The sequence below is a fragment of the Zalophus californianus genome, chromosome 6, assembly GCF_009762305.2.
Source record: "Zalophus californianus isolate mZalCal1 chromosome 6, mZalCal1.pri.v2, whole genome shotgun sequence".
NCBI classification, from domain to species: Eukaryota; Metazoa; Chordata; class Mammalia; order Carnivora; family Otariidae; genus Zalophus; species Zalophus californianus.
The window spans coordinates 129,513,388-129,585,476 of record NC_045600.1 but is presented as its reverse complement, the minus strand read 5'-3'; the positions used below and the strand labels follow the sequence as shown (position 1 = coordinate 129,585,476).

Genomic DNA, 72,089 nt, shown 5'->3' with positions numbered 1-72,089 from the left:
AGATTGGGTTTAGTTTCTATGGCAATGTCCCATTTCTCTCTTCTCAGTGGTTTGGCCTCAGCCATCAGGTATGTTTTGAGACATTGTAATGACACATAAACATTCCCATCTTAACAAGAACCATGCCCCCACTTAAGGCCAAGAAGATGCTCCTTTTACAAGCCATTATTTCTTGGGGGAAACAAGAAAAAAAATCCTTAGAAGCAAGTGTGTCTCGCATTTTTAAAATATCCTAATCCTTGACTAACTGCAATATTGCCTCTAACTGCTTTTTTCTTCTCATGTTTTATGTCCACTCTGTGGTTCTATTGTTCAAACATCACTTCAAATGAAATTGTGCCAGCAAAAAGACATAGCATCTTTGGATCTTTTTAGTCCAGCTGTGAACTTTAGACTTAATCCTTTAGGGCACTCTTGTCTGGTAAGGTTTAATTTATATTAAATTTTCTAAAAGGGAAGGCAGAATGCTCAAAGCAAGATAGCGAGACAGACAAGAGTCTGTCTTTCATAAATTAATAAGCATCACCAACCGTCTTTCTTGACCCTTTAAACTTTGTGAAATTAATATAAGTAGACAACTAAGACCGGCTTGGCACCCCCCAGAGCCTTGCAAGTTCACTTAAGCAATCCAAGTTTCCTTAAAGTTTTATAAGCCAGCTTTTAGAGCAAGTCCTTTGTACTTATTACTGGTGACAGTGAGCATTACAGCAACCAATGAACCTTACTGACTTACGACCCCAATATGGTCGAGCACTATTATCAAGGGAAATATCAGAATCAATGCTTGTATATTACATTGAGGTCCTGACTTCTGAAAAAGCCCCCTATAGACCCTTCAGAATATGTCAACAAAATAAACAGCTAATACTCCAAGACAATCTACTGACAAGGGTCGGAAAGTGCTATTTATTTAACTACTTTTCAACCGTCCTAACCCTTCTAAAGGGTATATGTCTCCAAAAGAAAGGAAAAAAAAAATAACTTCCATGCCCCCAATTCTTTCACAATGGAGCCACGCTTATGCCCACTTTTTCAAGCAACAACATGTGTCGTCTTGCTATAGGGAGCAGGGTCATCTTCCTCCTCGATTAATGGGCTTGCATTATGAAACAGCTACAGGGAAGGCACCCGGGTACAACACCTTTTCTTCCTTGGCACCCCTGTGTGAGCTTTCATTTACAGCCAGCATTGGCTGGAGGAAAGCTGGGCTACAGTCACCTTTTACTGACTGAAATTAATCATGTCACTGCTTCAATATTAGCCTCTCCTACATATATAATCACCAACTCTGTGCATAGAATTTTTATGTAACTTTTAAAAAATTCCATTTCAGCCCCGCTTAGGTTTTTTATGACTTAGATGCTCTACCAGGCATAGAAGAATAATCTATAATTATTGTGATTATCAGAGCATAAGTTTTTAGGGTCTTTTTTCTACCATAGATGAATCTTACTGGAATACCAAAAAAAGAATACACCCTTTCCTTTCCAGGTGACAAGAGGGTGTCTTGAAGATTTCTGCTGCCCTTCTAATGTGGGGATTCTCTCTCCTATTTTTGATCTTTTTTTTTTTGTTGTTCTCCCCCAATCACCGTGCACTGAGCAACTGAATGTTCCCATTTGGTAGAGTGCCAGTTCCCGAGGTTTGGCAGTCTGCGGGAACGCAACTTGCAACCTTCAGCCCCTGGCATTGCATTTGATCTGAGCCAACTTGCCCAGAATTCAGTCCAAAAGTCAAAATTGCCACGGGGTGCTCAGCAGAAGATCAAAAAGGCCCTGCTTCCCCCCTCTGTGAATCCAATCATCTTAATTTCGGCAAAAAGTAGTTCATATCAGTTTAACATTTTATTGAGGAACAGGCATTTAATGCTCCTCAAAGGAACCTGTTTGGACCAATTCAACAGCTGACTCACCTTAGGCATATTCTAAAGAGATTATGTTCTTTGGATGCCAATGATCACACCTGGGAGTCGGGTGTGGGCTGACCCCAGGGGTAGGAGAGAATCTGCCGACAGAACTGTGACAGGCATGGTGTCCTGCTCCAAGTGCCCAGAGTATAACAGCAGAAGTAGCTGACTCCTTCTGGGTAGCCCCAAGGGTCAAAGTTGGGAAGGCTTTAGTGGTCAAGGCACAAAAGTCAGAATTGCAAGTCCCCTGGGTAAGAAATTGGGCAAAGCTGGTAAAGAGCAGAGAAAGACCAAGAGCAAAACAGAGGATCCTATGCAATCATCAAAGGCAACACTCCAAAGCCCAGAAATTATTCTCAGCCAAACCTGAGTTCAAGGGCACAGATTAGATGAGAGTATACAGTTGGCACAGATGAGCCAGAAGTACCCTCATTATGTAACGTATTTACTAAGAACATCCTTTTCATTGTTAAAGATATTCCCCAGGAAAGGAAGGATTCTAGCTTTTCTTCACCAAGGCAACCATATTGCTACAAAGAAGGCCCAATATCACTAAGTCAGGTCAAGGTCACTGTAAACCACAACACCAATGAGCCTTGGACTCACCAAGACTGTGACTATAGACACTAACTATGCCTTAGGATGAGCTGGGGGCTTTTGTAAAATACTAGGACATGGGTCTCCCTGGAGACCAAGTGAAACAGAGGCTCCAGGGGGTGTGGCGCAGGCATTAGTACTTTTTAAATCTTCCAGGTGAGGGCATCTGGGTGGCTCAGTCATTAAGCATCTGCTTTTGGCTCAGGTCATGATCCCAGGGTCCTGGGACCAAGCCCCGCATCGGAGTCTCTGCTCAGCAGGGAGCCTGCTTCTCCCTCTCCCACTCCCCCTGCTTGTGTTCCCTCTCTCACTGTGTCTGTCTCTGTCAAATAAATAAGTAAAATCTTTTTAAAAAAAATAATAAATAAATAAATAAATCTTCCAGGTGATTCTAATACAACCAAGGCAAAGAACCACTAGCCTGATAGAATCCTGATTTAAAGGAAAGATAAGAATTCAGGTCAACATCATTGGAATCCCATGAAGCACACCAACACAAGTGCCACTGTGGGCCATGCCAGGCACAAGCCTGACACCTTCTGACCCAAGTGACATCCAGCCTACCTGAGTTCATCAAGAAAAAAAAAAAAATGCACCTGCAAAATCAAACCAACTCTGAACACCCACCAGTGATGCGCCCTTCAGAATACCTGGCCTGAGAATGGGCCTCAAATAACTTGGACCATATCATCTTCTCTTTAATTGTTTAAATGTCCTTAGAGGGGTTTAACACCTCCCTACCGCACCCCTAAGTATAAGCCCAAATCAAAGAAGATCAAGCCGCTTTACGTGGAGGGAGATCTTCCCCCACCCTTACCTCTGGCCCTCGATTCAGCCTCCTAAATCCTTTGTTTCTCGGGATCATCAGTTACATGTACACTCCCCCTTCTCGCTGACTGACAAATTCCTACACATCCTTCAGCAGCAACCACACACGACAGCCAGGACCCTGACAACAGAACTTTTATAAAGAATTTGCTCTGGGCACAGCTCCACATGAAGCATTCTGTTTGCAGATACCATCTCAATTAAAGCCCACAATAACCGCATGGTGCTTTATGCTCATTTACAGACACAGCCATGGCCAAGATCACAGAGGCCGTGGCCAGGATCACATCCTAGGAGGTGGTAGAGCAAGACCCTAGACCCACCAGCCCCCTCCAGGCTGAGCTCCTTACCCTGATACTAAAGGCCCCTTTTGAAGATTTGGCTCAAATGTTACTATCTTTATAAAGCCAATTCCCCTTCCAACAGCCCGGGAGAGGGAGAGGGCTCATTCCTATAGTATTCCCACCTCCTCCACCTAACATCTCAAGTGGCACTGTAACATTTTTTATAGCAGAAGCATTCGCGATGAGATTGTGAACCCCACATGGTGGGCACTCAACTTTATTCATCTTTGTTTATTCCAAAGCCAGCACGGGGTCCAGTGTATCATAGGGTCTCGGTATCTGCTCAATGAATGAACGAATGAATAGCCAAACAATTAGTTCTCAAAGAGTTTCTTCCCTGTTCCAAGCTAAGCAGTCTATTCATCACAGAAGCCCAGTGTTCACTCCCACATTTTTTTCCCTTTCACCCTACCCCATTTTGACAAAATAAAGAAAAAAATTTTTTCTGCATGATTCCCCACACACACTTGCACTCCTTTCCTACTTTGAAATGACAGTGGAGGTCTGCGGAAGCCTCTGAGATCTAAAGGGACATCAATCACTTTCACAGTTCAAGCCTGGGCGCATGGGTGAGAGTTCTCTGGTGGTCTCTTTGTCCTTCCTTCTTAGGGCCCAAAATACTTGAGTCAAAATGCAAAGAAAAGGAGACTATTGAGTGTAGACCTCATTTTCTAAGTTACTGAGCAACCTAAAAGAACACAGTCCTGCTTCAAGTGTTTCTTCAAATGGGAGACAATTCACAAATCAGGAGACTCCACTGGGGAAAAGTTTGGGCAAGCTATCATTTTCAAGCATCGAACTCATCATTAGTATCTGAGAGCTATCTCATTCTAGGCAAATTCTATCTCTGGGTCTAGAAACAATGGCGCCACCAGCCTCTTTCAGCACATGCAGAATCAACTTGTATGGGGCAGGTACTGAGTGCTGGGCCCTCAGCCTTCCTCCCTACAGTCCACTGGCCCCTGGCTGGCTGTTAGCCGTACACACATTCCAAAGATGGGAGAAGAATCCACAGACCTGTCAGAAGTCACATGCACATGGCCAAGAGCAGGGCCTTTGGGGTCAAGTAGATCTGGATTTGAAACCCAGTTATTCCTTTACTGGCTAAGCTTCAATCTCTGCACATGGACCTCTCCTGCATGGTTCACAGGAAGGGGATCCACTAGGACCGGAATATCTATATAATTATATGACTAAATATGTTTTAATTAGCTTATTGAATAAAGACCATTAAATCCAAAACCGATCCCGAAAAATGTATACCCATTGGTTTTATCCAATGCATCTTGAAAATTCTGGTAGCCCCCCGAACATTTCTGTTATTTTTATAAGAATACTATTGCTATCTTATACAACTTCCTCATCTGAATTTAGAACATCCAAACATCTTCAAGTCCTGTTTCTAACACCTTCAACAGAAGTGGGTATAAAGCAAGAAACCTGGGAGTCCTGTGTGTTACCATAGCCTGATTATTTCAATTTACCCTTTTATTTGATGCTATAGGGGTTTTCCCATCCTAGCATAGAGCAACACATCACAGTGAGACTGGAAGGGGTAAGAGGTTTGTCTTTCTACTGGAAAGTGGAGAGGGCTACTGTGAACATGGGCTCCTTCTCACGCAGAGCGATTTTAGGAATGCTCAATAAATGCACAAAATATAAATAAATGCACAAATAAATATCTATGTTTTCTCTGGTAGAAATAAATCCCCAAGGGGGGGTCCCTGCTGCACAGTGTCTGGAATACAGTAGATGATCAGTGAGATAAAAGGCCGTGACCCTGATTCAGACATGACGCAGGAGTGTTGGCTAAGGGAATGGTAGTTTGGACAAGACTGGTGATGGAGGCCAATGAGAAATAGCAGGATCTGCTTAGAGGTCCTATGGGATATGGAGGGAAGGGTACAAGTTAATGATGACGCCCCAACCACTGGCCTAACAACTGAGTTGATGGTGGTACTATTTCTTGCTGCAGAGAAGACTAGAGTGGGGAGGATTTAACAGACAAAATCGAGAGTTTAAAAATACCCATGGATTCTCAGGTAATAGGTTGAGTAGGCCGTTGGCTACAAGACAGAGCAACAGGTCAAGGTTGGAAATATGAATTGCAGACTCAAAACTGAATAGAAGGCATTAAAAGCCAGAGCTCTGGATAATATCACCAAAGAAGAAAATGAGAAAATGTGCAGCAGAAAGATGCGAGGACCAAGGGCTGGGAAACTCCAACATGATGAAAGAAAAGAGGGTTCAGCAAGAATGATGTGCAGATTTACATTTTCGATATGCAAAGTAGTCACTAAGTAAAATATATCAAATTTCCCAAGGCTGGGGATATCGATTTTTTAAACTTTTATTCTCTGTTTCTTTCATTATTATGTTATTTATTTATTTAACATTTTCCTTTTAAATTACAAGTAACGTGGTTTTCCCAATGTATTTCGCAGAGAATATTTTCTGGTAAACATCCTTTTTCTCATTTATTGTCATAGTTTAGCCACCAAAACGTCCTTCTTCATGCAAATGTGCCAAATTCATAGACAGGAATAGGCAGTCATGTGATTTTCTAACACCACCTGTGAACATTCATTAGCAAACCACTATTCTGCCTACAACTGCTTTCACCTCCCCCATTCCCAAAAAGCAACAGAAAATAGCCTTCTGTGGAATTTTACTTATAGCACCTCCCTTCTTAGTTTGTTGTTATAATCCATTTGTGCACTTCCCTTTGAAGAGAAAAACCTTGTCAAAAAAATATTAATCGGTTTTCCCTTTGCCGTGGAAATTTCGAAGGCTCTGTAATTAATGAACGGCATTTGCTTAGCAGCAATGTTCATTTAAGTCAGTGACAGATCCTAACTTTGTTTCCTCATATCAGAAAAACTCATGGAATCTGGAAAAGCCTTGGGACTTGGCTGCAGAAGACACTTAATCTTTGAGTAGGTAAAGAAAAGCTTATTTTATCAATCCCCCAGTGATCAATTCATATTAAGAATAATCCATGCTTCAGGCTTTAGAGACTGAATTAGGATTATTGATTTGAGTTCCTATCACATACCTCTCCTCACCCATTAAACAGTTAACATTATCTGAGGACTTAATTGGTGTCTCTATGCTGGAATGAGCTGACCTCTTCCTTCTACAGAATGGCTAACACTAAGTGAAAGCAGACATTCAGTAGCTAAGAGTTATGTGTGAAAACATGAGGTCAAAGGTCAAAAGTTGAAAAGTAGTCATTGTCCATTAGTTGGAAAGTGATTTACTAAATTTGATATAAATTTGGATATTGTGCAGCCATTAAAATCATTTAGATCCCCTAGTACCCAGATTATGGTCTCTAACTACCATTGCCAATTTAAAATAAATAAATAAGTAATAATAATAATAATAATAATAAACCAGGATTTCTAATTCCAGAGCAGGAAATGGACAAAATAAATCTGGAACATTTTATACCAGAAAGTAAAAAAGCCCTCAAACACCAATATAATCACATCCAAAAGAAACAGAAGCTAGCTTTAATGATCTTCCACTGGCCAAAGAAGGGACTGTTTGAGCATTAGAATAATAATTGCAATGACTAAAGCCTATCAAATGTATTTATATCAGTTCATAGTAATAATTATTTTTAAAACCTCACCATCTTTAGAGGATGCTAGATCATTAACTCATTGTTTTGAAAGTTGGGAAATAAAAAGGAAGAATTGGTATTTATCAAGCCTTTCCATACAAACTGTACCTCTAAGTAACCCAAAGTTGATGAAGGGAGGTGCCTTTTTGGAGAGGTATTCAAGATGCTAAAAAAAAAAAAATTTTTTTAAAGGATAAAATTAGAACAGCATCATTTTTCAACCCTTAATGAACTAGTGGATCTAGGTAACAATCATCAACAGGCTGCTAAAATTACAAAAAGAGAGACACCCAGGCATTCTATACCCCCTCATGGAAATATACAGCACCAGTAACAATATTTTTGGGAAAAAAAAATGAATCTGAATCAGATCGAGCCTCTGGAACTATCAGTTTACAGAAAAAGTGAGCACAGTAGAAGACACTAAGTGACACCACAAGAATGTAATCAACAAAATCCAGACTTAAAATTCTACAGCATTGCTACTCAAGGTGTGATCCATTGACAATGTAGTCTACGAACTGTTTATCACTGACCCATGATAGGTATAGAAATTGGGAGTAAGCATTTAGAGATGTTTATAGCAACTTAACATTGTAATTTAACCTCCAATCCCCTGGTCAGTGGACTCATCTCATTGAATAGAGTGTAGACCTATTCAGGTCACCCAAACTCATATGGAATTCTTGTGATGAATCACATGTACTATGAATTACTTGTTAGTCCAGAGCAATAGGACCATGCTATAATTAAATCCTAGTTTAAGTGTAATTGGTCAATTGTGGCCCAAAAGTGTATAAAACCTGGAATCTATTGAAAGAAATAGATAAAAAGATAATTCAGGGTCAGAAAATAGAACAGTTGTTGCCAGGGAATGGAGACTAAGGTGAGGAGAGAGAGAGATAACTTACCGAGAGCATAAGGAAATTTCTGGAGGAAATTTTTGGATTAATATGGTCATTATGTTGACTATGGGGATTATTTCATAAATATATACATATGTCAAACTCATCAAACCGTATTCTTTAACTATGTGCAGTTTATTTTAAATAAATTATGCCTCAAAAGCCTGTAAACATTTTTTAAAAAGAAAAAACAAAAACTTTAGGGATATCTGCTTCTCCTTAGGATTTAGAAAGCTGCAAAGAACATCACTCCCACTTTAACATGAAAAAAAGCTTAATAATCTACAAAAGCATAACTTTTCTTGAACCTGTCATAGGCTGTGGTAACTAGGCAACCAAGTGAACCATATCCCATGAGTGACTAGCCCTTCTGAGGAAGTATGAGACACATGAACTGTTCATATTTGACAGAGCCGGCAGAAAGCTTGGCAACATACACGCCTAAGAGAAGAAATTGTATAGATTTTAATGAATTCTTAAAGGGCAAGTGTGAACTAGCGTGTTACTGTGGAGTAGCTGGGAGTTCCAGACAGAAAGGAAGTTTGAGGTTTCTGATAAGTTACTTTCTGTAAGTTTTATTTTTGTAATTGTGTATGTAAAGTATCACTGAATCAATGGATCTGCTGAAGAACTCAGCTGCAGGAAACCACGCAAAATGAATTGCTCTCAAAATATAGAAAACATTTTATATTCTTTCCACTAAAAATTAAAAATGAAGAAAATCTCCCCATTAAAACAAATATTTCTCACGAGAGAAAGACTGTGAGAAAAAAAAAAAGGGGGACTGAAAACCCTCTTGGTGGTACAGGCATGCAAGCATCCAGAGGTAATCAATGGGAGCAAAAAGATAAGCACAAAACCTCACCTTCATTCCGGAACCTTACCCTCCTATGAATCAAAAGTCCTAAGCTAATGGGAAAGGGGCAGTAATCCCTTTGACCGCAAGGGCATAGACAAAGATCCATAGTTTCTGGGAGATAAACAGAAGCAAACTGTGTCTGCATTTGGGGAAGGGATAGAAAATTCTTTTCCAGGGCAAAGTCAAAGATCCCTTGCTGCTGGATTGAAGGGTAGACTCAAACCCTCTACCTCTGGGGCTCAGGATCTTACACTGATATAAAGCAGAGGTGCTTTGTTTTTGTTTTTTGTTTTGTTTTGTTTTTTTAAACCACTGAGGAAGGATTAATATACTTTCCCACTCAAGACCAACTATAAATACAAGAGGCATCGTGCTGGTACATGTTTAACTACTAGTGCTCTAGGTTAAAAGGGCCAGATTTGCAGTACTGGCCAATTTCCTTAATGTGAACATTCTCACCATCACCTATTTCAAACTATCATATGACAGCACTGAACATGGAGCTGGAAAGAGCACACAACTGGCTCTCATGAACCTGTATGAGATAATTCTAGCATATCGCTGAATACAAAGAATTTAGGAGACCTCCTTCCACCCTGCCACCATGCCTCAGGTGTGTGGAGATAACACAGATAATTCAGAAGTAGGAGTGCTGAGAAAAAGCCCATAATGCTTAAGCCCCAGCTCTAAATACAAAGTAAGGGCAACCTACCACAAAAATTTGAAGATTTAGATGCTCTGAAGGTAACAATAGCAACAACACAGCTCAAATGCAGATCAAGCCCTAACTCTATTGGCTCAACCCCTCATACTAACAGCCTGACAAAATGCTGTAACAATTTCCAGGCATAAATACTATTACCTCAAAATTTACTGTTCTCATACACATAATATCTAACATTTAATAAAAAATTACATGACATACAAGTAAATAAGGAGAATCAACACATTGTCGAGAGCAAAGCAATCTATAGACCAGAGGTTAGAGCTACTGAACAGGAATTTTAAAACAATTGTGATTAATATATTAATAGGTCCACTAGAAAAGGTAGACAACATACATAAAGAGATGGGAGGTTTCAGCAGGGAGATACAAACTATAAGAAAGTCAAGAGAAAATGCTAGAAATAACACTTGATATCAGAGATGAAGAATTCCTTTAAGAGGCTTAAAGGAGTGGGCGCCTGGGTGGCTCAGTCGTTAAGCGTCTGCCTTCGGCTCAGGTCATGGTCCCAGGGTCCTGTGATCGAGTCCCACATCGGGCTCCCTGCTCCGCGGGAAGCCTGCCTCTCCCTCTCCTACTCCCCCTGCTTGTGTTCCTGCTCTTGCTATGTCTCTCTCTGTCAAATAAATAAAATCTTTAAAAAAAAAAAAAAAAGAGGCTTAAAGGAGTTAGATATTTTGCATGAATGCACTCTTCTGTGTTTAGGTATCCTATGCCACTCTTGCTGTGAAATTGAAGTGCATGTAGAAAAAAACGTTTTACTATATGAAACTTTACAACACTTGTGAAAACAATTCAATTTGGTTCACGCACAAAATTTGCTCTTTGTTGAAGAAACTGGGTTATTCGTTATATAGGACAGTAGTTAGTAGTTAGTATAGGACAGCTGGTTAGTAGACACAGCTGAACAAAGACTTAGTGGCCTTGAAAATGGAACAATGGAAATGATCCAAATTAAAACACAAAGAGAAAAAAAAAAGACTGCAAAAAATTTCAGAACACTCAAGAAGTGTGGGGCTTTTTTTAAAGATTTATTTATTTACTTTAGAGAGAGAGAGTGCAAGCAGGGGTAGGGGCACGGGGAGAGGGAGAGAAATCTTCAAGCAGACTCCCCACTGAGCAGGGAGCCCAACTCAGGACTCAATCCCAGGACACTGAGATCATGACCTGAGCCAAAATCAAGAGTCGGACGCTTAACCACCTGAGTCACCTCGGTGCCCCACCATGGGGCATTATTAAGAAAGAGATCTGGGGTGCCCGGGTGGCTCAGTTAATTAAGTGTCTGACTTTGGCTCAGGTCATGATCTCAGGGTCCTGGGATTAAATGTAAATGGTTAAATATCTCAAAAAGCAGAGATTATGAGACTGAATAAAAAATTATGCAAATCTAACTGTAATCTTAAGGATAAAGCAGAAAGCAGAGATATGTTGATGGGAATGAAAGAAGAGATTTTAAAGCAATTTCAGGGCGCCTGGGTGGCTCAGATGGTTAAACGTCTGCCTTCGGCTCAGGTCATGATCCCAGGGTCCTGGGATCGAGTCCCGCATCGGGCTCCCTGCTCCTTGGGAGCCTGCTTCTCCCTCTACCTCTCTCTCTCTCTCTGTCTTTCATGAATAAATAAATAAAATCTTTAAAAAACATAAAGCAATTTCAACCCGCTCAGGGTATTCATTTTTAACTTTTATCCAAAGTGAAGCAAATGAAGCTGTATTTTCAAAATCTGTCCTCAATCCATTGTCAGTAGCTAGTTCTGCTTTCTCTAATATAGGTGTCATTAAAACAAAACAGGAAGAAGTCCACATGTATTTTATCATCTGTAGTTGATGCTGTCTTCCATCCAGCCTAGATTAATTACACTTACAAGCAAGAAGCAAGTTCTTCATCACTTAAAACTTTAAATAGTGATATATATGGTATTTATACATATCCAAAATGTTTATATAAGTGCTTAATATGGGAAATTGCTACTTTATTCACTAGTTTCATTTAGTTACAATTGTATATGGACAAAATTTATGAGTATAATTGAAATTTTCTTTATTAGTCACACATAATTTCTTTTGGGGGGGAAGATTTTATTTATTTATTTGAAAGAGAGAGCAAGTGTGAGCAGGAGGAGGGTCAGAGGGACAAGCAGACTCCCCACTAAGTGGGGAGTCTACTGTGGGGCTTGACCCCAGGACCCTGAGATCATGACCTGAGCCAAAGTCAGACACTTAACCAAATGAGTCACCCAGGCACCCCTAATCACACACAATTTCAAAGAACAAGGCATATGCTTTGTATAATTCCTTTCTTGTTGCTTAGGTTACATTTGTTGTAATTATATTCATTTGAAATGTAATTTTCATTACATATAATATTCATTTGAAACATTTTATGTCTATTGAAACTGGGGGTGGTATTTTCTGCATCTTTTTGTTTAGTTTTCAAGTAATTAATTCTTAAGTATTATCCAACTATGGCTATGATTTATTAAAATTTAAAACAATAACAACAACCATAACAAAACCCTCATCCTTTACGGCACAGAGTTTGAGAAACACTGTCCTATATAACAAATAACCCAGTTTCTTCAACAAATAAAGAGCAAAGAAAAACAAAAAGACTAGGAGGGAAAGTCTATCAATTAAAAGAGACTTAAAACACAGAGCAACAGATGGTAAGCTATGGTGCTTATTTGGAACTTGATTTATATAAAAAAAATTAAAATAAAAATTCTGAGGCAATTGAGGAAATGAGAAAAATAACTGATAATTTTAAAAATTTTCTGTTAATCCATTAAGTGTGATAATGGATTATAAGTACATTTTTGAATGAGACCTTATTTTTTTTCATTTTTTTAAAATTTTTTATTGTTATGTTAATCACCATATATTACATCATTTGTTTTGGTGTAGTGTTCCATGATTCATTGTTTGTTCATAATACCCAGTGCTCCACGCAGAATGTGCCCTCTTTAATACCCATCACCAGGCTAACCCATCCCCCTACCCTCCTCCCCTCTAGAACCCTCAGTTTGTTTTTCAGAGTCCATCATTACTCCTGGTTCGTCTCCCCCTCTGACTTACTCCCCTTCATTCTTCCTTTCCTGCTATCTTCTTCTTTTCCTTTTTTCTTAAAATATGTTGCGTTACTTGTTTCAGAAGTACAGATCTGTGATTCAACAGTCTTGCACAATTCACAGCGCTCACCGTAGCACATACCCTCCCCAATGTCTATCACCCAGCCACCCCATTGCTCCCACCCCCAACCACTCTAGTAACACTCAGTTTGTTCCTGAGATGAAGATTTCCTCATATCAGTGAGGTCATATGATATATGTCTTTCTCTGATTGACTTATTTCACTAAGCATAACACCCTCCAGTTCCATCCACGTCGTTGCAAATGGCAAGATCTCATTCCTTTTGATGGCTGCATAATATTCCATTGTGTATATATACCACTTCTTCTTTATCCATTCATCTGTCGATGGACATCTTGGCTCTTTCCACAGTTTGGCTATTGTGGACATTGCTGCTATAAATATTGGGGTGCACGTACCCCTTCGGGTCCCTACATTTGTATCTTTGGGGTAAATGCCCAGTAGTGCAATTGCTGGATCGAATGGTAGCTCTAATTTCAACTGTTTGAGGAACCTCCATACTGTTTTCCAGAGTGGTTGCACCAGCTTCCATTCCCACCAACAGTGTAGGAGGGTTCCCCTTCCTCCACATCCCCGCCAACATCTGTCGTTCCCTGACTTGTTAATTTTAGCCATTCTGATTGGTGTGAGGTGGTATCTCATTGAGGTTTTGATTTGGATTTCCCTGATGCCGAGCGATGTTGAGCACTTTTTCATGTGCCTGTTGGCCATTTGGATGTCTTCTTTGGAAAAATGTCTGTTCATGTCTTCTGCCCATTTCTTGATTGGATTATTTGTTCTTTGGGTGTTGAGTATGATAAGTTCTTTATAAATTTTGGATACTAGCCCTTTATCTGATATGTCATTTGCAAATATTTTCTCCCATTCTGTCAGTTGTCTTTTGGTTTTGTGGACTGTTTCTTTTGCTGTGCAAAAGCTTTTTATCTTGATGAAATCCCAATAGTTCATTTTGCCCTGGCTTCCCGTGCCTTTGGTGATGTTTCTAGGAAGAAGTTGCTGCGGCTGAGGTCGAAGAGGTTGCTACCTGTGTTCTCCTTTAGGATTTTGATGGACTCCTGTCTCACGGTTAGGTCTTTCAACCATTTGGAGTCTATTTTTGTGTGTGGTGTAAGGAAATGGTCCAGTTTCATTCTTCTGCAGGTGGCTGTCCAATTTTCCCAACACCATTTGTTGAAGAGACTGTCTTTTTTCCATTGGACATTCTTTCCTGCTTTGTCAAAGATAAGTTGACCATAGAGTTGAGGGTCCATTTCTGGGCTCTCGATTCTGTTCCATTGATCTATGTATCTGTTTTTGTGCCAGTACCATACTGTCTTGATGATGACAGCTTTGTAATAGAGCTGGAAGTCCGGAATTGTGATGCCGCCAGCTTTGCTTTTCTTTTTCAATATTCCTCTGGCTATTCGGGGTCTCTTCTGGTTCCATACAAATTTTAGGATGATTTGTTCCATTTCTTTGCAAAAAGTGGATGGTATTTTGACGGGGATTGCATTGAATGTGTAGATTGCTCTAGGTAGCATTGACATCTTCACAATGTTGGTTCTCCCAATCCATGAGCATGGAACGTTTTTCCATTTCTTGTGTCTTCTTCAATTTCGTTCATGAGTATTTTATAGTTTTCTGAGTACAGATCCTTTGCCTCTTGGTTAGATTTATTCCTAGGTATCTTATGGTTTTGGGTGCAATTGTAAATGGGATCGACTCCTTGATATGTCTCCCTTCTGTCCTGTTGTTGGTGTATAGAAATGCCACTGATTTCTGTGCATTGATTTTATAGCCTGCTACTTGACTAAATTCCTGTATGAGTTCTAGCAGTTTTGGGGTGGAGTCTTTTGGGTTTTCCACATACAGTATCATATCATCTGCAAAGAGTGAGAGTTTGACTTCCTCTTTGCCGAGTTGGATGCCTTTGATTTCTTTTTGTTGTCTGATTGCTGTGGCTAGGACTTCTAATACTATGTTGAATAGCAGTGGTGAGAGTGGACATCTCTGCCGCGTTCCTGACCTTAGGGGAAAAGCTCTCAGCTTTTCTCCATTGAGAATGATATTCGCTGTAGGTTTTTCATAGATGGCTTTTATGATATTGAGGTATGTACCCTCTATCCCTATACTTTGAAGAGTTTTGATCAAGAAAGGATGCTGTACTTTGTCAAATGCTTTTTCTGCATCTATTGAGAGGATCATATGTTTCTTGTTCTTTCTTTTGTTAATGTATTGTATCACGTTGATTGATTTGCGGATGTTGAACCAGCCTTGCAGCCCAGGGATCAATCCCACTTGGTCGTGGTGAATAATCCTTTGAATGTACTGTTGGATCCTATTGGCTAGTATTTTGGTGAGAACTTTTGCATTCAGGTTCATCAAGGATATTGGTCTGTAATTCTCCTTTTTGATGGAGTCTTTGTCTGGTTTTGGGATCAAGGTAATGGTGGCCTCATAAAATGAATTCGGAAGTTTTCCTTCCATTTCTATTTTTTGGAACAGTTTCAGGAGTATAGGTATTAATTCTTCTTTAAATGTCTGATAGAATTCCCCTGGGAAGCCATCTGGCCCTGGGCTTTTGTTTCTTGGGAGATTTGTGATGACTGCTTCAATTTTCTTAGTGGTTATAGGTCTGTTCAGGTGTTCTATTTCTTCCTGGTTCAGTTTTGGTAGTTGATACATTTCTAGGAATGCACGCATTTCTTCCAGGTTATCTAATTTGCTGGCATAGAGTTGCTCATCATATGTTCTTATAATTGTTTGTATTTCTTTGGTGTTGGTTTTGATCTCTCCTCTTTCATTCATGATTTTGTTGATTTGGATCATTTCTCTTTTCTTTTTGATCAGTCTGGCCAGGGTTTATCCATCTTGTTAATTCTTTCAAAGAAGCAGCTCCTAGTTCGTTGATCTGTTCTACTATTCTTTTGGTTTCTAGTTCATTGATTTCTGCTCTGATCTTTATTATTTCTCTTCTCCTGCTGGGTTTAGGCTTTATTTGCTGTTCTTTCTCCAGCTCCTTAGGTGTAGGGTTAGGTTGTGTATTTGAGACCTTTCTTGTTTCTTGAGAAAGGCTTGTATTGCTATATACTTTCCTCTCAGGACTGCCTTTGCTGTATCCCAAAGATTTTGGACAGTTGTGTTTTCATTTTCATTGGTTTCCATGAATTTTTTTAATTCTTCTTTAATTTTCTGGTTGACCCATTCATTCTTTAGTAGGATGCTCTTTAGCCTCCATGTATTTGAGTTCTTTCCGACTTTCCTCTTGTGATTGAGTTCTAGTTTCAAAGCATTGTGTTCTGAAAATAGGCAGGGAATAATCCCAATCTTTTGGTACCAGTTGAGACGTGATTTGTGACCTAGGATGTGATCTGTTCTGGAGAATGTTCCATGGGCACTAGAGAAGAATGTGTATTCCGTTGCTTTGGGATGGAATGTTCTGAATATGTCTGTGAAGTCCATTTGGTCCAGTGTGTCATTTAAAGTCTTTATTTCCTTGTTGATCTTTTGCTTAGAGGATCTGTCCATTTCAGTCAGGGGGGTGTTAAAGTCCCCCACTATTATTGTATTGTTGTCAATGTGTTTCTTTGCTTTTGTTTAATTGCCTTATATAATTGGCTGCTCCCATGTTCGGGGCATAGATATTTACAATTGTTAGATCTTCTTGTTGGATAGACCCTTTAAGTAGGATATAGTGTCCTTCCTCATCTCTTATTACAGTCTTTGTTTTAAAATCAGTTTGTCTGATATAAGGATTGCCACCCCAGCTTTCTTTTGGTGTCCATTAGCATGGTAAATGGTTTTCCACCCCCTCACTTTCAATCTGGGGGTGTCTTTGGGTCTAAAATGAGTCTCTTGCAGACAGCATATGGATGGGTCTTGTTTTTTAATCCAATCTGATAGCCTGTGTCTTTTGATTGGGGCATTTAGCCCACTTACATTCAGGGTAATTATTGAAAGGTATGAATTTAGTGACATTGTATTGCCCATAAGGTGACTGTTACTGTATGTTGTCTGTGTTCCTTTCTGATCTTTGCTGCTTTTAGGCTCTCTCTTTGCTTAGAGGACCCCTTTCAATATTTCTTGGAGGGCTGGTTTCGTGGTTGCAAATTCCTTTAGTTTTTGTTTGTCCTGGAAGCTTTATATCTCTCCTTCTATTTTCAGTGACAGCCTAGCTGGATATAGTATTCTTGGCTGCATATTTTTCTCGTTTAGTGCTCTGAAGATATCTTGCCAGTCCTTTCTGGCCTGCCAGGTCTCTGTGGATAGGTCTGTTGCTAATCTAATATTTTTACCATTGTAGGTTACGTATCTCTTCTCCCGAGCTGCTTTCAGGATTTTCTCTTTGTCTCTGAGACTCGTAAATTTTACTATTAGATGTCGGGGTGTTGACCTATTTTTATTGATTTTGAGAGGGGTTCTCTGTGCCTCCTGGATTTTGATGCCTGTTTCCTTCCTCACATTAGGGAAGTTCTCTGCTAGTATTTGCTCCAATATACCTTCTGCCCCTCTCTCTCTTTCTTCTTCTTCTGGGATCCCAATTATTCCAATGTTGTTTCGTCTTATCATATCACTTATCTCTCGAATTCTGCCCTCGTGATCCTGTAGTTGTTTCTCCCTCTTTTTCTCAGCCTCTTTATTTTCCATCATTTGGTCTTCTATATCACTGATTCTCTCTTCTGCCTCATTTATCCTAGCAGTTAGTGCCCCCATTTTTGATTGCACCTCATCAATAGCCTTTTTGATTTCAACTTGGTTAGATTTTAGTTCTTTTATTCCTCCAGAAAGGGTTTCTCTAATAACTTCCACGCTTTTTTCAAGCCCAGCTAGTATCTTTAAAGTCATGATTCTGAGCTCTAGGTCCAACATCGTACTAATGTCCATATTGAATAGGTCCCTGGCAGACGGTACTACCTCTTGTTCTTTTTGCTGAGGTGATTTTTTTCGTCTTGTCATTTTGTCCGGAGGAGAATAGATGAATGAGAGAACAAAATGCTAACAGGTTTTCAACGTCCCCAGCAAATATACTGTATACAAATCAGAAAAGACCTGAAACCAGGGGAAAAGAAAGGGAAAGAAAGAAAAAAGAAAGAGAAAAAAAAGAAAAAAAAAGATAAAAACAAAAACAGAACAATACAAAAAAAGCAGAATGTAATCAAATATGATCAGGCTAGTGCATAGATCAGTGCCACACACTAGATTTTGGGCGTATTTTGGTATGTTAGAAAAAAGTGCCTCCTAAAATTTAAAGGAAGAAAGACATATATGTACAAAATAAGGGTTGATACAATGAAGGGATAGAAGATGACTGTAAAGATGAAAATTATAAAAGATTTTCTAAAAGGACTTGATAAGAAGTTGTTTGAAAAAAGAAAGAAGATTTAAAAAAAAAAAAAAGAAAAAAGGGAGAGAATGTGATCAGGCAGGAGACTAGAACAGAGCCATACACTAGTGATTTAGGGTATATTTTGATCTGTTAGAAGAAACTGTATCTCAAAATTTTAAAGAGAGAACAACTTATATATATATGCCAAAAATAAGGGTAACTACTATGAAGGGATAAAATATGACTCTAAAAATGAAAAATAAAAAATGTTTTTTTTTTAAAAAGAGATTGATAAGATGTTGGTTGAAAAAGGAAAAAAGAAAAAAAGTTAACAAAAATTAACTTTGATGAACTAATGAATCATGGTAAAAAAAAGCCATGAATTCTATGTGCAGTATTCCCCTAGCGCTGGAGTTCTCCCGTTCTCCTTGATCGGTAAACTTGGTCTTGGCTTGCTGGCTGTTCGGGCTGATCTTCTGGGGGAGGGGCCTGTTGCTGTGGTTTCCAAATGTCTTTGCCGGAGGCTGAATTGCCCCGCCCTTGTCGGTCCGGGCTAAGCAAGCTGCTCGGGTTTGATCTCAGGAGCTTTTGTTCCCTGCAAGCTCTCCGTACAGCCTTGGAGGACCAGGGCAAAAATGGTGGCCTCCCAATCTCCACCCGGAGGAGCTGAGAACTCGGGGCCCCGCTCCTCAGTGCGCCCCCAGAGAAAAGCAGTCACTCCCTTGTCTCCGGACTCTGGCCGCACTCCGTGCTCACCCGGCCTGTGACCGAGCGTTTCTATGTCTGGCACCCAACCCTGTGTGTAGTCTCCAAACCCAGCAGATCCCTGCGGTGCGTTCCCGCGCCGCTCCTCCCCGGGAAGGAAGGGGAGTCTCTCTGGATCTGCTGCCTGTTGGGTCGCTGCTGGAGGAGCAGTGGCCCGACTGTCACCAATCATTGTTTATGGCAACCCCAAGCTGAGAGCCCGCGCCTCGGCTCCGTCTCTGCAGCCGGCGTCCCCGCTCCGATACCTGGGAGCTCTGCCGCACTCAGGCACCCCCGGTCTTTCTGTGACCCCAAGGGTCCTGAGACCACACTGTCCCGGGAGGGTTCCACCCCCCGCTTAGCCATTGGAGTGAAGTCCCTCAGCGGAGCCGACTTCTAACAGTTCCGATTTTGTGCTCCGCGGCTCTAGCACTTGCCAGAAGCGGCCGACGGAGGCCCCCTCCCCCGCTGTCTATCCTCCCGAATATCGCCCCGGATTCACTTCTCCGCACGTCCTACCTTCCAGTAAGTGGTCGCTTCTCTGTTCAGATACTTGTTGCTACTCTCCTCTTTGATCTCCTGTTGAGTTCGTAGGTGTTCAGAATGGTTTGATCCCTATTCAGCTGAGTTCCTGAGACCAGACGAAATCTAGGTCTCCTACTCCTCCGCCATCTTGCTCCGCCCCCGAGTCCTTATATTTTAGAGATATATTCCAAAGTATTTATAGAGGAAATGATATGTCTGTGATTTGCTTCAAAATAATCACTGGGAAGGAGAGGGGGGTTACAAGTATGGGTGAAGCAAAATTGGTCCTCAAGTAATCATTGCGGAAGTGGGATGATGGATACATGAGGGCTCATTATCCTGTTCAGCCCCTTTTATTTCTTAATAAAAAGTCTAAAGAGATGAGATCTATACCAGATGACCAGGAGGGACTCCATGTTGTACCAAAGTGTGTGATGAGAAAAGGGAGAAATGTCCTGGCGATACACACCCACCAGGCCTTCCGGAACAGTGTTTACCTGAGCCACTCACAGAGCCACAGGGAACAGCAGGGGATAGCAGGAGAAGTTGGCAATAGGGCCCAGGATCTAAGAAAGGAACATCAGACTTCGAGAGAGGAGCTGTGAGATGTGCAGTTGGGTGATTAGGAGGAGGGCCAGCCCCTGCCCTAGCAGGATCGGAGGCTGATACCCTGTGACCAGGAAAGCGTGAAGGGACCTTGGGCCATAGCTCTGCCTGCCATCTCAACAGGCATCAGTTGGAAGAACACATGCCCCACCCACCCTTGGCACAAAATTTATTATCAATAAAATTTTTTTAAAAACTAAGGCACCAATCTCTTTTCACTATAGAAAAGAGAAAGATCCTTTGCCATTGGTAGTGAAGTATAATGATGAAGAGTAAAGCTTTGAGGCTAGAGAGGCCTGGAATGGGGTCAGCCCAATTGTGTGACCTTTTAACCTCTGGGAACCTTTGTTCCTTGTTTATGAATTGCATACAATTCAGAGCATTGTTGTGACAATAAAGCAACATGGTACGTGGAAAGCCTTTAGCACATACTAAATGCTCAACAGAAAATGCCCCATAAACAGTAGCTGATAATGCTGCTATCATTAGCAATGACAGAAGTATGAGCTCATTAAAAGCAGAACTGGTGCTGACTTTATAGAATGAGAACCGTAGCTAAAAAGAATATAAACAACACGCATTTCGTTGACAATATTGTTTCGTGTCCAGTGCATTTGGGTGAAACAACAGAGTCTGCAGTTGTGAGAAAATACGTTTTATGTCCCGCAGACCTCAGGGGGAAGCTCAGCCATTCCACCAACCACTGGGAAGTCTCAGCAAATCTGTGGGAAGCAGGCTCAGCGACACACAAAACCTTCTGATCCCCTCGAATCTCTTTGGCTCATATCCAACTTAGCATGGATATGAGGTGGCCCTCACCCCCACCCATCCCCATCGCAGGAAGAGAAGACCCTTTTGGAGGACTAAATGAGAGAAAGGAAATGAGGTCATCTGGTGAGTTGAAAAAAACACAAAATAAATGACAACTCTTAATTTTATGACAAGCAAAATCTTGCGTTTTGAAGTTTGGTGAAATGTCAATGCATGCCCCTTAAAATGTGTACTCACCCAAATATTTCCAAATCCAAGGAAAACGTTAAGAAAAAAAAAGGCAATCACCTAAATGTTTTGATTTCTTTATTCCAAAGTCTGAATTGTTTCCTCGCACTTCCACTTTGAAATGAGTAACTGGGATGTGGCATCAATGGGCTGGATAAGGACAAAAAACAGTTTAATCATCTCCAAAGACTGCCATAATTATACATGAAAAAAAACCAGAGGCATCATCTTGATAATACAGTGATCTCTGCATTTTTATATGACTCATTTATAATTATTATCATGCCAGAATATTATATTTTATCAATAATAGTATTACTATAACCAGAAATTGGAAGGGTAAACACACACACACACACACACACACACACACACACAGAGGCTGTAAACAGCTTTATTGCCTGATTCTTTTGGCTGCCACCACAATATTAACGACTTTCTTAGACATCATGCTTTTCTCCAGAAAACGTTCTTAGGCATTTGACAGATGCTAACGCTTGTTTGCTAACAAGGGCAGATAATAAAATGAAAGAATAAGCAGCCAATTAATTTAACAGAAAAACCCAGAAATATTAATTCTTAGAATGTGTTGGGAGCTGCAGAATCTCTAGATGCACTTCTAGCTGAGTTAGTTTCTCCTAATGCAATCGTTTCTAGTTGGCTAGAATTCCATATGTCAATATTAAATGGCACACCGCCTTCTGGGACTGAAGTAATTGGAAATCTTTAGACAGGGAGCTCACTTATGCAGGGAGCCACCCTATCTGCAAACTCTGGGTAGGCTATTCCTCCTCCCTCCCCATCTGGCCCCTTGTGGCCACAGGGAGGATTTAAGAGAAGGAGAAAAGTAAAAAAGCCGAAACCTGATCCCTCCTTCCAGTTATGCTCCCTTCTTTCCCCTCCCTCCCCCACACCCTCAACTCGGAGTGGGTAGAGAAACAGCCCAAGGTCAATGAAGGATAATTCCAGACTCACCCCTGCGGAGGGACCCCCCTGCGTGGTGTCCTGACTCAGGTGCATTGAAGTCCCTCTCGGGAGGGGGCGGGGCACGCCCAGCCCTGCCATATATATCACCACATCTTTGTTTTCCTTCCACTTTGATGGAGTCTTCTGCCCTCAACTTTATGCCAATGTCTCGTAAAGTTTAATTTACAACCGAAGAAAATGAAAATCAATCACCGAATGTGAAACCTCACTTGACTAAACTATTCTAGTCTATTTAACGTAATGAGCAACATATTTCCATGAGAAAAACCAGACAATATATTAAAATGACCTTGGAGATTTAAAGGGCATTAAAAATATAAAGGCTGCACTGGACTTTTTTTTTTTCCTTTTAACTTCCCAACTGGAATTTGTTTTTAACTGGAAAGGGAAGAAAATTTTGTATATTTTTTATAACGTGCAGGATCTCAAAATTTATGAAAACGTTAAAGATCTACCAACAGTCTGGCCTATATCTGGTAAGTGAATATAAACCAAGGAGAGTGCATACACTGGTTCCACCATCTTCAGACTCAGGCTGGTCATGGCCCCTCTCAGGGTCCGTATTTCAAAAACAAGCAGAGGGTCTTCGTGTCAGAGAATGGCACTCCTGCTCTGGAGTGGACATAACTGCTGTGGTGACCAATATCTACTCCAAAAGTCACTCGCGGTGCAACTCTGGACAAGACCCTAACCTTTCTGAGCCATTACTTCCTCATCTATAAAATGGGGGAAATAGGGGCGCCTGGGTGGCTCAGCTGGTTAAGCGACTGACTCTTGATCTTCGCTCAGGTCTCCATCTCAGGGTCATGAGTTCAAGCCCCGCGTTGGGCTCCATGCTGGGTGTGGAGCCTACTTAATAAAAAGGGGGGCGGGGGGCAGGGAATAGTCCCTACACCATGGTGCTGTGAGGAAGATTAAACAAAACGCCACAATGTAAAGCATGCAGAGCAGTTCCTGGTATCCTACAGACACTCCATATCATGTTATAAGTAGGAGTGGTCAGAGCAGACCATGGTCTCAATCTTAATTCTGACGTCCATTGTAGGTTCTTCTTAGTTGGCTAGATTCCTGTTTGTGACAATGTGGGAGATATTCTCTGTCTTACAAGATTGCTGTGACAACCACTAAGAGCACTTTATAATCCAGAGATTATTCTACTTTAGCTATCAACATTCATTAAATCCCAGAAGGCAAAGAAACAGCCCAGAGAGGAAAAGTATAGCCCAGTCCACGAAAATCCAGTTGCCAAAAAATGACGTATCTTAAAAACACAAACTGGGAGTAGAAGAGAGTTATTGTTCTGACTAATTAATAAGGTGGACCTATTTCCTCCATGTGTGGCTATACCATCATTTGGAAATGGATAATCCATTCAGAGCCAAATACTTTTATACAGGGCCAAATACTTTTTTTTTAATTATCAAAGAAAACTGTATTTTTTTAAAGGTCACTTTCTGTCAACCCGCCGCTAAAGAATAAACTTGGAGGCCAATTCAAAGTTAATTATTCTTGGGTAACCAGCATCCCTCCCTTGATTAGACAGTTGATAGAGAAATGAGTGTCTGAGTGGGTTCTGCTCAGGAAGAAACGGTCACTTAGCCCTGGACCTGATTTTAATACTTAGCACTGGGCCTGGTTTTAAGCATGTCTCCCTTTTTATCAGTCCCTTTGTTAAGACCACATTTTACCTCATTGCAGCAACATTCAAACTTGTCTACACAACAGGAATTTGGTGGTTTCCACTCTCTTATTGCTCTGGTGAAAATTCACTTTCAAATCTATGTACTTTTTTCCCCTTCTTATGTAATTGGGAAGAAACAGCTCTTCTTCCCTTAGAAGAAGGCGGAAAAAATCTCTTTGATGTCCAAACTTTCATTTGTGATTCAGAAACCTCCTTGGCCCCAAGAGTAATTTTAAATTCAAAGAGAAACTTTCTTGATAGGGTTTTGCCTGCTTTTGTGTGTGTGTTGGGGAGAGGGAGAAGCTTTTTTTAATAATGATCAAACACAGATATAAAACACTATAATTAGCTAATTCAACGCCGTGCCATCCAAGTGATGGGCTCGCTTTGAATGTTCAACCTTCATAAGGCCATGTCTTCACGGTTTCATAAAATTACCCATTCTCCCTCAAATATGCTGCCTTTGGTAACGATTTCTGCATGATCAGGGAAATTAGTCGTGCCATTACTATGGTTATTAACAGCACAGCATGCTAATTGGCATTTGCAATCCAGAAAAATGTGTAGCCCACTTTCTGCAGGCACAGAGGGGTAAAAAAGCCACTTCCTGAGACAACCAGTCGGAAGTGTGGGCAGGCAGTGGAGGGGGGGGACTAGAGACAGGACTTCTCCACAGCGCATGTGCAGTTCACTTGCCCCGGGAAGCGGTGTATTTCTGGGTCTGTACAAAAGCTCTCCCAGGGCCAGTGCCCTGGCAGAGCTCCAAGAGCAAGGCCCCCAGGCAGAGGATTTTGCAGAAAGTGCACAGTGGAGGAAAAAGCAAGATGCGGGATGTTTCCGGAGTGTATCAGCACACCAGCTCTGGAGACAATCGGTGCATAGCTGCAGGTAAAGAGACTAAGGATTCCCCCCTGCTGGGCTCTGAAAGCACCAAGAAAGCAGAGCTCATTCAAACTCACAGTTGCCCCAGAGGTGACAACCTAAAGAGACTCAGCGGACCTATCTAACAGACTGATGAAAGCTGGAGTTCCCCAGGGGACCGGACAGACCTGGAGCCCCCCAGGGGACTGGAACTCAGGAGGGATCTGCGGTTGGTGACAGAACCAGCCCACACAGCATTCGTACTGAGGGCTCTAACACTGGTCAGCTCCGCGTTTGTGGAGCGGGACTTTGCCTATTTTGGGGAGCAAATAATCAGAAAGCCCCCAGATGCGTCATGCATCATCAGAAATAAGCATTTGGACAACTGAGTCAGTATTGTAATGTCCCCAAAGCAGAACACTTTTTAGAAGGGGTTCCAAATTAAGACCTTTGGGGCTATTTCCGAAGTTTTGCAGGCATTCCCCTTGAAAGCTTCCTTCATGCTGCCACTGGGGGTGACAGTTGTGTCACTCGGGCCACCTGCACTCTCAGCTGAGAGACAGAATTTATGGAATACGACCTTTCTCGTAAGCTCCTCAGGAAAACATCTGTGTCAGGGATCTAAGCCCTTGGCAGCACACACCGGCACAGCCCCAGCCCCACTCCACGACGGTTCTATGACCGACGGTCCCCTCCTGCACCCTCACCCGTGTCGCAAAGACAAAGACACAGGCTGATGTCAGTACGGTTAGGAGGAGCCAAAGGAGGTTTCAACAGGAACCCAATGTGTGCCCATGAAGGGACCTCCATCAGCCCAGAAGACAGTGATGTGTCACCAGGCTCGAAACCCTCATCAACCTGGAATGAGCCAGAGGCGACACAAAGTAAAACAGAGCAGAGCTGGGAGGGAGGGTAAATAAAGCAGGGGATAGAATCCAAATCCCCAAATAGGTGTCCATGTAGACTGTCAAAATTGTTCACAATGAAGTCTGAGTAGTAAACATCGAGGTGTTCATTGGAACGTGAAAAGCTGGGCCACAGTCAGGATGTGAGGGAAGGAATGGGGTTTCCAGGAAGACATGTGAAAAGACTCAAGGTTTCCTGATATGAGGGAGATAAAAATCTAATCATGCATCTGCTGCCTACAGGGGCCTCCCACTGGCTCTAGCAGAAGGCAGAAGCCTCGTGCGGGCTCTAAGACCAGGCTGGCTCCAGTGTGTGGCCTCGTGCTCATCTCCTCCGACCTTGTTCTCGCATCCAGTCACAGCTATCCTTTCCTTCACCTCGCCTCACTCTTCCTCACCCCCGGGGCCTTTGCACATGCTGTCCTGGCTAGGAACACTCACCAGATCCTTCTTCCTCCTCCCACTTCATCAGGTCTCAGTTGGACCATTTCTTCCTCAGGGGGCTTCTACCTTCCATGGAACCGGATCCAAGCCCATGACCTATAATCCCATGACGGCCCAGATCTCTCCTTCCCTAACACCCATGACCGGGATTCCTCCCTCCATGTGGATCTTCCTCACCACACTGAGAAGTCCCTGTGGACAGGGACCTTGTTTGTCCTGCTCACCCCAGCACATCCCAGGAATCAACTAATAGTGAACAGAAATTGATGATGATGGTTAGTGTGATGTAGCTGCTACAGAAACCAACCGATGTCTTGAGAGGCATGAGAAAAGGTATATGTTCTATGACAAAGGAGGTGACAGATATGCCCTTTTTGTGCCACTCCGATCACACCCAAGGGTTCACGTTGGGTGCCGGACAAAAACGGTTAAGGTGGGGACGGAACTCAAAACCAGACCCTCCCCAGACCCTTCCAAGAACATTAAAGGCACTGAGCACACTGAGGCTGTAAACAAGACAGGAGAATTATGGATGCAAATATCTGAAGGGCTCTTCTATGACACTGGGAACTGTCTCCTCCCAGAGGGAAGTACAGGTGTGTGGTGCCAGAAAGAGGCTCCTGGGGCTGAAAGTGTTCAATCTGAGTCTTCCAGCCACTTGGCAAAACTCCCAGTGTGAGCTGGGCTATGAGACGTTTCCTCTCTCTTCCAACCTGGGGGTGGGGAGCATGCATCCCCATTCCATTGCTCAAGGAATTCCATTGCGGACCTCAAGGCTTTATCAGCTAGCTGAGAAGGTCACAACAGGTGCTCTCTGCAATGTTCTCTGAGCTTATGCATCTGTGAGGCAGTGACAGGGGGCTTATAATTATGAAGCTGAAATAGGAACTGACCACTCAAAACTATTTTCGCACTTAGAGGGCAACATTTCCTAAAACGGCCCATGGTTCCCTGATTTCCGGGACTTAATATTTCAGGAAGAAAATGATCAACTGGAATCAAATCGCTAGCCAAAACATGTATCCACCCACATTCGATGAGTCTGTTGCAAGTCATGACACGTGGGAAAACTCTTTTCGCCTCTGTTACCTTTCGGCCTGTGAAGGTTTGGACTCTCGGTAACATCCTCAGAACTCAGCAGAAACCCACGAATCCTGTCATTTTCAAATCACGGGAATGGTCCCTGCCGCTTCCCCCTCTACTTTGGCACAGAAAGCTGGGAGCACTAGAAAGCATACTTTAATTCTAGAACCACATTCCCAAAGATCCAGCATTTTCTGCTCCTGCATTCCAACCCCAGAGATTTGCTGCTCCATTTCCCTGTTTGCTTTGCCCTACAGCCCGCGTGCCAGGCCACCCTTCCTGAAAGCCACGCTATGTTCTTACTCTCTCTTCCCTCTCCCTGAAGTGTTAAAAGGGTACATGCTACTCTAAGATCCATTTCTCCCTTTTCCCGCCTCCAAGTACCTTCATCCCAGTTTGCAACAGCCCCTAATGTGCACCTCCATTCGATTTTCCTTACGCAGCGTGAAACCCTCATTCTAATTACCGCTTCAGTTTTCTTATATTTCTCCCTTGAGATGTCTCAATTAGTGTACTTTTTCATACTGCCTGTCACCTCTGAGCTGCAAGGTGGGTCTAACTCCAACCGAAACCAGGCAGAAAATAAATGAGGAGCTGTTCTGGGCGGCCGGGCCGAAGGTGGGGTTACTTTACAAACTAGCGCACCTTTAATTGATGATAAATGGACAAGAAAGTAGTCTTATTAATACAGCAGCCCTGATTCGGGTGGCATGCGGTGTCCTTTCATTACTCAAAGGTACAGGAGAGGGAGACCATGCTCAGTCCTGGGTGAGGAACTTCCATTCAGAGAAAGAGAGAGCATGAGGCTAATTAACATAGTTCTGGTCAAAGTCGGAAATTAACTCGCCTCTTTAAGACCACAGCTAAAAATGCCATTTGTCTTCCCTGTAATTACACTTATAGGTAATTATACCCTATTGCAGCATATAGCAAGTTAAATGGAGGTAGAGCTTTCTCCCCCTATCATATAACTCTCGTTATTCCAGCCCTGTCAAAAGACCAAACAAAAATAAAGGTGCCTGCCACAGTATATTTCTTCCATTAATGAGTGCTTTGTTGTCTTAAGGCTTCTCTAGAAAGCAGCAATTGTGCGGGTTTATCCCTTTGTCTCCCCCTGGGAAGCCAGGAGACTTACCTGAACCCTTCGGAATTTAGAAACACACAGAAGGTAAGTTGGACTTAAAAGCCTTTCCCACCCACTAATACCTGCTTTGGTCTATCAATGCATGTGTGAAGGACAAGGACCAGGCAGTCACCTTCCCCTTTTTCCCTCAACTGTGCAGTATTTAGATCTTGCCGCCACATCGTATCTAACTGAAACCAGCATACAACCCCTTCCTGTCACCCTAACTCCCGTCTGTTACTGTTAGCTTTCTAAGGATCTTCCAGGGGCCAAAGAAATGAAGAACGTGCACACAGAGGAGTGGCATCTAGCCCCGCTCTGGCTGGTGATATGCACCCGTCCCCTCGGATCTAAGACACCAGCACGGGGCTCATTAGTGGTGGCCTGGCTCAGCCCTCGAGGGAGCCTTGGACTTGACTGGCCGCTTCCCACTCCCCACATCCCAAGCGGCAGAGCATTCAAACTCCATGCGTCCCTAAAGAACGTGGTGGAATCCTCAACTTGTCCCACAAATTAGTCCCTCAAGACTCCACAGGGGGCACCTGGGTGGCTCAGTCTTAAGCGTCTGCCTTCGGCTCAGGTCATGATCCCGGGGTCCTGGGATCCAGCCACGCATCAGGCTCCCTGCTAAGCGGGGTGTCTGCTTCCCCCCTCCTCCCTGCTCGTGCTCTCTCTTGCTATCACTGTCCCTATCTATCTCCGTCTCTCTCTCTCAAATAAATAAATAAAACCTTTAAAAAAAAAAAAAAACAGACTCCACAGGGTACAGTTTCCAGAGGCAAATCCTCTGAAGACCCTAGGCTCCCATCTGCATCTCTCTCACTGTCTTACACTCTTGCCTTCTTGGTTTCGCAGGATCAGGATGTCTTCCTCGCGCTCACCCACACCCGATCCTACCCAGCTCTCTTTTGGCCTCCCCCAGACCTTTGCAAATTCTGTCCACAGCTAGCGAAGTTTTCGCTGAAAGATCAAATCTGACTCCTCTAAATCCCCACTTGCCTTTCACGCTGTTCCGAAGCCACAGAGCAGCCCAGAGGTGGCACAGTTCCTGCCTCTGACTTCCACCTCACTGAGCTGAGTGATTCCAATGAAGAATCCAGAATTAAAAAATAAACATCTCTGGTCACACATTTGCTGGATAATTACTTGCACAGCCCTCTCATGAAGCAATTTGGCAATACGTACCAAGAGCAATAGAAATACTGACTGAAACTTTCATGAGGAAATATTCTGAAATTCCAAAAATGTCCCAGACAGTGTAATAATATCATATAAAGCAGCAGCAATATCAACAAAAAGAGAAAATAACCTGAGTGTTCAAAATTGGAGAATGTTCAAATTAATTAAGTGGTACATCCACTTGATGGATTATTACGTGACCATTAAAAGAGATGGTTATGGAGATTCTGCAAAATCTGAGCAACTGGTTATAAAATTAGGTTAAAAAATTCCAAATAGAAATCAAGAAAAAAAAAAAAACCATGACACAGAAGTCACACCAAAATACTACAGTAAATGGGTTTAAAAGAGGGGATTAGAGTTGATCATTTTTTTCTTTCTTCAATTTTCCAAGTTGTCTAAATGCATTTATATTCCTTCTAATAGAAAATATGTATTAATCTGGGGCGCCTGGGTGGCTCAGTCGGTTAAGCGTCTGCCTTCGGCTCAGGTCATGGTCCCGGGGTCCTGGGATCCAGCCCCGCATCAGGCTCCCTGCTCAGCGGGGAGTCCGCTTCTCCCTCTCGATTTACCCCTCCCCCTGTTCATGCGTGCGCTCTTTCTTTCTCTCTCTCTCTCTCTCAAAAATAAATAAATAAAATCTTTAAAAGAAAAAAGAAAATATATATTACTCTGGTGTGGAAAAGAAAAAAAAAAAAAAAAGAAAAACCCATAACTCTTATAAATGTGACTCTTGGAGCCTGTCAAACAAATCTGAAGCAAGTGGCTTGGTGAATGGATCCGTCCCTGAACTGGGGCTGCTCCAGAAAGGCCTACTCATCCCTCAAAACCCAGATCAATCTTTATTCCTCAGGGACACTTTCCTTCCCTGTTCCTAGTCCCCATGCAGGATTCTTACTGCCCCCTCTGTAGTGTCCAATCACCTATAAAGCGATATCCATGTCTCAATCCGTGCCTCAACTGTAGCACTTCCTACAGGTATTGTGACTCTTTACTTTAGGTCTAACCTTCATAAACTATGAACTTAGTCAGGTCAGTATGTCTCTAGGGTTTCCTCAGGGCCTGAGGCACATCAGCCACAAAGCACATGCTCCGTAAATGTCCACTAAAAGTGTTGTTGACTGCATAGGGAAGTTAACTCCTTCCTGAATGCAGAGCGCTAGGGTCATTAAGACTTTCCAGGTCACACAACTAAGGCTCAGTGAAGTGGTTACCATCTGAGGTCCTACTAAGCAATAATCATTGCTCTAAAAAGATCAGCCCCTGAACGAGTTCACTATGGCCCTCCTACAGTCTTGTGAACACAGTGCAAATCTTTTCTTGGCAGATGATGCAAAGGGAAAACTTCCACCTCTGCCTGGTTGAATTTTCAGATGCAAGATTAATGAGGTCTTAAAATGTAAAAGGTTAACTGCATCGTTCCTGAAGCCATTCCACTTCGTCTAATATGCTTCCTTAGGAAGTGAGCAACATCTGGCCACCTGCAAGATGCACTGTATCTAGTGGAAAGGGCGCAGGCTTGGAAACAAGGCAGATTTATATTCAGATGTTCCACCTGTATGACTTTGGGCAAGTGACTTAACCTCTCTGAGCCTCACTTTGTCATCTTTAAAATGGGGGTGATAAACTGAGGGTTGCTGGAGTGGTGGGGGGTGGGAGGGATGGGGTGGCTGGCTGATAGACATTGGGGAGGGTATGTGCTACGGTGAGCGCTGTGAATTGTGTAAGACTGTTGAATCACAGACCTGTACCTCTGAAACAAATAATATATTATGTGTTAAAAAAAAAGAAGAAGAAGAAGAAGATAGCAGGAGGGGAAGAATGAAGGGGGGAAATCAGAGGGGGAGACGAACCAGGAGAGATGATGGACTCTGAAAAACAAACTGAGGGTTCTAGAGGGGAGGGGGGTGGGGGATGGGTTAGCCTGGTGATGGGTATTAAAGAGGGCACGTTCTGCATGGAGCACTGGGTGTTATATGCAAACAATGATGTATGGTAATCAACATAACATAATAATAAACACATGGGGGTGATAGTATCACCATCAAAGTTTCACTGTGAAGACTGAATATGGCATCTACTGACCTATAAAGAATCTTTTTTTATTTTTAAAGATTTTATTTATTTGAGAGAGAGTGAGAGAGAGCATGTGTGGAGGGAGAGGCAGACTCCTCGCTGAGCAAGGAGCCTGATGTGGGGCTCTATCCCAGGACCCCAGGATCATGACCTGAGCCGAAGGCAGATGCTTAACTGACTAAGCCACCCAGGCGCCCCACGACCTATAAAAAATCTAACATGGAGCCAGGTACATGGGTGATCAAGAGAAGTCACTTTTCTTCATTTCCCTTATTATGCTAAATATTTGTTTCCCTTTCAGTAAAGAGAAGAGAAGGACTAGAACAGAGTTTCCCAACTCCAGCATCCCTGGCCTGACCATTCATAGTTGTGGGGGACTGTCCCGGGCACGAGAGGCTATTTGGCAGCACCACTTACCTCTCCCCAGGAGATGTCAGTAGCAACCCTCCTTCCCAGTTGTGTGTGACAACCAAAGAAGGTCTCCAGACATTGCCCAGTGCCCCTTGGCATCTGAGAACCACTGGCCTGGGTTTCTATAACTCAAATGTCACTCAGGAAGAAAAATTGCCTGATTTTTTCCTGAGGACCTGTTGTGAATGGTGTTCGAGGTACATGTGATGAAGTCCAGGCCAGTTGACCTTCAGGACAAGAGAGGACACATTCCTGACGCCAAGGTAGTAGGAGACTGTTACTGTCAATAGCAACCTCATTCGCTATGGACTGAACTGTGTCCCCGCAGTACGTGTAGGCTGACACTCTAACCCCCAATGTGACTGTATTTGGAGACAGAGCGTTTAAGAGGTAATCAAGGTTACATGAGGTTATAAGGGGGGAGCCCTGATCTGATAGGATTGTTGTCCTTCTAAGAAGAGACACCAGAGGGGCACCTGGGTGGCTCAGTTGGTGAAGCGTGAAGCGTCTGGCTCTTGATTTCAGCTTAGGTCATGCTCTCAGGGTCCTGGGATGGAGCCCTATGTTGGGCTTTGTGCTCAGCTCTCTCCCTCTGCCCTCTCCCCGCCTCTCTCTCTGTCTCTCAAATAAATAAATGAATCTTTAAATACATAAATAAACAAACAAACACCAGAACACTCTCTCCCTCTCCTCTCTCTCCAAGCACACACCAAGGAAAGGCCACGTGAGAACACAGAAAGAAGGTGGCCATGCGCATACCAGGAAGGGAGCTCCCACCAGAAACCAAATTGGTTTGCATCTTGATCTTGGACTTCCCAGCCTCCAGAGCTGTGAGCAAATGAATGTCTGTTCTTCCAGCCCCCCAGTCTGTGCTATTACGTTATGGCAGCCTCAACATCATTCTTTCAAACTGGAGATTGAGTCACTGCATAGTCTGACATTCCCAGCACGCACCTCTATGGTCAACCCCTTTTAGCTGATCATCTACAAAATGCCAGGCCTCCGCACTAGGTCCTGGGGAAACGACAGCAAGTGCCCGCCCACATGGAGTGTATTCTCTTGGGGGGGGGCCACAGACAGCACCCAATGGACAGATAACCAAATGCCAGAGATGAATGACATGAAGCCGGGGGCTTTCGGTGACAACGGATGGCCCCTTCCACGGGTTGCACCTGTCTTCTCCCAGCTGTGAGGATGGCAGCCAAGGCAAGGGCACCCCCCAAGAAGGCTACATTTTGGTCCTGCCTGAAGATGACCACTACTCCCAGTCAGTAAGACCACTTAAGATACAGTAGTCAGGAGGGTCCATTAAAGAAAGGAGAAGTTTGCCTTGTCCCAGCACCTATCCTGCAACACGTTAGTGCCACTAAGCTGTCAAAATTGTTTAGAGGGATAAAACTAAAAAAAGGTACTAGAGTACATGGATGTCAGTCCTTCCTATTCATTCAATATAAACAATATTATAACTATAGCTCCACGGTTTTTAAAAAAAAAGTATTAGAGGGGCACCTGGGGGCTCAGTCGGTTAAGTGTTTGCCTTCAGCTCAGGTCGTGATCCCGGGGCCCTGGGATCAAGTCCTACATCGGGCTCCCTGCTCAGCGGGGAGCCTGCTTCTCCCTCTGCCTATGTCCCTCCCCCTGCTTGTGCGCTCTTGCATTCTCTCTTTCTCTCTCTCAAATAAATAAAATCTTTTTAAAAAAAAGTACTGGAATTAATATTTGGGCTGCTTTTGGTGGGATTATGGCTAATTTCTATGAATTCGCTATGCCTTTATTGTTTAAAATGTCTACCAGAAAGTCTCATAAACTTACTTAAAAGTGGGGGTACCACCATGTCCGATTTGACCCTGATTTATAACCAGGGTTTCTCATCGATGGAGGAGGTGGCCACAGGAGGGAGGTGATTTATAACAGAGCTTTGTAATGTTTAAGCTTCAACAAAGACATGGAATTTTTAAAGCCTGAATGACTAGGTCGAACCCAGTGGAGCCATTGGACCAGGCGGTGTGAAAATGGAAGGCACTTTTGAAAGCCTTTTGATCTGGAAGACTCCAGTGTCTCCTTTTGAAACTACTGCAATCACAATCTATCACGTAAATCCTTCTTAATTTGCAAATTACTGACCTCAGAGCCCCCTGGGAGCTGCATGGCAGGACCACAGACAGCCCCATGGTGCAGGCATGAGGCTGAGGACCCTCACAGGGGCACAATTCCCAGCATGAGTGCAGATTAATGGGCAAAATTCACTCTCCGAAATACAGAAAGCTGAGGGAGCAAACGTTGCCTGCAATTTCTCACCTCTCCTGCCAGTTTTTCTGTGCCAAGACAAAGCACTGTGGGTGAGGCCTGGGACTCCTGACATCAGGCCCTTGGAGGTGGCCCCAGGGCCAGGGACCCCACAGTGTATTCAGGCATCTGGCCTGGCCGGTCTCAGAGTCTCTACCTCCTCTCCCCAGCAAGGCACTCCAAGAACAGCTTCCCAGCATACAAGGCCATGCATGGCCCCCAAGCTCTCCCCCTCCACCAAACAGCCTCTGGGAACCCCACTGCAGAAGCTGCTGCTTCTCTCCACCCAAGTGGGGCACCCGCAGATCCTGTGCGGACGTCAGCCCCCAGAGGCTCTGCTCTATGATTCCAGCTCTGCGTTGTCGGCACAGGCCTGTTAGGAGCATAATTATTTCAAGTGCTATCCTGATGCACTTCCCGGGAAACATCAGTGCAAATTATGTCAAGCTTTGCAAATGTTCCAGCATGAGAGAGAGAAAAATCAATTCTTTTTATTATTCTTTCCCATTTACCTTTTTCTCTTTTTCACTAATTGGCTAAAAAAGAAACTAAAATGAGCCCACTTTTTAAAGTTGCTCAGTTGTGATGTAAATTTCTTGCCATTCATTGTTTCCTTGATTTTTTTTTTCCCAGCCTGACTTGACCTTGATCATTCCTTTGATTTATTCTGTAGTAATATATTTCTGCCTACAACTTTCTAATGTTTTGTGGTCTTTTTGTGTTTTGTGTTTTGTTTTTTGGTTTGGGTTCTTTGTCCAAAAAGGATCCTTCTAAGGAGCTTTCTCACAATCCCTCTGCATCTGGTAGAGAGGATTTCTCTTAAGATCGATTGTCCCTTCATCTCACGCCCACAGCACTTTGCTCCTGGAGCCACTGTCCATTTCTGGGTGGTGGAAGAGTGAGTCATGTCCAAGTGTCTCAACTGGGAGATCCTTGGGGGAGAAGCTTTCCTGTAATTCCCTCTGGATTCTCAGTGCCAGAGAAGGAGGTCTGATACATAGAAAGGGCTCAGAAGCAGCCAAACAAATGAATGATCAAACGCAAGAGCCTTTAGATTCCTTACTTGAGATTGACAATGTGCTGGAAGCCATTTTGCTAAAAATGGCCACGGCAATGAAAGTCATTTTTGTTAATGAGAAGAAACTAGGTGAGACTATTGTCACCAGGTGAATTGCAATAGGGTGAAGGGCGTCCAGAGGGAGTAATTCCAAACACTCCTGTCAGCCTGATCCTGCTGCAAGCACAGGGCCCCCTCCTCTCTGCAAGGCCTTCTGAGTCCATCACCTGAGCCCGAAGGCAGAGCTAGCGGGCCAGTCCCTGCTCTCTGGGTGGCTTGGGGTGGGCCACACTGACCCTGTAGGAGTCCAGGCAAGTGCTGAACCTGAAATGTAACCCTAACTGGAATTGCTGCATTTCATTCCTAAAGGCCCTGGGTAGAAGTGGAAAGAGCAGAGCCTTGGGAATTCAATAGATACAGGCTCAAATCCCAAGTCTACTGCTTACTGGAAGTGTAGCCCAGGACAAATTATGAAGCTTCCCAGTGCCTTGGCTTCCCCATCTGTAAAATGGGATAATAATGCAGGACCTACCTTTCCAGACTTTCCCAAGGGCTGGCTATCCTGTCACACTTGTCTGCCCTTAAGTGTCCGTTCCCATCCCAGGAGAAGGTGCCTGGGTGAGTTTTGAAGGCTGAGTATGAGTGAGGACATCAGGGGAACCAGAGGGAGAGGGCATTCCTTCAGCAGCCCTTTATCAAGGGCTTCTAGAGCATTCAGTTCTGCAGGAGTGCAGGGATTCGGGGCCCAGCTCCGGGAGATCGTTCAGTGAACCTATAGTCAGTGCATGACCCTCCTCCTGCTCACAGTCCAGAAGCAAAGACAGACACACAGACACATGACAGGGGTACACAGTGCTGTGAAGGAACAAAGGAGGACAATCCACCATAGTGCTTTGGGGGTACTTTTTTCAGCCCATCAAATGCATTCTTGCCATATAGCTAAGGCCAGAGTTGTAATCACACCTACAAATTTGAAACCGACCCATTCATTTCATCACCATGATCAAAACTAATCACCAAACTAAGCCTGTTTCAGTATCAAGATCATTAAAGCTACCTATATTTTTTTCTTTTTTTGCCAGTAGTTTTTCTTCTGGAATTTTTCTAGGGGAAATAATCAGTGATTCCTTCAAAGAACTGTATATAAAACTGGTTTGTATCTCAGCATTAGTTATAAAAATCAACCAACTCCTAGAAACAACATAACTGCCTGAAGTTAATAGATCAATTTTTTTATTATGTTATGTTAGTCACCATATAGTCCATCATTAGTTTTTGATGTAGTGTTTAAAATATTCCTGTACACCTCCATAGAAAAGAATACTATGCAGCCATCAAAAACGTATCTATAAGAATGGCATATAAAGTTACATGAGAAAGCAGATTGCAAACCCGCATATAGTTAATATGATTCCAAATTTGTAAAATTTATATGCATTTTCAGGGCATAAATGATAACTATGTTGCATCAGCAGTTTCCCTCAGAGGCAGTGGGTCTTTGTGGCTAAAAATGCAGGTTCCAGAGCCCCACGGCTGGGGTTGAATCCTGACTGCATCAAGTCTGAGCGTGTGATAGTAAAGAAGCTATTTCACTTTCCTCATATTAGAGGAAACGATTGCTAGTTGTTCTTTTTTCGTAGAGAATTTGATTGACGTGCCAACAGAGCAATGGTCCTAAACAGAGCATGGCACCCAGTAAGCACCTGTAAACGTTATCTAAATGTTATGAACGATTACTAGCGGTGGAATTACTGGTCATGTCAATTCTCTGATTTAGTCCTCTTTATACTTCTTTCTACGTGAAACGGTATGGCCCTCATAATCATGGAAACGAAATAATTTTTTAATCCATTTCAGTCAACGAGATGAATTCAGTGAAGAGATTAGTGAGAACTACTTTGCAATAATTGACACAACATCTGCTATTTCTAGAACTAAATCAAATAAAATACAGTCAACTCTTGATTCTACACCAGGCATGTTCATTTATCTGCGGCTAATCTTGCTTTCCTGTTTTTACTGGCCTCATTAAGCATTAGATATAACATCATATGTTACAGCTCTATCTAGCGTCTGTTTACTTTCTCTCCCACAGCCAACAGCTCAGCAAGAGCCTTGTAAACCAATTCTCTTAATGATCTATCCAGTCGGGGAAGGTGCACACCAGTGATACGGGGAGCGCAGGCGCGAGGCCAGCCGCTCTACCTCCGAGAAGGGACACGGTGGCGCCCGGCGCATGCTCAGGACTGAAAGGCTGAGCGCAGTACTGGGTGCCTGGAGGCGCGGGGTCTTTAACTTAGTGCGGCGGGAAGAGAAAAGACTGACAGATTTATGAGGAATGATCGACCCACAATCTGTGATGAAGGTCCACGCTATTACAGCACACGAATTTTTATAACACATGTATCAAGAGGTGCAGTCCCCAGTAAGTTTCTGAGATCGGCTCTCCATTCCTCTCCATCAAAAACACAGATCCCCTGTGTTGGGCACAGAGCTGGAGGAGGGGGAGGGGAGAGGTTGCTTCTCATTTCAGAGCCTGTTTTACCAGGTTTTCAGGCTTTGTGCCATTCATAGTCAACATTCCCCTCAAGAAGAGTGTGCCAGGGCTTTGCTCCCCTCCCTTCCCAGGTGTCCCCACTGCACGAAAAGAGGCTGGGAGATCACATTTTTTTTTTTTTTTTCAGTCTCTGTACTAGAGGGGTTAAGGGCTGGGAACCGCTGTGAAGCCAGGCAACCTTCAGGGTCTTCCCAGAGGATTGGACATTTTTTGATTAAAACCAATCAGGTAAATGTTAAGTAAAATAAAAACAAACACCTAAACAATAAACATTTCAAAACCAAACATACATGGTTTTAAAGACCAGCCATGTGGGATTCTATCCCTTCTTGGTTTATATCAGAAGTTCCCTAGCCTGGCTGCACGTTAGAACCACCTGAGGAGCTTGTAAAATGCACCAACACCTGGGTCCGTCCGCGCAGACCAAGGAAACTTTCTGGGGACGGGCCCTGTAATTACACTCACAGTTGAAAGCTCAGGACCCCTAGGTTATGAGTCCGAAGAGTACGTAGGTGAACCACGAGAGGGCGCAAGAGAGAACTTGGCCCTGAGGCATCCTGTTCTGTCAAGAAGCCTGGAGATCAGCGATCCAGATCTCTGGCTGCTCCCATTTACCTAGGGACAGTACCAAAGGCATAAAAGGCATTCCAACCTATACAAATGCACCCATCTTCCAGAACCATTCACTGACTTACTGAATCCTGGCCACGCGGAATACACTGGGGTTGCTCTTTTGCACCTTTGGTAAATTGGTAAACTAAGCCCAGAAAGGCTCAGAAACCTGCCCCAAATAAGCTGGAGCTTCAGTGGGGACTCCAAATGGCAGGTGTCCCCTCCTTGGTGCCTTTCCCCTCTGTCACACAGAGAGCGGCCGGTCCTCTGGGCCTGGAGATGGGCCCCGAGCCCTGGGCGGCCTGCCCAGCGGAACCCCTGCTTCCCACTGCGTTCATCAGCTGCAGCTCCAAGCGTCCCCTCCAGCTACAGCCAGCGACTGGTGTCTCTCCCGCACAAACTGCCTTCCTTTACATCATTCTCGTCTCCCTTCAGAGGCAGCGAGTTGGCTAATACTGCCAGGAGGCTTCCCTCCCAGTTTCCAGCTGTAGTTTTAGCAAGCAGAGAGAAACCGGTGGTAATAAGCCTTGCAGAGCATACAGTACTAATTCTAACATGCCGGCAGCTCCAAACACTTGCGGTTTATGTAAAGCCACAAAACCAGCATGAGGAGATCTAACTATCATTGAATTAGTAAAAGCAAAAACAAAAAACAAAACAGATGGGAGGTTTACAGAAATGTCTTTGAGTGCCTAGTAAATGGCAATAATTGATAGAGATACTGCAAAGACATGCTGGGGACAAAGGCTGGCTCAGGCAGTCCCTCACCCAAAAAGTGCTGTCAATAGAGGCTGGTACCCCTACCCCTACTTCCATTAAGAGAAAGAGCTTGCAAGTAGTCTACAGGCAGCCATTTAATAGTCTGATGCACGTGAACTACAATTACCAACAAGCGCCACCCACAGACTCTGCGGGCATGTGTTCGTGGTTAATCAGTTCGATTGATCACTGTTTATTAAGTAAAAACCTGCTTTCTAAACAGTTCCTCCCCGAATGGTGTTTTTGTAGGCTGCGAGAAAACAGGAGACTCATTAGGGCTTTTAATTTAAATCCAAGCAGGGGGATGCAAGCGTGTACATTAGTAAAAATTGGGGTGGGGGTGGGGGGTATGGACATGATGAGTCCCCCCCATCCCTTCAGAGTAGCTCCTATAAAGACCTCCCAATGCCCCCTTTCATTATCTCCAATCAAGAAGCCATCTGACCAAGTCAGGTGAGGACATCAGGAAGGCAGCCCACTGATAATATAGATTATGGGAATGTTTGAACCACATCAGTGCTGTTAAATTGATCCACTACATCCAACACCTTGTGAACCCAGATGGGAAATCAGTGGTGGGCAGGCGCGTTAGGTGCTGAGATAAGTTGGCCACAGAGTATTTCTGTTATCTCCTTACACAGAATAATGATCTCAACCGCCTTCAGTGCCCTAACTCTAAGCAAAAAAACAAAACAAAACAAAACAAAACAAAAAACACACAAATTCAATCCAGATCTGGGTACTACAAAGAGGGGTCAAGGCGATTACTCGATTATGGTGCAATCCTGGGGCGGGAGGCACGGTCTGGCTTGCCCATAGTTAAGGTCGTCCTAAACAAGGCCACCCCAGGATGCGAGGAAGTGGACCTAGGACAGCTCATCATCTCCACTGTGTGCACATCAGCTCTCCAGCTGTGGCAAGTGCTGGGGGCTTAGCAGATCAGCAGGAGACTGCCAATGTCAAGGCACCTCTAACACTGACCTCCAGGAGCGGAGCCCTCCCTCCAGAAAAGAAAGCCGTGCATATCCGGTGCATCACCTGCCTCTCCTGCAAAGTCCTCAGCAAACCTCAGGAAACTACTAGAGAGAGTGACAGGCTTCCATTATTCCTGTTATTTCCTGTTAAATTTGGTATTCGGGTCTTTGTTGCCTGCCCAGCTCAGAAACCCCACTGTCCCTGAATGAGGACACTGCAAAGGCCTCACAGGTCCCATTGGCCAGAGACAAAATTCCAATGAATAGGAGCCGTTAATAAAAAAAAATGCAAATTTTTGCCTGCAATTATATATGAAATTTCTGCAAGGGTAAAAATCCAAAGCTGCAGCTATCCAAATCAGAAATAACATTACTCTGAAAAGGTACAAACCAAAGAAAATTGACATTTTCTCGGAACACTGATATTAGGCTTTTAAATTCCAACTGATAAGCCATCATGAAGTTCAGCCAAACCTCAACCACATCAGGTGCAAATTCCATCCACTGGATGCAAAGCTGCTCTTATGTATCTCCGAAAAGAGAAAAGAGAAACTTCCAGACCATTCTGGACAAATGCTTCCACTCAGTTTGACCTGCCTGTGGTCTTCGCCCACCCATCACCGGGGTTGTATTAAATTTGTCTCTATCTCAGTGTCATTAAGAAATATAAACCAAGGTATCAGCACTTGATACCAAAGTGGCAGGTACTTTTCTCCACCTGGAAAATGAACACAGAAAACATCTAGAGGGTGGGAAGACAGTGCCCGAAGAGTGACTGCTGAGCCATCACAGCAGCGCATTTCCCCAGGTAAGAGGGAAACTTTTAATACAAGTGGGGCTGCATCAAAGCAACTCGTAATTAGGTACAAATTTGACTCATGGTTCAGCAATTAAACAGATTAGCTGCTCTGACCTTCCTGGCCCCGGGGTGCTAACTTCACATATGTGGTCGCAGAGTGACCTCTAGTGTTAAGAGGGAAGGAATTTTTTTTTAAAGATAACGTCAAAAATTAGCATCTCCTCTGCAGCCTTACTACCCCAGGAAGATTTCATAATGGAATAAGACATCGACGGGGCCTTTTTTTGTTCGGTATTAAAATCGCCTTTGGTTAGAGAATATTCGAAATCTTCTGTCGTGAAAATTTCCAAAAGGTTTGCATAATTCAGAGATGTCTTTTTCTTTTTCATTGTGTGGAGGCCATGTGAGACGTCACAAACTGTGTGTGCTTTGTGTTACTCTCCAGCCTATAGATAATGTCAGAGAGCAGAGGAGTAGAGTGCCCCCCACCCATGCCCGCATCCCACCTCCACCCCGTTCTGCCTCTGCTACTAAGTCAGAGACAGGATGCTGATTTTGGAGTCACCTGATAAATTAAGTGACCCTGCAATTAATTTCAAACGAAGTGCAGGGACCAGGAGCATAAAAACCCTGGGTGCCGCTGGGAATACCAAGGAGTGTCAGAGAGAGAAAGGAAAATCGAGAATGCTGGGGGCACAGAAATTGCCGTCCTCACTTGGACCAGACCCCATTCGCTTTCTGTTATCCTGGGATTGGTTTTAACCAGCTATGGTAAGACAGGCAGAGACAGAAATGACTGTCATAAAGCTTGTACTCAAGTTCCCTAGAAGCGGGTAGCATGGCACACAGGGCTGCACGGGGAGGCACGGGGCTAGGTCAGGGGGCAGCGGGAGCAGGAACAAAAATGTGGACAAGAGCCTCACTGTGGTTCCCACAGGAGGGAGTGGGCGAGGCAGGGTAAGCAGGTTTAGGATTAGCTAATTAAAATCATTTCAGTGGGCTCTGGATGGCGGGGCTGTCCCTAGTTGTGCGGTCCCTGGCTCTGGGGTGATGAGGGCAGGGGGTCAGTGGCCCAGAGTATAAGAGCAAGATAGACGAAGCAGGTGTGGGGCACTCTGGACTGGTTGGTGAAAGGTGTACTCACAGGTGAGACCTCCAACGATCTCTAGGTATTGGCTAGTCTTGGGAGAGGCTGTTTCCCCAGATCAGTAAGTCCCCAGACATCAAAACTCCAGAATAAAAAGACAGGTTTCATATACATGCCTGGTGCTCAGGGATTCTCGATCACCCAGCTCCCACTAACAATCTGCACAGAGAGGAGAGCCATTCAGCTATGCCAGGGGTGAGACCCCTTTGTACAGGCCCCTCTCAATCCCCTACTTCCCCTTTGCTGCCTCCAAGGGGCCCTGAGATCTGCTCGCTCACCGGCCCCTGCTGGTGCACGGACCACCCGGCCTTAACACCCAGCCGCTCTGCACTCTCTCCCTCCCAGCTGAGGCCCACGTCCACCTGGGTCCTGGGCCCCAGTGGCCCTCCTCTCTGGGAGCCTCTGCCCTCCTGCTGGTCCCCACTCATACCCCTCTCCCTCAGCTCTCTCGGTGGGGTTTACACCTTTAAAAATGTCTCCAGAATGATGTTCCTCCCCACTCCCAACCAAGCAACCCCTAGTGCTTCCAAGAAGAATAAGGAAGGGGCAGTTTTATCTATGTATCTTTTTGGGAAATTTTCCTCCTTCTTCCTAGGTTTCCATTGTCTGGTTCACAGCCTCGTGCTGTTCTCTCCTGTTAACCTTCTGCCTCCCTCCTTGGGGGCGGGAGGTGGGGGGGTTGCTGTTCATTGAGGCTGTCCCCATCCCACTGCATCTCATCCAAACTCATCCCCACATACAGCTGTGTGTGAGTGAGTGTGTGTGCATGTGTGTGTGTGCACATGTTGTAGGAAGGCTTTCAGAAGGAAACTTCTTTTCAAACACAGTGTCTCCCAGCTGTCTCTGCCACTAGCACCTTCTCTTTTTAAAAACAGTTCCGGGCGCCTGGGTGGCTCAGTTGGTTAAGAGACTGCCTTCGGCTCAGGTCATGATCCCGGAGTCCTGGGATCGAGTCCCGCATCGGGCTCCCTGCTCCGCGGGGAGCCTGCTCCCTCTGACCCTGCCCTCTCTCATGCTCTCTCTATCTCATTCTCTCTCTCAAATAAATAAATAAAATCTTAAAAAATAAATAAAATAAAATAAAAATAAAAACAGTTCCACTGGGGCACGTCGGTGGCTTAGAAGACTAAGCGGCTGCCTTTGGCTCAGGTCATGACCCTGGGGTCCTGGGATGGAGTGCCCCCGCTCCCGCTCAGCGGGGAGTCTGCCCCTCCCCCTGCTCATGCTTGTGTGTGCTCTCTCTCTCATAAATAAAATCTTAAAAAATAATAAATAATAAATAAAATAAAAGCAGTTCCATGATAGGGATGCAATCTCCCAGCCATATTTTCCACGCAGGCAGCAGGAGATGAGGCAGGAGTTGGTCTCCAGCACCCTCTTCCTTGGGGGTTTGGAAGGAAATGCAGGCTCATGGGGGGTGGTGACTTATACTGCCTTCTCCAGGCAAGTCCTGATTTCAAAGATACTGACCTCTAGTCCACGTAAGTGCTCTGAGACCCCAAAGATGGCATGCCCAACCTACAGGCTGGGGACCTGCCATCACTTTAGACTTCAGTGGGTCATTTATCCCTCTGTTTCTCACGGGTGGAGTGAAGTTGCAAGGACAAAGTGAAGTAACAAAATGCGTGCAGCACAAAAAAGTTAAAAATGCTACAAGAGTATGAGACATCGACCAGCTGCCTGCTTCTGTCAGGAAAAATGGGGAGTAACCCATCTCTACTGTCCCATACGTTAAAAATGCTGGCTAGAGCCCCACCATTATTCTTTCTGCAAATATATTTGCATAAACATTACTTTGGGGTCTTGCCAATCACAGTAACTAAAAACTTGACCCCGTCAAAATAAAGGCACAAAAAAGGGGGGGAGAATGCCCCCAACCAGTTCCAACTAATGCAAACATACTGGTGTGTATCCATCAATACTACATATATAGAAGAATTGTATCAAATTATATTTGTCTTATCTCTTGCTTTTTTTTTTCCCTCAGCCAGATGCTTCTATCAGGACCCAGCTGTCTGGCATGTATGGTCTCTCGTACATGGACACCAAATGGATTGGATTATTGCAAATGGATCAATAGATCTGCCTGACTTTGGCAGATGCAGCTTTGGAATCCAGAATAAATAAAGCAGGCAAGAAGGACTCCTTACCATCTGTTGCTTCAGGAAGAATTCTCTCTCTCTGGGCATACTATGCTTTGCAGAAACGGTTTTTTGTTCAAGAAAGTGCAGGTTCTACAAAAATGGAGGGCTCATTTCACTTTTATTTTCTATTTCTGAAAGCACATAGATTTGTCCACTGTTCTGTGCTCATTTGAACAGCAGTGTGGGAAGGTTCCCCCAGGGACCGGTCCTGCCCGGGACCCACACTCTTAACTGCAGAACGCCACCAGGGTGCTGTGACATTGTGACAGATGCTTGCAGCTTTGGAAGGTGGCAGAGCCGCCACTCGGGACACATTTACCCTTCCCCGCCCCCGCCCGGAGGTGATCAGCAGCCCTGTAAAAGTGACTGCAGTAAAATAAAACAGACAGAAAAGGATGGAGTGAGACAGGGAAGGAGGGGCGTCATTCCAATGAAAACAGTCTTCGCAATTAGGTGATTCCAAAAAAAAAAAAAAAAAAACCTGGAAAAGGACTTTTTCCGTTATGGCTGAAACCTCCCCCAGAATTCCCCAAACCACAGGGGGAAACTAATGTTGACAAAGACTCCACTCAGGGCGCCTGGGTGGCTCAGTTGGTTAAGCGACTGCCTTCGGCTCAGGTCATGATCCTGGAGTCCCGGGATCGAGTCCCGCATCAGGCTCCCTGCTGCTCAGCAGGGAGTCTGCTTCTCCCTCTGACCCTCCCCCTCTCATGTGCTCTCTCTCTCTCTCATTCTCGCTCTCTCAAATAAATAAAATCTTTAAAAAAAAAAAAAAGACTCCACTCAAAGATGCTATAACAGCCTTGACCCGTCCTGAGAGGGGAGGGGGCCCTGCTCTCACAGCTTTACAAATGGGGACTGGTGTTCCCTGTTTCTTCATTGCAGGGTTTGAGAGCTCACTCTGAGCCGGGGGCTGGGTTGGGGTCCCCATCTCCCAGACCCTAACGCCCAGCTGCCCAAGGAGCCACACGCAAAGAAACTAAGGTTCCAGAAACAGCTCCAGCTTTTCTGCCCCCATTCAATGAACTTTTGACTGAGAATAGTATCACATTTTATTAAGCGATTTCTTTTTATGAGTTGTGAATAGTAGGCACTTGACCTGAAGCCTCAGAGAGACTCAGATTCAAATCGTTTTATCATTCAGCTCCTTGGGTTTTGTATGTTACAACCACCCATTAACTGATTCTGTGACCTTTAGCGGGCCACTTAACCTCATTGACTGAGTTTCTTCATACATAATAAAATCCCTCTACAGCCAATAACACAGAAGCCACGTAACCTAGACACTGGTGTTCACAAGCTCTCGGAAGGAGCCTGCCAAAAAAGGCAGATTCCACCCCCCACCCCCCAGAATGTCCAAGTCTGCAGATCTAGGTGAACTGAATTCTTATCATAAGCATCCAGGAAAGTGTGGATGCAGGTGGTCAGAGGACCTCATATGAAGAAACGGCAGTTTATGCCTTTTTCTCATCCAACATTCCGTGGACCAACAAACTTGTAAAGTGCGGAAAAGAGAAAGTCACAGCAAGTGGTAACAATGAATCAACCGGGTCTGCATAAACTTGTACTTTCACAGACATGATGAAAACATATTTTGATAGTAAGGCATGACCCTAGCAGATAACATGTGTTCAGTAACCACTGAATAGATGGGTCTTCCTTTTTTTTAATACCTTTTTTTTAAAAGTTCCACATTCCCTTGCTCTAAAATACTAAATTATTTATCATCGGCTGAAGGAAGCCGAAGGGAGATTACTTGGGTCTGAGCAAAACGGACTGGGTTTCACACTTGACTGCTCTCAAACAGACTTTTGACCCAACCCCGGTGACGCAACCCAAAGCTGCAATTTTCCAGCTCGCAGGTGACAAAACTGACTAGAAACCTACATCCAAATCCAGTGCCAGCAGCAGGACCCAGGTTAAAGTTACATGGACTTTACATCCCATAAAAAGTCTCTTTTTTTTTTCTGTCATTATCAATAACATTGGGGTCAGCCACAGGGGAAATGCCACAAAACAGCATTCAACAGAATAGGAATGGGTGTGTTACAGGGGAAGTCCTTTGCTCTCCAGGGGTCCCTGGCTTCGGACCTTCTTGCTAGAACCCTCAGTAGTCAGGAGGAAGGCGGCGGGGGCGGGAGTGGGCAGAGATGGAGTCCAGGGTTCTAGTTCCCTATCCCTGGTATTACTGCTGTGTGGAAATAAACAAAGACCAACCAAATGAGAAGAGGCAAAGGCATTTCAGAGCTGGCTATGGCAAGTGAATCAGCCACTGTCACTTGCATTTTGGCAGAGGAGTGGCAAACAAGGGAAGGCTTCAGTTATGCCCTGATCGGAGGTTGTCCATGCAGAAGCTGGTGGCAGCGAACTAGAAGGGGGCATCCCATGTCATCGCTTAGAGGAGCCCATTTGGCTTTCTCTGGTTGGTCCTAAATTGGAGGCAGGAACAAAATTAGGGACTCTGTCAGTTATTAATCAAGTCCGGGTTATCTGGAGCCTGTTGTCCTGGATCGTTACTAGACATCACAGTATGGCTTCCTGCAGGTCTGGCTTATAACAGGCTGGCTTCCTGGGCTGGTTAGTATAGATAAAGGGTTGGTTTCCTGGGCAGGATGCTACAGGTGGTGGGTCAGAGCTGTAGTTTTATATATGGTCTAGCCATTGTCCATTTGTATATTCAGTCGCTCAGCTATAAAGAACAATCTCAGATCTGTAGCGAAAGCCCCTGGATAATGTCCCTGGAGAGGGGGGCGGCCACCCTTCAACTCTGCTCTGCAAAGTACACCTCTCATCCGGGCAGGAACTGAGACATGGGGGGGAATTTACAGCTGGATGAAAACAGGGGTCTGCTCTCCACTGGCTCGTGTCAGAGATGAAGATTCTGGTCACTAGCTAGGGTGGCCATGCAGGACTAGAACCCCAGGCTCCTGACTTCCAGCTCAGTGCTCCCCAGACCCTGAGGTGGAGGCCAGGATTCTGATGAGAGACGCCATTATTTGCAGTGAGTATGTGTGGGTCATCTACGAGTTTACAAAGGCACTTCTAGTGTCCCAGAGGGTAAGCTGGTGAGTATTGCCATTATGAATCATCTACCACTCTAAACCCTCATTTCTCCTTCTGGAAAGTTATGGAGCTGGATGAACACATTTCTAAAGAGCTTTCCAGGCTAACCTACTGTGATTCTAGGAGCTAAATGTGTCTACCGTGACTGCTTCCAAGGAGATTCCTTCTGTCAGGAACAATGAAAGGGATTGCCAATAAGACTAAGACATTCTACTCGGATTGCCTCAACTCATCAGAGTATCTGCCCACTTAATAGGAGGGTATCTGGGGCGCCTGGGTGTCTCAGTCAGTTAAGCGTCTGCTCAGGTCATGATCCCAGGGTCCTGGGATGGAGCCCTGTGTCAGGCTCCATGCTCGGAGAGGAGGCTCCTTCTCCCTCTGCCTCTGCTCCTCCCTCTCCTCATGCTCTCTCTCTTTCTTTCTCAAATAAATAAATAAATAAATAATCTTTTTTTAAAAAAGGATAAAAGGAGGCTATGAAAATACAACCCTCAATGGCCCTCCACTCTTAAGGCAACTTCCAGAAAACAAAGCAATTTAATATATCCCTCCTAACAGGCCATGCCTGTGGTCATGCAAAGTTGAAAGCTTTCCCAACAAGAGCAAACAGGCAATGTAAGAAAAAAGGTAAAATAAAAAAATAATAAAGGACATCTGTATGTATCACATAAAACTCCGACTCTGTTTCTTCATCTATTTGCTTCTCAAAAGGAGTAAATCTGACTCCATATCCTGTTTCATCAGTTCAGATAGTTGAGGAAAAAGAAGGTATGTGTGGTTCAAGTTTAAGAGATTACCTGGTATTTTATCCAATTCCACTTTCCAATTCCAGGGCTGTGGATTCTACTAACAGATGTTCATGGTGCACAAACTGATGGTAGCCCACAGTTGCATGACCATACAGAGCAAGAAGTCAACTTATATGTAACTTGTTCATGTGTTTGTAACTTGGAATCCAGAAGTGCTCCTTTCATATTTGAGATGGCAAGAGGGAATAAACCCCATTTATTGCTTTAGGCAAATGCTCAGTTGGTCCTGGACTTTATATCTTCTTGTTCTTTAGGTTCTTGTTTCCTTCTCCCTTTCAGTTTTTACTACAGCCCCATTTAGATCCCACTGTTAACTCTATTCTTTCATCCTTTCATTCTTTTATCCTTTCCAAAAAAAATCTTTCCCAAAAAAGATTGCTGGAATACAGAATACAAGCATTAACACCTAAAATAAGCCACACACACCAAAATGTAACAAGTGGCCATGTGAATAAAACTAAGTAAGCACTGATTGCTATAGGATGGTAATAATGATGATGGTGGTGGTGATGTGGCAGCTAATGTGGGGGATCTAAAACAATAAGGAATTAAATCCTGGAAAATATAACATGGAAGATGGGAGAAATGTGAAAGAAACATTCTAGGATCTTTGTACTCTTCAGGAGAAGAGAAGCAATGATTATTACCTTTAGACTCAAGTCAAATGGGCACAGTACAAATTTAAGAGGAGGAAAAAGGGTAGAAGACATAGCTTCAAAACAAGTAAATGAGGAAAAACTATTTTTAAAAATACTCAGCCTCTAACAGAAAACAAAAAGATATTTAAACAAAGCATGATAAATAGATAACAATAATGTGGTAGAAATACATCTAAACATACTCACAATAAATGTAAATGGATTAAACTCTCCAGTTAAAGATCAATTTTTCCAGACTGGAATTTTTAATTCAACCATATGTAAAATTAATATACTAGATTTACATATAAAAACGTTAACATATTTCAGAAACAGAATGTTCGGTGAAAAAAGAAAATTGAAAAAAAAATAGTGTTATCACCCAACTGTGTACAATTTTCAGTGCACTTTAAATACACTGCTCAATTGTTGATGGATATATGGAGGGCAATTTGATGGGAAGGGTAGGGACAGATGTGAATTTCACCTGCACCTACAGAGTTGTATTTCTTTTGTAAAAAATTCTAAAGCAAACCATGCAGTAAAATATTAAAAGAGTTAAATCTAAATAAGGGGGTTCATGGGCATCTGCTATATTCTACATTTTAGGGTATGCTTAAAATATTTCATGGTAAAGAAAAATTAATTCAATAACTGAATAAAACAAAGCAATATACATAGCACAATCCCATTTTGTTTTTCAAAATCTTTTCATGTTAAGAAAATATTTTCGATATAATCCTAATATTTTCCTGTTTTTTCCCTACTTTCTACAATGACGATGTTTTTATACATAAAAAATGTTATTAGAATAAAACATTTTCTATACAAGAAAAACTTTAGACACTTTTTTTTCAGAGAAAGACCTTTTATATACAGAAACAACCATAGGAAGCAGTTCATTTACTCTGCCTCCACCAGACCCTTTATGGATGGCACGTTAACCTAATACCTTTTCTGGCCAGCAGGTGGCAGTGATGCAATAGTCATTTTAAGTCAGGCATTTAAAATCCAGACATCATTCCTAAAGTGAAAGGGTCATTAGATCACATCTGATTTTTGTATCAAAGTTCTATCTGGCTTATATGTATTCTCCCCACATATGTTCATTTCTCTCTATTCACTAAGAATCTGTGTTCCAAAGCTTTGATGCTTCCCACTCCATTAACAGAAGCAATTCCCTGGAGAAGCAAGAAAGTTACAAAGCCAGCGGTAATGAATGGGGGAACTCGGTCCAGCTGGTTCCTTTGGTCCGACGAAATGTTTCGTTGTTATTCTACATAAACCTGACCCAAAATAATGCTTTAGTTTTCTATTCAACATTTACCAGCTCGATGAAAAAAAATATGAAACAAAATCCAAAAATTAGCCCTACGAAGAACATAATTCTCTTCACCATCTGAATATTACCTCTGTATGGCCTGAAGTGCCCAGATCAAGAACTCTGTGGAGAGTTAAGTTCACCTAGTGTGTGTCGAACACGGAGATATCTCAGCCTACACATGTGTCTTGTGAACACTGCTAACTCATAGACCTAACACTGCAGCAAAGCTAACTTGCAGAAACACCGTGTTCACATCAAACCAGAAGCCAGCAGCAGAAGCTGGCGATTCTCTGCTCTGCTCTCCCCGACAGGTTTCCTGTGAGCCAGGTGTGTCCCAGGAGAATCTGTCCACCCTCGTAGTGTCTGTCCAGAGAACTCTTCCACTTCCTGCCTCCCTGGACTCTTACAGGCCACACAGAGACCTTTCAGCCCTGTCTCGGCCTCTTTGCACACTAAAAGATCCAGAGACCCAAGGCAGAATCCACCGAGTTTCCTCAAAAGAAGGAAACTTATTTTTGTTCTTATTCTTTCTCTACCTCTTTTCTTTTCTCTCTCATTAGCCACTTCCAAGCTCCCTCAGGGCCTCTCTTTCTCACAGTCCTCCAGGACTTCTCTCTATGGTAGTTTCCATGGAACAGGGATGGCAGAAGTGCAACCATTCAAGCTACTCTGAGCATGGTGGCATACAGGAGAGGCCAGTTACAGAAGCAACACACCACCGATGACCCGCAAGGCTGAGCCAGTGGGCTCCATATTTCAGAGGTGCCATGCAGTGTCAATTCACCCACATCCAACCTCCTGCCCTTGGATTCCACAGTCACCCTGGTAACTGCCCTATGAGGCAGGTACTATAAGTATGCCTTCCCTGACTCTCAGAATATTTGTTAGAAAGCCCTGCAAAAAGCTTTACCCCAAATTCACTATTTGACGTTCCTATATCTAAAGAGAGGATTATGAAGCTGCTCTACAGTCATGGGACCAAGTCAAGCTCACTGACTTCCTTTCAGTACTGTTTTTCAATATATACGCTGTGCCTTATTGCTATCATTTTCTTACATTACAGGGTGAAAATGCCTGCTAAGAAAGTGGAAAATCCTGTGAGACCAAAAGGGCTAGAAAAGCACGTACATTTGACAAAAAGGTGGAAGTGGGAGAAACGGACACCTGACCACTTGACTTGGTCACGTACAAGTTCACAATGACTCAATGGCTTTTCTAGGCATAGGAAAATAAAGAAAATTGTAAAAGTGTGATCAGATGTGGAAAGCTTCACGGATCTACTCAGGAATGCATAATATTTGATAAAAACTGGAAAAACACCCACCCAGTGAGGGGCTAGATGGCCCCCATGGGATGCTGCTGAACCCCCTATTGTAATAACAGAGGGGGCTAATCACTTTCAAAGGTCAGAAGAAGGAGAGAGAAAATTAAGTGGAGAAGTTGAGTTCCAAGCCAAGGCCTCAATGATTGGAGAGATCTAAGAAAGACTGAAATACGAAAGAATGGATATTTTCTGCTGGTGGTGAGGCTGCAGACATCCTCCCCTGAGAACAGCCGAAAACCCTGAAGGGAGATGGTTTACTGCAAAACAAATTATTAATGTTGATGAAGTTAGGTGCTTTTCTTTTTTAACAGATACCATCCTCTATGTGCATTGCAGAAGAGATGAAAACATGCCAGGACGTAAAGCCTCTAAGGCAAGGCTAACACTAATTTTTGGAGGAAATTATGAAGAAGGCTTTAGGCTAAAATTCAGATTGGTGTAGTCCTCCAAAGATGTCAAGGCCCTTTAGAGCCATGTTGAAGAGAATGAATGAATATGTTGTCTGTTGGGTAGCATTTGAATCATATGCCCTCTAGCCATGATTACATCAGGGGCTTTGGGTCACCATCCACTCAAGATTATATGAAGAATGAAATTTTGCCATCAACACTCTTACATCAATAGAGGACACTCTTTCTAGTGCTGTTCATCATAATGTCCAAGGCACTCGCACAGCCTATGGGTCAAAGAGTTGTATCTTCAAGACATCTTACAGACAACAGTGACCCCAGCCTCCATGTCTCCTTTCTCACCTCTCAGTCTTACTTGCCTTTAATCTGTAGGTCTCCAATCTCTTAGGACTCTTTTTTTGTTTGTCTTGTTTATTTTATTTCACTACATGTTTTGATATTTTTATGTGTTTTTAACATTTTACTTCATTTATATTAGAGTGTACGTGTGATGAAATGTACAAAGACAAGAACCCTGCGAATTACTGTACACACAAACATACCTGAGGATGAGTTAACTAAGTGATTAAAAACTGAGATGATATTTTAAATACGTCTGTGTTCAGCAGCAATCTTGACTGGATTGTTATGAAAGGTTTGAGTTTTAGTGATTTGGTGGGGGGTGGGGGGGATGTCGGGGGAGTCTAGGATGAGCTAGAAATGCACTCCTTTTCTTCCCCTACTTTAAATAATAGGATATAGGTTTCTGCTCTATGAATATTCACGGTCTTACATTATTTCAGGGACAAATTTTTTTCGAAGAATGAAGGATACTTGCATTTTTATCCTCCTTTTATAGTGGAGGAAACTAAAGCACAGAGCATTTCAGTCACTTGTGCAAGATCACCTAGAGAAATGGGAGAGCCTGGGTCTGAACCACACTCAACTGTTTCCATGGCCCAAGCTACTATCAACTACACTGTACTTCTTCTCCAGTAACAGAGAAACATTTGTCAGAGTACCAAAAAAAAAAAAAAAAAGAATCAGAGCAATGGCCCAATCCCTCAGGACTCACCAGGTTTGAAAGGATAGGTACATCCAGTTTAAAATGTCTCAGTGGTTGAAAAACCCAAGTAACAAGCAAATACATTAGAAGGTATCATTTGCTTTATAGCAGCCTCCTTTGCAGGGGGCAGCAGGAATCTTTTTCATTATTATTATGTTGCAAAGAGACTTATTGTAAAATTCCTAGCAGCCCAAGTTTTCCTGGTTTGTTGAAAGAGTAAATCAGTTGTTAAATAGCACTAAAATTTACCACAATCTAACGACACACTCATAGAAAGTTAGGTTAAAATCATTAACTAGAAAAATAAATAAATAATTCATATCCGGAGTTATCCAAAAAGTCCAAACCTCAGGGAATGTCTTAGAGTCAAAATAGGTGGGCTCTAACCTTACCTTGCAAGTGGAAAGTGGACAGCATTCATACCTACGAGACCACAGAGTTCCCTGAAAAATAAATAAATGAAACATGCTTTGTACGCCTTAGATAGCACATCACTGGGGAAGAGATCATGTTATTTTACATTTTCTACTTGACATTACATGTCATTGACACCTCTTCTCCAGAGCCAATGGCTCCCTTGGGCCCAGCAGCCACAGTCCCCAGGGTCCGTAATACTTCAAAGGGCCATGCAAATAGTTTAATTTCTTTGGAAGTCAGAAGGAATAAATGCAAACTTTTTGGTGGAAGAAAAAGTTTTAATATATAATAGTAATAATGTCATCTTTAGTGGTAACTTGTAGCAAAATACATTTTTTCTTGTTCTTTTCTTTTCTTTTTTTTTTACAGAAAAGGGGCCCATGAAAGGCAAAAGTTCCTGGAGCCCATGGAAGTCACACTGGGTCCCTCCGGTCCTCCTCACATCATCCTCTCCCTTGTCCCAAGCAGTTTCGGTCAGTGTCCATCTTCCTGTTCTGGACAGGGGGGAATGACAAAGGAAGGAAGTCACCGCTACTGAATATTGCCCACGTGCCAAGCACGGTGGCTATGTCTTAGAGTCAGCATCTTGTGTGTGAGGACAGGTGATTCTCCAAGTTGACCATTGATGGAAAGGAAAATCAGCCCCAGAAGCAATAATGTCTATCGGTGGGAAATGGTTACATCGATGGATGCCTTGATTTGGGTGTGAAACGGAGGGTCACCCAAATGCCAAGTCAAGTGGCCAGGACCCCACCCCCACCACCACCACAATAGGCCACACACAAACCCTTGTACACAAGGTGAGCAGAAGCATGGACAAAAGAAATCCAGGGAGCCTCACCAGAAACTATGTAAGTTGTACAGCTGCCCCCTCTTTTCACACTGTTTTACTTCCTACTTAAAGGGAAACAATCCGGCACCACCCCCTCACAATGCTTTCCAGCCCCCGCTCCCCCCCCCCCCCCGCGTTGTGACCCACCCAGACTGGAGGCTCCGCGTCTGCAATGTCACAGTCTGCCGACTAAACACCGAGACTCAGGTCCCCGCGTGCGTGTCTGCACGAGAAGCATCATTCTGACATTGACCGCCGCCCCCCGCCCCCGGCCCCATCGGCGGGCCCGCTGTGTGTGTCACCAGCCAAATCAATCCCGAGCTGCGCCGCACGGTTAGAAACCAAGACTAATAAATCATTTGCCCGCTCTCAGCCCACGGATGGTAAGTGTGGTTCAATGCAGGTAATTATATAAAAAAAAATGAGTTTGGGAGCAAAAAAATCAAAACACGGGAGTATGTGTCTAATAGAAAAGGCCTTCAAAGAGATTTGGGAGTTCTAATGACTCCGAGGAGCAGGTGAACGGTCCCGAGCCTGACAGGAGCTGGGCAGGCTGACTGACAGAATCGATCCCCTCACCCCCCACAATGTGGCCAGGCCCTGGATCTGCTCGCCTCCCGGGCCCCCGGGCCAGGCGGCTGGGTTGGGGGCTGGAGTGTCCCCTCCTGCCTTAAAGTGTTTGCAGAAAAGAGCCCCCACCAGCCCATCAATTACCAAGACTGTCAGCCCCGAGCAGGATTTGGGACAGTGACAGGGTTAGGTAAAAGCCTTAGGGGCTAAGCTGAAAGCCAACTAGACGCTTAAATCACTCTCCATTTCTTCCTCCTGCCCTCCATCACCCTCCTCTTCAAAAAATGCATTTTTCCTTTCCCTTTAACTTCCCCAAGAATGTTACAGTTTGTGCAAAAAAAAAAAAAAAGTGTGGATGACGCGTCTTTATTATTTCAGCTGTCCTTCACATTGTGAGGGGTCCTTGCCTAAGCTCTGAGCTCCCCCTCTGTCTCCAAGCATGAACAACGTAGTGGATGCCTTGGTCCTTCCTCTGTTTCATAATGAGACCATCCTCTCATATGAGACTTGAAGAATTTTCCAGCTGGATGTGAGAGATAACACACCATGCTGCCCCTCAGATTCCCTCAGAACAATCAAGATTGTGAACAAAGGAGATTTTCCTGGATGTCCTTCGGAGCTGAAATTTTCACATCAGTCATTAAAAAGGTTTTATCCATTTTCTGGTAGAAAGCGGAGTTATGCCCAGACAGAATTCAACCACGGTTCTTTGCGCCCTTTTGCTATCGAATGCCTCCAACAAACATTTTTAACAAGGTGACCATACACTCTCCAGATGGATGTAAATATCCCTGATGCCCAGAACAGCGCTGGCATAGATTAATGCAATCAACCAATGAAGTGCTTACAAATAATTCAATTGATTGTTTGGCAGAATGGATCCATCACTATATTATTCAATAACTTTTTAAATTTTAAAATCATGTGTATTTGAGGTATACAACTTGGTGAACTGATATACATATAGTGAAATTATTACTACAATCAAACCAATTAGTATCACCAACACATTTCCAGTACACAAAACAGTCATCGTGGTGTACGTTAATCCCTATACTTATTCATCCTACAATAAAGTCAACTTTTATACCCTTTGACCAACATCTCCCCATTTCCGCTACCTCCTTGCCCCTGGTAACCACTGTTCAACTCTGCTTCTCTAGAACTGTGGCCACTTTGTGCCACACAATGCAAGAGGCACTTAGGATACAGAGATAAAAACCTTCCAGTCCCACCTAACTTCACAGAAATCACAACCAAAGTTTCACATCTATGTCAACAGCTTCAACACTTTTTTTTTTTAACCACAGCAAGAAAAATGGAATTCAAGTAAACAGATGAAAGGTATATCAAAAGAACAGAACTACTGGAATGCCTGGGTGGGTCAGTCAATAAACGTCTGCCTTTGGCTAAGGTCGTGATCCCGGGGTCCTGGGCTCGAGCCCCGCACGGGGCTCCCTGCTCTGTGGGAGGCCTGCTTCTCCCTCTCCCACTCCCCCTGCTGGTGTTCCCTCTTGCAGTCTCTCTCTGTCGAACAGATAAATAAAATCTTAATAAAAAAATTAAAAAAGAAGAACGGAACTAGAAAAAAGTACATTCTCACCCCAAGTAAAAGAAAAAAAATCCTATAAATTCATGGTATAGAATTAATCTTGAGCTGTGCAAGATATCAACTTCACATACACTGAACAGCATTTCACTGAACTACCAAACTTTCTGAGTTGCTTCTGAGTCAACCCCATAGTTTGAAGAATGTGTTGTTTCTAAGCTCTAAACCAAATTCTCACTGGTAACAATTCCTGAAAAAGCTAAAAATGGAACACACACACGCGCGTGCAAGCTAATCCAGCTCCTTCCGGTCCTGGAGCCCACACAGACAATAGGGCCAACAGCTACAGCTTAATTAGCACCTTTTCATACTGAAGCCCATCAAGGTGAGGTGCAAAAGACACAGTCATCATTTCGTCAGTCAACAGTATCAAGGTGACAAATGAAAAGGAACAAAGGGAGAAAGACAAAGATGCTCCATTTTGATGTGCCAAAGGAAAAGTGTGGCCAACAACCAAAGAACCTTGAGTGTTTGCTAGGCTTGCGCTACATGAATAGCCTCACAGAACGAAAAAACACTTGTATTAAAAGACAATACAACAACAAAACAGCATCACATATAGGCCAATTGAAACATTCTTAGGAAACACCTGTCTGAAAACTTTCTAACACTGCTTCTTGGCCACCATCCGAACTCACCTGGGAGAGAACCAACCGTGAGAATTCAATTGGGATCCGAGGGCAAATAATGAAGAGGCTGCGTCATTTGCCTGTATTGCACATCTCACGTCTGGGGTGGAAGGCTGCCTGGTTCAAGACCCCACGTGGAACTCAGGGTCACATCCAGGGAGGGTCATTCTCTCACCTCCCTGACCATCCAGGTGGAAATTAAAGATCCCAGGATACTTTTCAAAATAGCACAGGGGATCACCCAGCTGTCTAGCTTCAGTCTCAATAAAATCCAACTTAATGTTCCCAGCTGGGAATGAGTCCTTCTCGAATATAGAGGAGTCTGTGTTCGAGTCCACAATTATTAAGCTGTCCTTCGAGCACTGTAATTACTTTACAATCCACAGAGGACGTTAAGATACTTGGAGAGTGAGGGATGCTATGAAAAAGTCAATTCTATTGTAATTTATAATTGAATTTATCCACAGAGAAACAATCAGGCACTAAATGAAAGCGTCTTCTAGGGAACAAATTCACAGGTGTAGGCTTTACAACTATCAGAGGGCTTAGCTCCAAGAAAATTCCAATTCCAAAATAATAACTTTCAAGAAAAACATAACTTTTGGGTTGAGTGTTCACACTTTTAAAAAATATCCAAAAATAACATTTTAATGGCTCAATTCCCTATTAGTTTAACATAGACTCAATCTAGGGGGAATAAGACCTAATGTAAAATGAAGATAAACCAAAACAGAGTGTCTCCTGTTGAGGAGAAATTTATTATCCCTTAATACATAATAGCAATGGATAGATGCTATGTGCTTTGTTTAAAAATAAAGGAAAATGGGGCACCTGGGTGGCTCAGTCAGTTATGCATCCAGCTCTTGATTTGGGCTCAGGTCATGATTTCCAGGGTTGTGAGATCCAGACCTGCATCAGGCTCCCCAAGTCAGCGCAGGGTCTGCTTGAGATTCTCTCCTTCTGCCCCTCCCCCCGCTCACTCTTTGTCTCTCTCTCTCTAAATTTAAAAATCTTTCCTAAAAATTAAAAACCTATAAACTGTATTAATTTTATACTAACTGTTATAAGCAAAATAATGAGAGAAGCAAGTAGAACGTCTTAAACTGAAACAAAATAACAGCATCATTTAGGTGTCAAAGCTCATATGAACAGCTGTAAAGGACATACCTAAGTTTAAATATTGCATCTATAATCCATCTGTCAGCCTATGATCTGAAAGGTAGTTTTTTTTTTTTAAGATTTTATTTATTTGCTTGAGAGAGAGAGAGAGACAGCATGGGCGGGGGGGGGGGAGCAAAAGAAGAGAGAGAAGCAGACTCCCTGCGGAGCAGAGAGCCAGATGCAGGGCCTGATCCCAGGACCCTGAGATCATGACCTGAGCCAAAGGCAGACGCTTAACTGAGCCACCCAGGTGCCCCCTGAAATGTACTTCTATTACCTCAAGAGAAAAGAGCAAAGAATAGGATAATGTGTTATTTTAGCTGTTGCTGCATTAAAAAAAAAAGTTATCCCAAAACTTAATAGCTTTAAACAGCAAGCATTTATTCCTCATAGTTTCTGTGGGTCAGAAATCCAGGTGTGGCTGAGCTGGATGTCTCCAGGGAAGAGCCCAGGGTCTCTTACAAGGTGCCCTGAGTAAAAGCAATGTACTTGTTACTCATGCTAGGCCCCTGGATAGTTGGTGCCAACAACATGCCTCGGGATGGGGACTGGCTATGAGAAAGACCAGCCACATGATTAGAGGGCTAGGACCCTAAGCCACACGATATCAGTGGCCCTTCCAGGGAAGAGAGGGTGGAGATTGAGCCATGCGGTCAAGGACACAATCAGTCGTGCCTACATGATGAAACACATCAGGGGACACTGAGGACCCTGATGCTTTGCATCTGGGCCCTCCCAGTCCCAGATTCTGCCCTATGTGTTTCTTCGTTGGGCTGGTTCTGATTTACACCCTTCTGCTGTAAGAAAACTGTAATTGTGAGTTTAGTGCTTTCCCGAGTTCTGTGAGTCATTCTACCATATTATCAAACCTGAGGGAGTCCATGAGGGACCCCCAAGTTTATAACTCATGTGAGGATTGCCTTGGGGACTCCCACACTTGTAACTGGGGCAGAAGTCTTGGGCAGACTCGGTGGTCTTGGAGGACTGTGCCCTTCACCTTGAGGCTGGCTAACTCCAGGCCGTACCTAAGAGACTTTTGCTTGCTCTTCTATTTATCCCACAAGGAATTGTCTACTTTGTTCATCTGTTTTTTGAAGCAATTTCTGTTTTTGAAGACAATTTCCTCAAGAGATGTCCTAGATAAAACGGTAGAGAAACTACCTTTATTCTTTCAAAGTCCCATCAGGTGACCGCCCCCAGCCTAAGGGAGCCTCCAGGACAATGGTGATCCCCGTGTCAAAGTTTAACAGTTGGAATGTGAACACAGTGACGTGAACTTTATGAATCGTACCAAACACAATGGCAGCCAAGTTACTGAAATGTTTGGCAATTTGATACCACAGTAAATATTTTGGTATTTCTAGCTCAGTGTATTTTACTATTTGAAGGTCAGATTGTTCCTTCATCATAGTCCCCCATCATAGTAAATATTTACTGAGAGTATTCTATGTGCCAAGCACTGATAGTGCTTCCCAGAACACTTCCATGTAATCCACCCATGAGGTCACAGTTACTACCATTTTACATTGTATTTTATATATGGGGAAACTGAGGAACAGAGAAACAAAGTTGTCAAGAAAAACAGCATTCTAAATTCACACTGAAAAGCCAGTTAGCAGACACTATACCCGTTCTTGGGAGGGTCATTTTTCCTTAGAATGTAAAATTGATTGGCAAGCAGTAGGCTTTGATTCTTCATTGCTGTGGTTAGATCACTGTAGACTTCATTGCCTTCTAAAAAGGCATTTGAAATTATGTGTAAAATAAAAAAAAAAAAAACTTTAAAACTATCTTCTTCGAATAAGGGTTGCAAAGGCAAAAGGCTCAGAGGGTTGGGCAGACGACCCGAATGAGGGGGTAAAGCAGCTCTATGCGGCCCAGGTGAACGCAGGTACGCCCGCGCCCCCTACAGGCAGCAAAGACAAAAGGGTCCCGCCGCTGCCTGTGGGGACAACGTCCAAAATCTGGCGTTTTCTGTGAAAACATCTAATTTTTAAATGTTGGCAACAAATTCATTTTTTTAAAACTCTGTAAGCTAAGCAAAACACATCAGTGGTTCAGAATTCTGACCTAGAAAAATGAACAAAGAAAACAACAGTTATTTTTGTTCATTTGATCCCTATGAAGGATCAAACCGGATAAGCCTGGCCAGGGATTGCTGCGAAAGCAGCTTGACTCTGGAGAGTGGATCACTTCACAGAGTAACTCTCCACCTCCCAAACTTTGCAGACATTAAGCTGACCAGGGAGAGAGATAGCTAAGAAAGGCATCGTGAAGTCATGAGTTCTTGAGGTTGGGAGGAATCTTCAAAGATGAGCTAATCCATTAAAGGAATCCCTTCGACCAGGATTTCTAACACATAATTACTGTTTCTTCTTGAATCTTCTAGGGGACCAATTTGAAGGCAGCCCATCTCACTTCTAAAGAGCTCCAATGGCTATGAAAATTATTCCTGATACTGGCTTGAAATATGCCCTCCACTCACTAGGTAGTTCTCTGGAGCCGCATAAAGGCCCTTCCAATTTTCAAAGACATCCTTCACCCCATCTTTTCTTTTTTTTATTTTATTTATTTATTCATAAGAGACACACAGAGAGAGAGGCAGAGGGAGAAGCAGGCTCCCTGCAGAACAGGGAGCCCGATGGGGGACTCGATCCCAGGATCCCAGGATCATGACCTGAGCCAAAGGCACTTAACCAACTCAACACCCAGGCGCCCTCACCCCATGTTTTCTGTTACTTCAGGTTAGCACCCCCGGGGCCCTCATACAAATGCTCTTGGAATTTCTCCATACCCTAGTCCCCCTCTTCTGGGCGGCTTCGGGACATAAGGCTCCCTTTTAAAACAAAGCATCTACAACTACACATGCAGGGAATGAGCAGCCCACGTGGCTATATAATCGAGGGGTTGAGATGAAACAGTCAAACGATGCCTTTAAATTTTTCATTTTTAATTTCATAATTTGAGGATTAAATTATTCTGGATCCTACATTCTAATGTAATAGATTCATTTAGAAACGTGGCTTATCTTTCCTCCCCACGTTTCATCACAAAAATTACCGACTCTTCATTTCCATCTTTGATGTCATCTTTGCCATCACAAGAGCTTCTTCGGGAATCATGTGAAGCCATTTTCCAGAGCCAACATCTTTAGTTCTAAGTTGTTCAAAATGAGGTCTTTTTAAAACATTTCGCTGATCAGGTCATGATCTCAGGATCATGGGATCGGGTGCCCAGTCGGGCTCTGAGCTGGGCTTAGAGCCTGCTTAAGATTCTCTCTCTCTCTCCCTCCACCCCTCTGCCCCCTGCCTCTGCTCATGCTCTCACTCTCTCTTTAAAAAAAGGGGGGGATAAAAAATAAAAAAACGTTTTACTGAAGCACTGTATTTAAGAAAGGTGCACAAAGCATTTTTATTTGGTCCGCTGGCTTTGCACAAAGTGGACTGAGCCTTGCGACCATCACACAGCCAGCACCTCAGGAGCCCCCCATCTCCCTCTTTCAGAAGGTAACCACCCCCTCACCTCTAGCACAGTCTTTTAGAGCTGCCTATTTTCGAATTTTATATAAGTGCTTTATTGTGTTTAGTTCCGTGTGGTCAAGATTCATCCAGATCGTTTCATTTTATAGTTGGTGTACCTCTGGTTCAAGGAATCCAGCACTGTTTAAATCTGGGTGTGGTGCGTTTACTAAAAACGTTCTCCTAAGCCACAATGTCCATTTGCATAGTGTTAGGCAATTGGGTTTTTAAATTCATCTATGACCCCTTAACTGGCTAAGCTTTGTGGAGCAATTTCTGAAAGATCAAGGAAAGACTCGCTTACATCAACATTCAATATTTCAAATCATGAGGTCATACGACTGGGAATAATCGCAAAATTGATGTTAAATTTCTTTGCCTCCTTTTTTAACCCATTCTATCAAGGAGTTTCTGTGAGCATCAAAACTAGCATTGACTGAGGTATTTTTATGCTAATATGTCTTCCTAATACAATATATTCTTTTCTCCTATAAATGAGGAAACAGATCCATAAATACAGAGAACTAGTGGTTGCCAGAGGGGCAAAATGGGTGAAGGGGAGTGGGAGGTACAGGCTTCCAGTTATGGAATGAATAGCCATGGGCATGAAAGGTGCAGCATAAGGAATATATAGTCAATGCCATGGAATGGTGCTGCACTGTGAGAGGTGGTACCCACACTTGTCGTGAACATAGCATAACATATAGAATTACTGGATCGTGTGCTATTCACCTGAAACGAATGTAACATGTGTGTCAACTCTACTTCAATTTAAACAAATGAGTTAGAACTTGAATATAAGGTGGCTCTTTTTTTTCCCTAATAGATGACTTTGGTAGGAAAAATACATTCAGGTATAAAATGTGTCTCATATTAATTAACCTCCATTTGGATCCCACCATTGTCTCTTACTGAGTTTGTGATCAGTTAAAATACTGATCTTTTGCACGTAAATGCCTATTAAACTATTCATCCCCTATGTATCTTTATACTTACACTTTCTTTTTTTTTAAGAGTTTATGTATTTATTAGAGAGAGAGAGAGCTCGAGCGCGGAGGAGAGGGAGAAGCAGATTCCCCATTGAGCAGGGAGCCGGACACAGGGCTCAATCCCAGGACTCTGAGATCATGACCTGAGCTGAAGGCAGATGCTTAACCTACTGAGCTACCCGGGTACCCCTATACTTACACTTTTAAACAAATATAAATTTTTTTATATTACAATTTTAACATTAAGATGAACTGGCCTGTATATAATGCTTAGGATTTTCCAAAGCACTTGAAAATATACACGATCACAATTTGATGCACTAGCCCAGGGAATAAATTATTACATGCATCTTATAGACAGGAACATAATTATCACCGCTACACTTCACTTTGTTTCAGGGATAATGCTCATGTTTTATATAGGGCTCATTCAAATGAAAGAAGATATTACATAACAAAACTGGCAAAAAGTCACGATATTTGAATATTCACCAAAAAAAACACAAAGAGTAAAACACACAGGGGGAAATATAATTGCTATAAATTTAAAAAAATCAAACTGAAATAATCATGAGTGCCATTTCCAACCTAGCCAATGAACAAAAGGACCAGGCAAAATCCAATGCTGATAAAATTGCAGTAAAACTGTTAAACTCATTATTTGCTGGTGACTACATAAATTAGCATAATATTTCTGGAAAAGTAAATTGACGATATATATTTTTTAAATGTCAAAAAATTCATTCCCTTTAATCAACTATTCCCATGTGTAAAACTTACTCTTGAGGAAATAATTCAGAAGGATAAAAGAAGTCGTTTGCAGGAAGATGTTCACTGGAGCAGTATTTACAATAATAAGAAAAGGAAAAAGCCAAGGTTTCTTTCAAACAAAATAAAACAAAGCATTGCTCAAATGACTCCATCACCCAATCTCTCTCTCTCACACATAAGTATACTTTGCAAAGAGGAGAAAAAAAATTGCCGTTTCTCCATTTTCATCAACCTTGTTTACTCCCAATATTACCAAAAAGGAATACACTGCATTTCATACAATACTTTCTCCTTGTATTTTCTCATTTAACCACGTAGTTAAGTTTGGATTTGTCCAAAAATGATCTGGGCAGCCCGAGCCTAAGAAGTCTAATAGGGGCTCCAAAACCTCACAAGCATGGGGATCTTCCAAAACAGAGAGATGCACACAGGCAGATGGGTTGTGTGATGCAAATATATTCACATGCATCTCCAGGAGATCTGAGCCATCACTTGTCCAGTGACCATGCCCTCCAAACAGTTTGGGGGGCACAACACATGAATGTGTCCCCAACAGGCATTTCTCTTTTAGTGTTAAAAATGCACAGTAGCCCCCCAACTACCTTGCTGTTGGGGGAAGGAGAGACTCATCCATGCCCTTCATAACAAGCCTCACCCAAATAAACACAATTTAGACTTTACCATAAAATTCGATTTTCTCCTAGCAGAGAAATGTTCGTTTGGTTCATACATCAGCTGGGATATGCAGGGCATACCTGGGAGCAGAAAGCTGGGGACTTACAGGAGTTTTTCTGCCTTAAATAATCTAGTGCCTTAACTTCCCCTCCTAGGGGACCGGAGAACCCGCTCAGACCACTGAAACGTGCCCAACTCCGGTGTTGGACTTCCCAGGTTCACATGTTTCTGGCCACTGTGCGACATGTTTATTGGTCTTGAGGGACAAGGCATAGGACAGGAAACTGCAACCTTGCACCCACCTGACTTAGCTGTGGGCCAATCAGCCGTGGTGTGGGCTTTGTGGAGCTCCACATGGTAGCCAGAGCCCTGCCTGCTATTAACCCCCCTCACATCCAACTCGCTGTAAAATTTGTACTAGCAAGGCCAGGGTAGTTAAATATACGGCTGGGGTAATGAAGCAGGTTACAGATGAATATTATTTGGTCTGCAAACAATTCTATAAAAGGTTCCAGAGGGTTGTGTCTTGAGGATTGTAGCTTATGTGTGGGGCTTTGCCAGGAAATGCCTAATTATGACACCTGCATGCATTTCAATGCAATTGGGCCCCAAGGACCCGCCACCTTGTGTATACAAGTCCGCCTTGCCTCTTCAGCAGGGAGCCACGATGATCTCCCCGTGCAGAAGATGGAGAGCAAACAGGGCCTTGTTAGCAGCACCTTTGGAGAAAATGGCTCAGCTCACCGTGCGCTGGTGTGCAGGACTAGCATGTTTCACCCATGTTATGGCCTCAGGCAACCAGCACTAAAGACGCTGACACTTAAAATGAGCCACTTGCATGTCCCCTATCCACCCCAGGCCTTCTGAAGGTGCGCTAATTTTTTCATGAAAAGCTACTTCACAGAGTGGACCGTTATCAGAGAATAATTTCTCGGTCCTTCGAGATCAGGGGTTCTGTTCGTGGCATTGAGGAATGCTTCCTAAAACCTGCAGGCAGAACGGGCAGTGGGTAGAAGGATAAGGAGGGGTTGTGTGGCTTTCATTTGTTTCTCGAAGAAGACTGGGGCTTGACTCTGCCTGGTATAAATGCTCCATTTCTGCCGTGGGGATCTGCTGAAGAACTTAAAGAAAGGGAGTGTGAGCCATCTTCTCCTCTTCCTGGGCAGATAGAACGGCCCTACCACCGGGGCCTTGTCAATGGAATATGAAAAGGAAAATGGTACCCGTTCTGGCCAAGGTTTTTAAGAAGTGGCTGTCCCTCCCACACACTCTTTCTCCTTCCACAGCTCATGAAGAGGGTGGCAAGTGTGTAGGGCATGATGGAATCAGAAGACAAAAGAAGTCTGGGTTCCTGAATCACCATGTGGAAGAAAGCTCTCCACCAGCCAGGCACAGCCGCCTCAGAATGGAAAGCAAAAAAATAAAGTTCTGTCATGTCAAAGATTATACGTGTCTGTACAGCCTGATCTCCCCTAATGCAGAGAGTGAGTGACATGGTCAGATTCGCATTTTAGAATGAGCCTCACATTTCAAATATGGTTTTCGTGAAGAAGAGAAACATCAGGCTTTCATTCTCCTGCAATACTTTTTGTATTATCACTTTTCAAAGTGCCCGACACATCCCATCATTCCCAGAGCGCCAAAATCTTAGACAACAAAAAACCATTTTATTTATAGGTTGGCTGCAGGGTCATCTCCTTCAGACGTTGAAAACAAGGGCAAAAAGTCTTCCCATACTATTTCCCTAAGTATTACATCCAATTTTCCCTTGAATACCTCTAGTTCTAGTGTCCTGACAGCTTCCTGTGCAAAATTATTCTACAGCTTGATTGACCTTCAATGGTTCAGAATGTTCTTTTCCCCAGTGTCAGACTTTAGTTTTCCTTCTCCTGACTTCAGAGAGCTGGCCACAATCTGGCGAATGAAATAGCCCCATAGTCAAAACCTAAAATACGGCCTTAAATAACTGAAATTCTCTCTGGATGCTCTCATTAAAGTGTCATAACAAGGGAATGGAATAAATCTTCATCTGACAGCCGTTGAGATTTCAAACAACTCAGCCATGGTGACAACACAAGGGGTAAAACCGTGACTGGGACTTGGTCTGAAGAACCCAAGCCACTTGGCTTCCTGGTATCCGACTGAAGGAGGCATTTTCGCTACTGACTCATGCTCAAGTTCCTCAATAGCCTGGGAGTTAAAATTTGGAATTCATTGAGCATTTTGGCTGTGACTGAGTCTAGGGACTGGAAACATCTTCTTTTAAAAATATTGTAATTTAGGGGCAGCTGGGTAGCTGGGTCGGTTACGTGCCTACCTTCAGCTCAGGTCAAGATCTCAGGGTCCTGGGATCAAGCCCTGCATCGGGCTCCCAGCTCAGCAAGGAGTCTGCTTCTCCTTCTCCCTCTCCCTCTGCCCCTCACCCTTGCTCGTGTGTGTGCACTCACTCTCTCTCTCTCTCTCTCTCTCTCTCTCGTTCTGGTCTCTCTCTCTCAAATAAATAAAAATCTTTAAAAATAATAAATAAATAAATGTATTGTAATTCCAGGGATGCCTGGGTGGTTCAGTTCGTTAAGCATCTGACTTCAGCTCAGGTTATAATCTTAGGGTCCTGGGATGGAGCCCCATGTTGGGCTCCGTGCTCAGCAGGGAACCTGTTTCTCCCTCTGCCTCTGCCCCTCTCCCTGCCTATGCCCTTCCCCCTCCTCCTGCTTGTGCTCACGCTCTCTCTCTCTCTCATATACATAAATAAATAAATAAAGTATTGTAATTCCCTTGAAAGTTACAGGGAGAATCTTTTATAGGCAGGAGGTATCCAGAGGTAGTGAAATTCAAGAAAATTACCATTTTGTTGCTCAAAGTGAGCTCTCAGACTTGATCTGGAGTTGGGGAAATTTTGGAAATTTTCATTGGTCTTGATGGGTCCCTCTGTTGATCTGACAGCATTCTGAGACTAAGGGCCTGGGTGTCTCTTTTCTCTTCTTCCCTCCATTGCCCCCCCTCCTATGAGTAGGAGAAATAGTCCCCACACGCAGCAACACAGCCTCACACTCCATTTCTTGTTCAGTGACATGCAGGTGGTCTTTGCCGCGGGGAGGAATCAGCCTTCCCAAGCCAAGAGAGGGAGGCATCCACACCCAACCCTGCTCCTAGGGCAGAGGCAAGCGGTGGTAGGGGCCAGGCAGCCCTGAGCAGGTGAAGTCACAGGGAGTCCACACCAGACGCGTGGCCAGAGCAGAGTAATGAGGTCAATGTGAACACAACTGGAAGGCACGTTCCTCGGGACACACAGGCAGCGTGGAAACAGCCTGACCTTATGCTGTAGAATCCAAACCCATCGAGTCAATTGCCAGGAAACATGACATGACCTTTTGGATGCAGTGAACATCTCTGCAAGAACAGGCTGCCCTGCTCTTTTCCATTTCACTGCTGCCCCTGAGGCTGTAAGTCACTGAAAATAATAGCCCAGGCTCCAAATCTATGCTCCTTTAATGAAACACACACACACACACACACACACACGCATCAAGTATTGACATTGGGGCGCACGCGTGCACACACACACGCATCCATGTATATGAGCATACAAACATATATATACACCCATATACTATGTGTATTCATTTCTTAATTTACTTCAATCCCTTCCAACTCAATACCAGATGTCCTTTATTAGCATATTCATTCTAGCTTACATTTTGAATAGAAATCTTTGGGATCCAGTGCATGTTTTCAAGTGAGAAAATAACCCTTGTGGCCTCATTCTCAACACCACCCAGGGATCCCTGTCTTGAGGCCATTAACAAAGCCACTTTCCAGCCCAACACCGACACAGCCCTAGAGAAGAAGGGCAGCTAAATTCTATACTTCTGTTTTCTTTCTTCTGTCTTCCTTCCATCCTTCTCCACATTTGTTAGAATCCAGACCCACAGCATTTTCTTCATGATTAGCAGTGGCACGTTTTCTGTCTTCAGAAAAACGTTAACTCCTGTAGTTGGGGTCTGAACCTCAAGCTCTGGAGGTTGGAATCTTGGAAGCTCTGGCCAGGAGTTCAAGGAATAAGCACGGAAAAGATTTAAACAGTCTCTGCGCAGGAAACTGCTTATCTGAAGACTATTAGATCAGGGCCCACTACACGTCACCACGAGCCCTTCAAAAGACTTTGCAAAGGATCTACGGCTCTGAAATTTTCAACAGAAAAAAAACTTTCTAGCAGGAAAATGGAAAACACTAGCAATTCACTTAGAGTCTGAATATGATCCTATTTAAAAAAAAAATAAAAAAGAAACTTGGGGCAGGGATGGGGGGGTCCAATATGCAGTTCATACAAACGTTTTCTCTTTGTTGCTGAGGACAAAACAGCATCACAGTGAGCAGGCTAGCTAAACACAGTTAACTGCATGAGCATTGCATATATTGAGTTCCCCGAAGGATAACGTATGCCAAGATTGCTCTCCTCATGTTCTGTGCTCTACTTAAAACTTGGAATGACAAATGGGCAACTGGGACGGCTCCCGGGAGCTGTGAAATACATTCCCGACAGATCACAAAATACTTTGAGCAATCATTAGAAAATGTAATCACTACTTTACCATATAAAACTTTCTCACTGTTGGAGGTTGATTTTTGTAGGTTTAATATAGCTCTAGGTCATGCTTTATGGATCACTCTGCAGAAACACTCTGCTGGAAGTTTCCATCAAGGTTAGCTCAGCAACAAGGAGGTGAGGGGGCCTGGGCAGGGGTGCGGCCTTCCTTCCTACTGAGCTGGGAGATCGTAATTCTTGGTCCTCCGAGAGGGCTTCACTTTGGAGATGCTCCCAGCAAAGGCATCCTACAGGTCCTGTTTTCTGGAGGTAAGCCCCATGAAATTTATAAAATCAGCAAGTAATGGAAAACTCATGTGGAGCCAAAGTTGCCCTGGAAAATCCCTTAAGTAGCTCATTATATAGAATAAGAAAAATCAAGATACCTAGCACCTAGTGAGCCAACTCTATTCTAACCTTAAGAGGGAGGTATGATTATGCGTTCCATTTTATAGATGTGGGAAACTGAGGCACAGAGCGATTCAGTTATACTTGCCCAAAGTCACAGACCCACCAAGTGGCAGTACCAGAATTTGAACACTGGGAAGTCTGGCTCCGGACTCGGCTCCAGAGCCCTAGTTCTATTGTCTCTCACTCAGCACACATGGTTCGGTGCATTCTACCCAGTACACTATCGTGTGTGTATAAAAATCCAATGTCAGATGAACTGTGAAGGAGGATGAATCTTGTGTATCTGCCAGTGATGAGTCTCTCTCTTCCCCAGTGCCACTGAAATGATCATTTTCCTCTTGTAAGGAGCACAGAGAGTTGAATTTGACTAAGTTCAGTGTTTATCCGATGTGATTTTGCTGTCTGCGAGGTGATTTTATTCCATCAGGGCTGACTGAAACTGGAGATTGCGGGGAAGAAAGCTGCATCCTCCCCAGACTAAGGCAGTGCAGGTCAAGGGCACCCTGCAGCACGTGGTGGTCCAGCAATGTGTGATGGCTGGGGCTCTGCTTTCTCCTCTGAGTAACACCAGGACCCAGTGTGACTCACACCAACATCCTTCTTGCTCGGAGTGCTGTCTGTTACACACTTCACCACAGCACTGTGCTTCATGGGCACTTCTGTTTTGAAGCTACCACAGCTGCCAAAGCTAACCCCATTTAACCAAAAAGGAGCCCCAGAGAGCTGGACAGCTTACAGGATACTATGGAAGTATTCCTCTTGTCCTAAGGCATGAGTAAAACCAAAAACTGGGATTAAACACATTTTAAAAATAGGCTTGGGCACCTGGGTGGCTCAGATGGTTAAGCGTCTGCCTTCGGCTCAGGTCATGATCCCAGGGTCCTGGGATCGAGTTCCGCATTGGGCCCCCTGCTCCTTGGGAGCCTGCTTCTCCCTCTGCCTCTCTCTCTCTGTCTCTCATGAATAAATAAATAAAATCTTAAAAAAAAAATGGGCTTGCCCAGGACAACCAAAGAAATATTTAGGAACTCCTTCTTCCTCAGAGACTCACATAATGAACTAAATCATCAAAAAACAAACAAACACATGAAAAACTGTTGGTTAATGGGAAAGATATGTTGTGCATTTGGAATATTTCCAGAAGAAATAGAGTGGCATACCCCCTGAACAAGTCACCACAGAGCTGCGTCATACATTTCAGTCTTAAAGGCACAGAGCCCTGGTTTTGTTGTTTCCCAGGGCAAACTCACCATAGTCAAATCAAGAGAGACTGATGTATAAACCCAATGCCTTCCGATTAATGGCCTTGGTATGACTGGACTATTTTCTCAGGCACAGTCAGGAGAGAATACAGAATAGAAAACCAAATTATGACCAGAAAGGGACTTGAGGAACATGAAATCAGAACCAAGACACATACCAGATCTGAAGAGTGTAGCTCAGTGGATATGTGTGAGGCATTCTTCCCCATCGTGGGAAGAACCTTGCCAAAGGGCATCACCCTAAACTCCTGCTGCCCAGTCCACAGCCTCACACAACCTCACCCCCACAGCAACAGTTGGTTCCAAACTCAGCTTTTTTGACCTCCCCAGAAGCAGGAGCACACAACCCCCTCCTTGGAGGTTGGAGTCCCAGCTCCCTGACACCCCTTCTGAACTCTCCTGAAGTTCCATTAGCAGCCAGCTATGCCCCCTCCTCCACCCTCTAAGTTACAGCTCTGCAGGGCCCCACCCCTAAGCTCCTGGTTCCCATAACTGCACATTCTGGTAGTAGCTTCCTGCAGTTGCTATCACTGTGTTACTTCTGTTTGTTCTTTCAGTCCTTCCATATTAAATCATCCCTGCTGATATAGCTACTGTGTTTTCCATCTCTCTGTTTTCTTGACTGGACTCTGACCATTACACAACTATCTTTATTTCATTTGTACGCTCTATTAGGAACCCTCTTGGTTCTCCAATGTTGCTCCCAACCATAGGTGATATAGCTTGCTTGGGGATGGTGGAGGGACTGAACAAGGGGAAAGATGCCAAAATATGTTCCTATTTCTCCCTGAGATGTGTTGCATGGATAGCCACCACCCAGAGTCCTCTACACTGTGTCTATCAGAATCACCTTGGGAGTTTTGTAAGCACACAGACACCGGGTCTTACATCCGGGTCACTCACTCCGAAACTTCAGGGTCCAGGCTGGGCAGCTATGGATTCTAGAAGCTCCACAAGTGATTAAGCTTAGTAACCTAAACTGAAAACCACCAATGGGGCACCTGGGTGGCTCAGTTGGTTAGGCGACTGCCTTCGGCTCAGGTCATGATCCTGGAGTCCCGGGATCGAGTCCCGCATCGGGCTCCCTGCTCAGCGGGGGGTCTGCTTCTCCCTCTGACCCTCTTCCCTCTCGTGCTCTCTATCTCTCATTCTTTCTCTCTCAAATAAATAAATAAAATCTTAAAAAAAAAAAAGAAAACTACCAATGGACTGAGACAAGTCATAGACATTGCCCACAGGCTGCTCTACACAGCACCCATCTCTGGACTCCAGCAGCTCACAATTAAAGACAGGTTAGACTCAAACACACTTCTGGTTTCGGTTCTGACATGTAAAGAGCTTAGGAGCTGTCACTCCCCTTCTTAAAAAAAAGACTGAACAAACTGAAAATCTTAGACCCATCAGAGCATTGAGCTCTGGAGAGACGTGAATCCAGAGTCACCATGGAGATCTGCTCACCTGGAGTGGAAGCCTGTGGAGCCATTAGCTGGTTGGATGACTTAAACGGCAAGCTTGAGAAATTTCTGGAGTCTGGGTGTAGTATTATGTAAGAAACTTTGGGGGCTACAGTCTTGTAGGAACCCCACACTTTTGTGGGTTTGCCACCAGGTTGTTATAGTCTAGATCCCTTCATGGCTTTAGCAGTGGCAAGGGCAGAGTAATCATTGTGAAATACCTCTGAGAATACCTCATAATGAAGGCTTACTCTCCAAGGGAAAGGGCTTTCACACAGCCTCATCCCAGCAGAGGAAGGGCACTTCTCTGCCTCTAGCCCCCCTCTGGACTTTCCATCTCATCTGAGGGGCTGGGGATAAGCTACTCCACTGGGGAAACAGGAAGGCCAGA

At 43.7% G+C, this 72,089-nt stretch overlaps 1 long non-coding RNA gene across 1 annotated transcript; it reads right to left on the bottom strand.

Moving 5' to 3' along the window:
* Nucleotides 1-21,184: 21,184 nt before the first annotated feature.
* On the bottom strand, nucleotides 21,185-71,861 carry LOC113909883. The gene is made up of 3 exons (XR_003515847.2): nucleotides 71,703-71,861; nucleotides 53,208-53,258; nucleotides 21,185-21,267 (listed from the first exon to the last, which is right to left on the bottom strand). It is a non-coding gene; the product is annotated as an uncharacterized LOC113909883 (long non-coding RNA).
* Nucleotides 71,862-72,089: the final 228 nt, after the last annotated feature.